Here is a 58900-nt window from a genome sequence, read left to right as displayed (position 1 = left end):
TTGTGAGGCCCAGTGCAGAATGAAAATGCAGGGCCCCATGTTTTAAAAAGAGGGTTGGGGGGATCCCTGGGTGGGTCAACGGTTTGGCGCCTGCCTTTGGCCCAGGGCGCGATCCTGGAGTTCCGGGATCGAGTCCCGTACCGGGCTCCCGACATGGAGCCCGTTTCTCCCTCTGCCTGTGTCTCTGCCTCTCTCTCTCTCTCTCTCTCTCTCTCTCTCTATTATGAACAAATAAATAAAATCTTTTAAAAATTTAAAATAAAATTAAAAGGGGGTTGGGTACCTGGGTGGCTCAGTTGGTTAAGCAGCCGACCCTTGATTTTGGCTCACTCATGATTCTTTTTTTTTTTTTTTAGATTTAGATTTTATTTATTTATTCATGAGAGAGAGAGAGAGATGCAGAGACACAGGCAAAGGGAGAAGCAGGCTCCATGCAGGGAGCCCACCACGGGACTCGATCCCGGCCTCCAGGGTCGCGCCCTGGGCTGAAGGCGGCGCTAAACCACTGAGCCACCTGAGCTGCCCCCCTCCTTTTTTTTTTCCTCACTCATGATCTGAAGGTCATGAGCCCCACATCAGGTTCTGCATTCAGTGGGCAGTCTACTTCAGGAGTCTCTGTCTCCCTCTGCCCTCCTTCCCCCCAATAAATAAATATTTTTTAAAAGTTAAATTTAAAAAGGAGGTTAAGAATCCCAAGATGGACCAGGAGGGCCCCACTAAGCAGGTGGGGGGGGGGGCTTCTTTTTTTTTTTTTTTAATCATTTTATTTATTTTTCATCATGACAAGTGCACTCCTTAATCTGCATCCCCGCCCCCCGCCTCCCCTCTGGTAACTATCAGTTTGTTCTTATAGTTAAGAGTCTGTTTCTTGGTTTGTCTTTTTTTTTCCTTTGCTCGTTTGTTTTGTTTCTTAAAATCCACATGAGTGAAATCATATGGTATGTATTTTTCCGACTTATCTTGCTTAGCTTAATACCCTCTACTTCTATCCATGTCGTTGCAAATGGCCAGATGTCATTCTTCTTGATGGCTGAGTAGTATTACATTGTATATATAACACATCTTCTTTAACCAGCAGTAGTCCATGCACATTTGGTCTCTTTTCATAGTTTGGCTATTGTTGATAATGCTTCTATAAACATAGGGGTGTATGTATCCCTTTGAATTAGTATCTTTGTATTTTGGGGGTAAATACCCAGTAGTGCAATTTCTGGATCATAGAATAATTCTATTTTAAATTTTTTTAGAAACCTCCATACTGTGTTTTCCAGAATGGCTGCACTACTTTGCATTCCTACCAACTGTGTAAGAGGCTTCCTTTCCTCCACATCCTCACCAGCATTTGTTTCTAGCATGGGCATTCTGAGCATGGGACCCTGTGCAACTATACAGGTTGCAATCTCATGAATCTGGCCCCGGATATGTTTGTGTGACTTCTGTCACTTTTGAATAGACAACTTGACTTGGAAAGGGTTGAGTGGACTTATTTCATGTAAACAGAAGAGGGCAAGCGTCGTGTTCATCGTTGCATCTAGGATGGGCTTGCATTTATCAGTTAACTGTAGGTAGAGTAAAAAAATAGCTGTTTACCAACTCCTTACTCTACCAGACAATGATCTAAGTGCTTTGTGTGTATTCATCCATGAAACCACATCAGGATCCTGTGAAGGGGTTACTATTCTAATGTGCTGCTGAGTGCCAGACCTATGGATGCTGGGGAGTACATCACAATCCCCTGAAGTTCTTGTTAAAACAAGGTGCTGGGGCCCACCACCAGTTTCTGATTCAGTGGGTCTGAGGTGGGGGCCAAAAATTTGCATTTCTAATAAGCACCCAGGTGGTGCCCTGTGGTTGGTCTGGGACCTGACTCAGCACCCTTGGACCATTGTGGTGGAGCAGTGATCATGCCTGAAGGAAAGTGGTATTGGGCTGAGGGCCTGGCCTTGTGGGACAAGGTGGCTGCTCTCCATCTATTTGCGCACCCATGCCCTGGCTCAGGCCCACAGTCCTTTTGAGGGTACCTTTTCTTTTTTCCTTTTTTTTTTAAGATTTTACTTATTCATGAGAGACACACAGAGAGGCAGAGACATAGGCAGAGGGAGAAGCAGGCTCCACGCGGGGAGCCCAATGTGGGACTCGATCCCGGGACTCCAGGATCATGCCCTGAGCCACCCTGGTGCTCCTTGAAGGCACCTTTTCTGCTTTGCATCAAAGCACCATATAAGCCAGAGGAATTGTGGATCTGAAGGGGTTCAATTAAGTGGCCAGTCAAGGGTTTGCACTGGAGAGTTTTAAGCAAAAGAATGACATGTTCCTATTTAAGATTTACGAGTCCCCTGATGAATGGAAAAACAAAATGTAATATGCATATATATAATGAATTATTAATCAACCCTAAAAAGGAAGGGAATTCATGCCACATCATGGATGAATCCAGAGGTCATTATGCTACATGAAATCAGTCCCACGAAGACAAATACTGTATAATTCCACTTACATGGGGTACAAGGCCCTAGGAGAGGAAGAATGGGGAGTTGTTTAATGAACAGACTTTCAATTTTGTTTAAAATTTTATTTATTCTTGAGAGGCATAGACATAGGCAGAGGGAGAAGCAGGTTCTCTGCAGGGATGCAAGACTCCATCCCAGGATCCCAGGATCACGCCACCCAGGTACCCTCAGACTTTGTTTTGCAAGAGTTCTGGAGATGGACAGTGGTGATAGTTGCATAACAACGTGAATGTACTTAAAGCCACTGAACTGTATACTTAAACGTGGTTAAAATGGTAAATTTTACATGTATCCTATCACATGCAAAAATGATTCCTCTGGCTGCTGTGTGAAGGGACGTGTGCATGTGTACAGGGATGGGAGAAGGCCGGAGCAGAAGCAGGACACTCTGGGGAGGCTGATGCTGTTGTCCAGGTGAGACGTCAAGGGAACTTGGGCCAGGTGACAGCAGCGGGAAAGTGGACAAAATGTGAGCACTTTAAAGGCAGCGCCAACAGGGCCTGCTGAATAGACTGGACGTTGGGGGGTGATGGAACAGGAGAACCAAGAGTGACCCTTCCATGTCAGGCCTGGACATCTGGGCCCACGCCAGGTTCACCTTCTCAGAGGCCGAGGCAAGTAGAATTGAAGAAGCGCTTCTCTGCTGGGAGTAGGGAGCGATAGCTCCTGCCTACCTCCGCTTTGAGTCAAGTGGGCGATGGGATGTGAGTGGGAACAAGCCGGCGTGTTCCTGGAGCAGAAAGGCCTCTCTGGCTGGAACTCACGAGGCAATAGTAAGGGGGGTGGGGGCAGAGAGGTGGGCCCAGCAGGAAGTTCCGATCCAGCCCCTAGCCGCTGGTAAACCGGGGGTGGTGGTGGTGTTACTCGGTTTAACCAAAGGGTCTTCACAACAGGATCAAGGAGGTGGGGACGCCCTACGTCCAACGCTGCGCCGCGGCCCACGCGGCCTGTGAGTCGGCGTCTGCCCTGGGTCCACCTGCACACAGAGCTTCGGCCCATCTCCTAAGATTTCTGAAAACCCCATCTTCCCGTCTCCGAGATGGGGAAACTGAGGCAGGTGCCCTGTCCGATGGGAGCACGGCGAAGACGTGTGCCCGGAGCACCCTCTCCCGATGCACGTAGGAGTCGGGGGGGGGTGGGGGGCACTGAGGCCAGAAGCTGTGCGCCAGGCTCACGCGGGGGGAGCCAACCCGGGAGCCCAGGTCGGCCCGGCCGCGCCCGTCCCAACGCGCGCCAACTCGGGCCCTGTCAGCGCCGTCGGGGCGGGGAAGCGGACGAATCGCGACCCGTCGTCACGGAAACGCGCCCGGAAAGCCTGACTGGCGCAGAACTCCGGTGGGGCCGCTCTTCCTCGCCTGCCCGCCCAGACAGCCCATCTCCAACTTCCACCTGCCTCAAGACAACGCCGCCATGACCCCTCCTGCTCCCTCCCTCGGCCTCCCCGTTGGCACGTCTACGCATGTCCGAGCCCGGGCGCGAGCCAATGGGAAGCTCTATATGCATTCTGGGAAATGTAGTTCGAAGCCTGGCACCTTGAGAGGCCTTGTTTGCTTGGGCAAATAGGCCGCTGGCCGCGCTCGAAGCACCTTTGAAAGTGTAGTTCAGAGTTACTGGAAGACAGGCAAGCGAGGTTCGTCACGGCGAGCGGTCAGTGGGAAGCGTCCTTTTGCCGCGGTGCTTCCTGGGAAATGTAGTTCTGGGTGAGGTCGGTGCGGGGAGGGGGCGCGGAACGGACTTGGTGTCTGAGGGCTGGGGGAGGGGAAAGGATGAGTTTGGCGCAAAGCCTGCCGGGGCATGGAGTCTCGGTGAGCTTTGTGCGCATGTGCGACGAGGTGAGGAGGGGGGGCTTGGGGGGCCTCGTTTGGGAGAGTGAGGTGAGCAAGGGGGGAAGGGGGGTTGGGGGGCGGTTGGACGCGCTTTGGGGAGAGGGGGCTGGAGGCCGGAGGGCGGTGGGATGGGGGGGCGGGGGGGAGGAGAGAAGAAGGGGGCCAAGCGAAGCGGGAGGCAGGCGAGGGGGATGGGAGAGGGAACGGGAGGGGGAGGGGCTGGGGGAGGGTCGGGAAGTGGGAGGGGGCTGCGGCCCTTTGCGGTGGAGAACGCGGGAGACTGGAAAACCGGGGGCGGGGTGCAGGGAGGGCCCGGGAGGGGGAGGAGCCGGGGTGGGGTCGGGCGGGAAGCGGGCGTGTGCGCCGGGACCCAGGCCGGGGGGTCGGGGATGCGGCGGTCCTAGGGGGCGGGATTCGGGGAGTCCGAGCGTGGGGCTGCCCGCCGCGCTCCTCTCTGGGTGCAGAGCGCCGGCGTCGGGAGCCCGGTGCACGGGAGGCGGTTGGCCGGCAGGTGTACTGTGCCATGGGGCTGGGTTCGCCTCCCAAAGCTCCCCCTCCAGTCAGTCTCTGAGCCTCAGTGTCCCCCGTTGGAGTGCTGATCCCCTATTCTGATGCTGGTTTAGATTTCCGTGGGTGCCCTGTCCCCCAGCACGTCCCGGAGCAGCAGTTAAGTGCAGCCCCGACTCAGGTTGAGCGCCTGCTTAGCGCCAGGAACTGTTTTCCTCGTCTTGAACTCAACTGTGACTTTTGCATGGAGGGTTTTTCTCCCCATTTTACAGCCTAGGAAAGCGGAGAGCCCGCGTGTAAAAGGTGATGTTGTACCTAGGCCAAGGACAAATAACTGGTAGGCGGCAGAACTGGGATTTGCTCCAAAACTCTGTGCCATGAGAAAATATTTGTCCTGTGGACCAGTGGCTCTCAGCCCAGGGGCAATTTTGCCTCCTAGGGGATACGTGGCAATATCTGGAAACCTATTTGGATATCACAGTCGGGGAGATAGCTGCTGGCATCTGGTGGAAAGTGGCCAGGGATGCTGATAAACCTTTCACACGCCATGGGGCAGCTGCCACAGTACGGAGGTATCCAGCCCCACATGTGGCTAGTGCAGAGGTTTGCAAACCGGACAGTGGACATGCAAGTCTTCATTGAGCGCTTGCTGTATGACAGGCCACTTCTAATTCATATTCCTAGCAACCCCTAGTGGGGAAGAGCAGTTACCAGTCCTGTATTACAGGTGGAGAAATTCAGCCCACACAGGGGCAAGTCATGTCAAGGTCACACAGTGGATAAATGGCAGAGCTGAAAGTAGAAGCCAGGCAGCCAAGGTCCAGAGCCCACCTCTTAACCATTTAATTACCTGAAGGCGCCCTGCAGAAGTGCTGGTTGCAACCTACGTGGGCTCTGGAGTCACGCGATTCCAGGTTTGAATCCTGCCTTTGAGTGTGCGTTCCTCCTCACAGTGGTGCCCAATGCACAGAGCTGTTGGGACAGTTCCGGGGTGTGTGTGTGTGTGTGCCCGCAGTGTGAGACAGATGCCACTCGGCAGCTGTCCCTGAAGCCTCCAGGATGCCTGGTTGGGCTGGACACAGCAGTGGTAGAGATGCTTTAGTGGAGGTAGCATGTGGCACTGGACCTCAGTGGACGATAAGGATTGGTTCACGTGGTAGAACGACCTTACTTAGCACTTAGTGTGTGGTTTCTCAGGGTATTGACCCCAGGATCCATAAAAGGGTCCAACTGGCCCAGCTCCTAGGGACTCACTGGCAGCTGATGGCTATCCCTGAACCTCCATGACCCCCCTTGAGACTGCAGGGCCCTTCAGCTTGATGCCTGAGGCCTAGCTCCCTCAGGTCAGATTCCCATCTCATCCAGGAGGGAGCTTTCTCATAGCAGGGTAGGCTTCTGTACATCTTGGGAGACTTAGCTCTGGCCCCGGTCATAAAACTAAAAAAAAAAAAAAACAGAAAACAGGCTGCAGGCCAGATTTGGCCCATGGATGGCTCTTTGATTTTGAACTCAGGACCTTTTCATATTCTTAAAAATTATTGAAGATACCAAAGCATTTTTATTTTATTTTTTAAAGATTTTATTTATTTATTCATGAGAGACACAGAGAGAGAGAGGCTGAGACACAGGCAGAGGGAGAAGCAGTCTCCATGCAGGGAGCCCAACGCGGAACTCGATCTGGGGTCTCCAGGATCACGCCCTGGACTGAAGGCGGCACTAAACCTCTGAGCCACGCGGGCTGCCCTATTTTTATTTTTTTAAGATTTTATTTATTTATTTATTTACAGAAAGAGAGAGGCGGAGACATAGGCAGAGGGAGAAGCAGGCTCCCTGCAGGGAGCCTGATGTGGGACTCGAACCTGGAACCCCAGGATCAGGACCTGAGCTGAAGGCAGACAGATGCTCAACCACTGAGTCACCCAGGCATCCCCCAAAGTTGTTTTTTTTTTTTTTATAGTTTTATGGTTTTATTAACACAAATATGACACGTACATAAGCTATCTATTCATTTTCTTCACTACGCAGCCTGGCATTGGGATTGGTGACTCTGATGGCCAGCTGGGCTGCTCTTTCCACAATGGCTTTGTGGTTCTCGGAGGATATATTGTGAGAATCTTTGCACAATAAGATTTGTTGCACATCAGCAGCACATCACGCTCCTTGAGTTGTGGACTAGGAACTTCTGGAAGCCACTGAGCAGCATGTGCTTTGTTTTCTTGTTGCTCCCGTAACCAATGTTGGGCATCAAGATCTGGCCTTTGAATCTTCTGCGTAATCTATTGTCAATGCAACTGGTTTCCGCCAGTTGCACTTAATTTTGACATACCGGTCTGACTGGTGCTGGATGAACCTCTTGGTCCTCTTTTTAACGATCTTGGGCTTCACCAGAGGTCTGAGGGCAGCCATGATGCCCAGCAATCAATGGCTGCCACTTCTGCAGGTGGCGCCGGGGAAGAGAGGGCCCCCAAAGTATTTTTAATTATAGCAGTTGTATCTGAGTCCGTATCATATTAAAGAGTAAGGCCAAAGGAATTTTTAAGTGTTTGTTAATGCATTCAGAAATAGAAAGAATTTTTCATATATGGGCATAAAATTTTATTTTTTTATTTTTATTTTTTTAAAGATTTTATTTATCTATTCATGAGAGACACAAAGAGAGAGACACAGGCAGAGACACAGGCAGAGGGAGGAGCAGGCTCCATGCAGGAAGCCCGACATGGGACTCGATCCCGGAACTGCAGGATCATGCCCTGGGCTGAAGGCGGCGCTAAACCGCTGGGCCACGGGGGCTGCCCACAAATAACATTTTAAATGGAAAATAGCCATGTTTTTAAAACAAAAAATTGGAAATGTGACATTATTTTTCTGCAAATCTCTCTAATGTATGACTTAAAAAAGGACTGTGGGGTTTCACATCTGCTTCTGCATTGAGCCTGTGTTCATACAGCCTCTTGGGTAGAGGGATTCCACCAAGGAGGAAGGGGAGAATGGGTGTAGGTGAAGCCCTGCAGTCCACCATGTTTCCCCTTCCCCAGATGTGATCAGGGGCCATTGGTGTATGGGTCAGCATAGGGAGCCATGGGAATACCACAGACAAGGGCTTCAGCAACAGGCATTTATGTCTTAGCTCTGGAACCAGAGTCCAAGGGCAAATGTAGGCAGATTCGGTGTCAGAACCATAGGCACAGAACCACAGGCATCCAGCCTGTGTCTCACGGAGGATTTCTGTTCCCCTAAGGGCATCAATCCCATCCCTTTCAGGCCTCATCCCTATGGCTTCCCTTAGTCTCTTTTCCCCATTTCACTGAGATGGGATTGGCCTACGGCGTTGTGTTAAGTTACACATGACAATCGGACTTGAGTACATTGTGACGCAGTCGCCGTGGTGAGTTCAGGTCACGTCTGTCAACTCGCACAGTCACACTTGTTTCTTCTTGTGAGGAGAACTCATAAGTTCAGTCCCCTGGCAGCATTCGGGCAGACAGCACAGTCTCATGAACCCCAGCCACCATGCCGTGCATTAGATTCCCCACAGCGTCCTTGTGCTCTAACCAAAGCTTTTACCTGCTTCACCCAACATCGAGTGCTCCTAGTCACCTCCCAGAGCCCACCTCCAAATACCGTCGTGCTGGGGTTAGAACTCCATATGGATTTGGGGGATCGCAAATCAGGAAGCGGTTCAGGTGGCTTTGGACCTGGCATCCTGAAGCATCTGCTGCCGGGGACGCTGGGGATGTGGGGTGAGCAGTTACGATGACAGTGGCTCTGATGAGAGCTCTGGGACTTTTGAGCTCTGGCTGGTGCTGCACTCTGTTCCTAGCTCTTTGTATGCTCACTTCTCACATGAAGCCGAGAAGAGACTGAGGAATAGTGGGACCCACAGTCACTCCCAGGGAAGCGCAAGGCCAGGATCTGAGCCCATTTCATTCCAGGACGGGGATCTGAATCTCCCCTCCTTTGGCACTTGCTGTGTGTAGGGCACCTTCCTTCTCAGGCACTCCTGCCTTGGCTGTACAAGGTAGGGGAGCACTTCAACTACAAGGGGGCACTGAGGCACAGAGAGGCACCAGCACTTAAGCCAGGTCACTCGGCTCCTAGTGGGCATTGCTAGGGATGCACCCGGCAGGAGGCTGTGGTCTCTAAATCACTGAGCCAGGCTCTCACAGCGCTGAACCTCCTTCCCCACAGGCGCTGCTGTCCCTGTGGGGCTTACGGACCCCATGGAAGTCCTGTCTCCCCAGCCTGTGAAGCAGGAAGGCCAAACTGCCGAGGGCCTGACCCTGGACTCACCATGGCACCGCTTTCGCCACTTCCATCTGGGTGACGCACCAGGCCCCCGTGAAGCCCTGGGCCTGCTGCGCGCCCTGTGCCGAGACTGGCTGCGGCCTGAGGTGCACACCAAGGAGCAGATGCTGGAGCTACTGGTGCTGGAGCAGTTCCTGAGCGCCCTCCCTGCTGACATCCAGGCCTGGGTGTGCAGCCGGCAGCCCCAGAGTGGGGAGGAGGCTGTGGCCCTGCTGGAGGAGCTCTGGGTGAGTGCAGGGTTGGCAGGGGATGGGGAGGTGGTTGGGGGTGCTGCTCCTGCCCAGGTCCCTCTGCTGCCACCTTGCCTGGCTGGATGCTGGCCTCCCCCATCACCGCCTTGCCTCTGCTCTCCAGAGGGCTGCTGGTCCCTGTAAGCAAACTGATGAGGGTGGGGAGGCTTTGGGGCTGTGTGAACATCTAGCTGGGAGCACAGTGCAAAGGGGTGGTCCTTGAGACCCCCCTGACTCTCCCAGCAAGTTTGGGGTCCCTGAAACTGCCCTCCTGTTCAATGATTCAGGAGAAGGACCCAGAACTGTCTGAAAGCCATCTTGCTCACAGTCAGAGTTTTCATGGCAGAAGGACGCAGATTTGGTCAGCCAAGGGTGGAGGTGCAGGGCTCCAGGACAGCCCTGTGCACAGCCTCCAGCTGTCCTCTCACAGTGATGTGGATGGCCTTGAGGCCTGGCTGCAGCATGTGCATGCAATAGTGCCAGCTGGGGTGGCTTCTTGAGCTTTGGTGCTGTGAGTATTTTGTTGGAGCTCCATGGTTGCCAGCATGACCCCTTGGCCTCAAACTCCCCTGGAGGCCGAGCAGATACTGGGCGTCTGAAAGTCTCCGTCATAACCTATGCTGTTGGACTGTCCAGTGTGGCCTGAGGCCCCCACACAAACATCCTGTCAGGTAGAATGCTCCAGGGGCTTAGAGGTCACCTCTTGGTGGTTGAGGGCAGAGGCCAGCCTTCTCCTTGGACAAGGCTAAACGCTTTACTGAAGAGAAGGGGTCACCTGACCGGAGCCTGAATGTCCCCTGGCCATTCTTATGGAGTGTGACAGAACCTCACAGGTGCACAGCCCGGCCCATGTGTTCACACAGTGCCTGTGGCTCTTTTTTCACAAGGACTGAGTGGGACAGTGTGGAAGTAGACAGATGGCCTGTAAAACTAAAAACCTTTACTCTTGGTCTGTTGTAGGAACAGTCCACTGATTCCTTTTAGAGCCACGTTGTCCAGTGAGAAACAGGATGTGAGCCCTGTCAGTAACCCTGAACGTTCCAGCGGATCTTTAGAAAGAGTGAAAAGGAAGAAGGGGATTTAATTTATTGAACTCAGGGTAGCCAAGCTGTTGCGATCTCAGCAGGCGGTATTTGTCACCTTTGTGAGTGCTCAGCAGCCACATGTGTCCGTGCGGTGAGCGGTAGCCAGGCGTGCAGACAGCCAGGAGGAGGGTGACCAGGCTGAGGGAGCAGCCAGTGCATGGGCTTCAAGGTGGTGGAGAGGTTGGCGGGCATGGATGTGTGCACAGCATGAGGTTGGAGGCCAGGGGACGGTGGGGAGGGGGGTGAGGAGTCAGAAAGAGGGCAGAACATCCACTGTGAGTGCCTATGGCACCCATGTTAGGTGCTAGGGACGCAGCCGTGGTCTTGTTGGCCCCTTTCTCCTTTCTGGTCCAGCTCCGGCTGATACACTCTCCCCCACTTCCTGGGATGAGCTTCACCCCTCTGTGTCCTCCCCTTGCGGCTCTTCTCTGGGTCATTGTTCCCTGTCGCCACCAGACACCACCTTAACACATCACCACTGACGCTGCCCCTTAAAGATGACCCAGACTCACTTGGAGTTCTGGAGGCCAGGAGTCTGACTCGGGTCTGCCTGAAACCTAGGTGTGGGCAGGGCTGTTCCTTCTGGAGGCTCCAGGGAAGAATTTGTCCCCGCTTCCAAGGTCACATCTTCTCCTGACCCTGACCCTCACAATGGTACTGGGCCTAGTATCAGGAGCCTAATTCAGTCACACCTGCAGAGTCCCAGCCCTTTGCCACATGAGGTTACAGAGGTCACAGAGTCAGGAGCTCTGGGATCAGGATGTGGACACCCTCAGGGCACCGTCCGTGCTTGCTGCAGAGGAGTTGGAAGTGGTGTGGGAGCATGGTGTCAGAGTCTCACGGGATCGTGGTTCCCAGTGATTTTCCAACTGCTTCAAGAGAAAATGACCCTGCACACCAGGGCGTTGTTCTCTCCCTCTCTGGTAAGAGAGCACTCTCAGGCTTGGAGCTGTCCACAGGAGCGGTGGACCAGGATGGTGCTGTCCTACATGATCGCACAGAACTGTTGGTGACACCTCTGCTGCTGTTTTTTTGTTTTTTTTTTTTAAGATTTTATTTATTTATTCATGAGAGACAGAGAGAGAGAGAGGCAGAGACACAGGCAGAGGGAGAAGCAGGCTCCATGCAGGGATCCCGACACGGGACTCGATCCCGGAACTCCAGGATCACGCCCTGGGCCGAAGGCAGGCGCCAAACCGCTGAGCCACCCAGGGATCCCCTTCTGCTGCTGTTTAAAGCAAAAGGCGTGAAGAGTGACCGTAGCCTGGGTGTTAGGCTATTGCACTCAGACTCTGGCAGAAGGACCTGTAAAGCTGGAGTCTGACAAACGCCTCAGGACGAGGGTGTCTCTGGTGTGTGGGTTCTTGCCTATGCTCGGCAGAGCCTTCCCTGATGCGTTTTGTATGTGCTGGTGTCAGGCTGTGGCTCCAGACCCTGGCTACTTGGAACATGTGGGAACCTTGAGGGACACTGTGGCAGGGTCTCATACTCAGGTGCTTAGTCTCTTGTTACCAGGTACGAGTGGCCATGGTTTCAGTGTATTTTTAACTGTTTTGTCAGGGGGGGGTGTACAGTTTTTTGCCATGTCAATACATGGTAGCTAATTGTAGCCACTGCCACAGTCAGGATACAGTGCTATGCTCTCACTGTGGGCCCTGCGTGTTACCCTCACGGGACTCCCTCACCCCAGAACCCTGCATGCCACCCTCACAGGCTCCTTACCCCTGGGTCCCATGTGCCACCAGTCCACAGTCCGTCTTCTAGGGAAGTACATAAAGGACCCACAGTGTGCGAGCTTTGAGGGCTGGTCTTTGGTTCAGCAGGATGCCTGTGAGATTGACACGGGTGGTTGAATGGGTCAGTAGTTGATTCCTTTTTCATGCCAATAGAATCTCGTGGTGTGGGCACACTAATTTCTCTGTCCTCCTCTCATTGAAAGGCTCAAAGGTGGTCTCCAGTGTTGGGTGATGTTGAATACAACTGCTTTAAATACCTGGGTGTGCATCTTTGTGTGAACACGAGTTTTCTTTTTTCCAGAGTGGATCGCCTGGAGTGCAGTGGTTGAGTTTTATAGCAGGTGTGTGTGGTTTTAGGAGAAACTGCCAAACTGCTTCCTGAAGGGGCTGTGGCATCTGTCCCCCACCCCAGCAGTGTGTGAGCTTCCACAGTTCTAAGGGCTCTTCTTGGCTCCTCAGATTCCAAGGGGCCAAGAGAATCCCTCCATGGCTGAGCTGGCCTCATGGAACTCGTTACTTTTTCATGGTGTGTCTAGCAGTGACTAGCACGTAGGCTCTCAGGCTCCGAGGCCATGTCTTTCTTGTTCTCCAATGTGTACTTGGTCCTTTCGGTAGTACCTGATATATAGTAGGTGCTCAAAAAAGTGCTTGCCAGGGAGCAGTGAGTAGCCTACCAGGCCTCTCTTCATCCCACCCTTAGAGAAGAGGTTTGATTCAGGCAGGGAGTGTGCAGTGGAGGGAGAGCCTGGTCTGTTCCACAGGTGAGGGAAGGAGGTGCGGGGAGATGGACGGGGCAGGACCAACTTGGCTGTGGTCAGTGACCTGCATTCGTTCTCAGGCACACAATAGCCAAGGGGTCGCCTGTCTGCTGGCCCAAGAAACCCAAAGGCAAGCTGGTGGGCAGGCAGGCAGGGGGTGCTGGAAGAACTCTGTCTGGTCAGCACAACAGGAAACGCTCACTGGTCTGCACCTCTGAGGTCAGCACTTGGGGGTCTCCTGGGGCTGTGAGGGCAGGCCGCAGCATAGGAAGGGAGCACGGTTCAGCTGTCACATGTGAAAGCCAAGGTTGGTGGAACTGGCAGGGCTAGTACACCGGAAGGTGAGGGGGGCAGCGTGCCTGGAGTGGTGAAGGTGGGCAGCCTGCTCGGGGTTCCGGGTATCCGGCAGAGCTTGCTGCAGTGATGAAGCCAGGTGGTCTGCAGGACTTGGGCCAGACCCTGCATCTACGGGGCAGAAACATCCTGCTGACTCACCATGGCCTGCCAGGGCCGTGGTCTGGCCTCCTGCCTTCACTCCCCCACTCCTCCCCGCTCTTCCTCCCCCCAGCCTGGTGGAGCTGGAATAAATATGTGACCGAGCTCCCAGGTAGGAAGTTCACACCTGAACTTGTGTCCTAGGTGCCACAGATGCTTTCTGCTGGCTACCAGGCAGCTCAGTGTGTCACGCTCAGGGGTTCCCCCAAGGACACCTTGCTTTGATACCACCTGCAAGTTCAGGGGTCCCCAGGACCAGCCTGGGTTCAGGAATTCATGCGAAGGACTCAGGACTTAATGAGAGCTGGTGTGCTCACAATTCAGATTTGTTTCCGTGAAGGGATGCAGAGTACAATGAACTGAGGAGAGTGGCACTCAGGGCAGGATGCAGGAGACACCCTCTCCAGGCGGCACCATGGGAACAGCACCAAGTAGTGTTGCCCATGCTGACCATGGAGGCTCCTGAGCCTGGTGTCCAGGGTTTTTATTTGGGGTCAGCTGTATAAACACTGCTGACTGCACCATGGCTGACGCTAGCCTCCAGCTCCTCTGAAGGCTAACCGCCCCCCCCCCCGCCATAAATCCCACTGTTAGCACAGCCTGCCTGTCTCCACACAGCCCTGGGGGGCCAGTACTGCATATTGTTAGCCTCTGTCTGCCAGATGATGGTGTGAGTCCCAGAGAAGGCAAGCAACTTGCTTGAGGTCACAGGGCTAGTCGGGGCAGTGGGAGGAGTATAACCCACAGACCCTGGCTTTAGATTCTGCTTTGAACCTCTGCTGTGTGCCACATTTGAGCCCTCAGTGCCTGCCTCAGGGCCCCGACCTCATCCCTGTGGCCACTCTGCCTGGATATCTTCTTGTGGATGGTATTTGGTCTCTGCAGTCTAGCAACCCATGTCTGGGACCCCAAACCAGAGACCCCAGGACATTCAGAGGAGGGAAGGTTTCCAACTTATATGTACCCTAGAATCTCCTGGAGAGGGATCCCTGGGTGGCACAGCAGTTTGGCGCCTGCCTTTAGCCCAGGGCGCGATCCTGGAGACCCGGGATCGAATCCCACGTCGGGCTCCTGGTGCATGGAGCCTGCTTCTCCCTCTGCCTATGTCTCTGCCTCTCTCTCTCTGTGTGTGACTATCATAAATAAATAAATAAATAAATAAATAAATAAATAAATAAATAAATAAATAAATAAATAAATAAATAAATAAATAAATAAAACAGCTAAAAAAAAAAAAAAAGAATCTCCTGGAGAACCTGCTTGCACTACTGCTTCCCAGGTTCTGTTCACGGGTGTGCCGACCTAGCTGCAGCAGAGGCCAGGAATGGCGGGCATCTGCCACACGTCCTGCTCCTGCCCTGCTGCACCTGGGAAGATGTCACCAGTGGGTTACAGGAGCCCCACTGAGGGTCAGGGAGCTGGGGGGTTCCTATGCTGTGCCCTCAGCATCTGCCAGCCTGTGTCAGGACTCAGGGTGAGACCGAGTACCACCTCAGCCCCTCGGCACTGACCCCAGGGCGGGAAGTGCCTTGCTCAGGGTCCCACAGGCAGCGGCAGCTCTGTGGCTGGAGACATCTATGGATCTAGTTGGCCTTGTGCCAAACCCTGACTCTATGCTTCGGGACCCCCTTAACACCCTTTTCAGGGAATGTTTCTTTTCTTTTCTTTTTGTTTTTAAGATTTATTTATTTATTCATTCAGAGAGAGAGAGAGAGAGGCAGAGACACAGGCAGAGGGAGAAGCAGGTTCCATGCAGGCTCCATGCAGGGAGCCGGACGTGGGACTCGATCCCGGGTCTCCAGGATCACACCCTGGGTTGCAGGTGTGATCTAAACTGCTGTGCCACCGGGGCTGTGCCTAAACTGCTGTGCCACCGGGGCTGCCCTCAGGGAATGTTTCTTCATCAGAGCAAAGGCAGTTTGACCCTTTTACCCATCCATTGTTCACTTGCTTGGTATCTGAGGACTGTCGTAAGAGGCACAGGAATTGGAACCCTCTCCATGGTGGTGGGAATGTGAAATGGAGCAGCCCCAAGGGAAATGTGTGAGCTAGCAGTTCCACTCCTTGATGCATGTCCACACAAAACTTGTGCCTGATACGAGGTGAATGGCAGTAGGGCAGCAGCCTCCCTAATTTAAGGCAAAAAGTAGAAATAACCCATGTGTCTGCTGGCGGAATAGATAAACAGAATGTGGTCCAGCCTCACAAGGGAACATTATTCAGCCACGTGAGGGACTGAAGCACTGATGCCCTGCTGGAGTGACCGTCAAAGATGTGACATAGAAAGGGGGAAGGAGCCAGTTGGAAGGAAATGCAGACTACAAGATTCCATTACTGCAACATCCAGAACAGGCAATTCCACACACACAAAAGACCTGGGGGTTCCCAGAGGTTGGGGCAGGGAAGGGAAGTGGCTGCTATTGGGTTTGAGATTTAGGTGCAGGTGATGAAAATATTCCAAAAATGGGGATGGTTGCACAACTTTGAATATGCTAAAGTCCACTGATTTTACTTCCAGTGGGGAAATTCTGCAGTAGATAAATTATGTCTCAGTATAGCTGGTATTAAAAGAATTGGCACTAGGGATACCACGGAAGGCAGGCCAGTCCCTGACCTCCTGGGGCCCACAGTCTATAGGAGGAGATAGGCAAGCACAGGCATAAAAATACAATATGACAGTTCAGTTGGCTCTGTTGGGAAGGTCTCCCGAACATTTCAGGAACAAGAGATACCAACTCAGACAAACTTTCCAAAAATTGAAGAAGGTATACTTCCCAGCTCCATCTGTGAGCAAAACCAAAGACACTGTGAGAAAAGAAAACTATAGGCCGATATCCTTAATCTCAAAATAATTATGTTGCATGAAAGACACCCCTGCCCCCCCCAACCTCCCCCGTAAGAGTACCTCTTTACTCTGTGGTTCTATATAAAGTTCTAGAATATGGAAACAGCCCTTTAGCAATGGAAAGCGTGTCAGCATTTGCTGTCTTGTAATGGTGGGGAGGCAGAGACACCACAAATGTACATAAGGAAACTTTCAGGGGCTGATAGATAGGGTCACCATCTTGGCTGTGATGGTGGTTTCTTAAGTATACATGTTGAAATTTCATAAGTATACATGAAATATATTTCATAAGTATACATGATGGTGGTTTCATAAGTATACACTCTGCTTTCTGTATGCTTTAAATGTATGCATTTATTGTCCATCCATTATAACCTCAATAAAGCTGTTGAAAAGTGCAGTGTGATAGGCACCAGGATATAGGGGCTGTTGCTAAATCACATGGAGTCATAAACCTGTGGGTGGTGGCAGGGATGGGGCTTCAGTCAAGTCCTGAAGGACATATAGGAGATAGGGAAAGGGGGATGGAAGAGGGAGTTCCAGGTAGAGGGAACAGAATGTGCCAAAGAGTGGAGCTTTGAGAGAACCTGGCATGCTCAAGGCACAATTAGCTTTCTACTATGGACTTCCAGGCAGGGACCTGGCCAGAGGTGGGGCTGCAGGAGGGTGTGGGGCCAGGGAACTCTAGCCTGTGGGCCACAGCAGAAGCAAGCAGCGGGTCAGTATCTGTGGCACCCTAACATCCTGAGCTGCATGAGTGGTCAGGAGCCAGTTTACAGTCTGCTAGAGCAAAAAGATGACCACGTAAAATATTCATCCTGCCACCACCAAACATGGGCCTTCACAGATCTCAAATGGTGCACGTTTGGGAAAGGCTCTAGAAGCTCCCTGTAGAATCTTCTTGCTATTTGTTAGATTTTTAGGCATTAACTGACTTCCATCCTAATCACTGCAATTGAAAGAAGTAAAATATGAGAAGAGCATTGGATGTGTGGAACTCAGGAGTCAACTCTCCTTTATCGGCAGCAGGATTCTCATCTGTCCCTTGGGGACAAAGTCTTCAGAAACAATGACAATAGCATAAAGACACCTAAAATAGCCTGAAACATTTTCAGTAACCTTTGGTGTTCCTACCTGGCACCATCCTGCTCAGAAGTGGGCCACTGTTTGAGCTGGTAAGAATTCCATTCCTGAGCTTACTTTATTTTTTTTTTCCTGAGTTAGAGGTAGCTAATGTGTTTTTCTTGTGTATTTTGTCAAGAAGTTTGCACTTTATCCAGAGGGCAGTAAGAAGCTAAGGTAAGATTTAAAGCAGTTTTATCAGTTTTCTGTTGTTACATAACAGACCACCCCAAACTTAGAGGCTTGCAACAATAAACATTTGTTGTCTTAGTTTCTCTGGGTCAGGAATTTGGGGCTGATCTGACTCAGGGTCTCTTATGAGGGAGTCACCTGGGGGCTGGAGGGTCTGCTCCCCAAATGGTTCCTTCCATGGTGACTGGCAAGAGGCCTGGTGACTGCTTCGCTGGGAGTACATGATAGGACTTGATGACTGTCTAAATGTAGTAGGGGTTGTGGGGGAGAAAAATTATAGGCTGTTGCTGTGGTTTTTCTCATTTCTGAGTGTGGTATCTCTCATTTCAGGGACCAGCGGTGAGGGCACCTCAGGATGTGGCAGAAGGCTCCAGGGTGAGCGTTGGAAAAGATGATGGTGGGATGGTGCCCTTAGGTGAGTAGCTCATTTTCTCTCCCACCCTGAGAGGGTCCCCCTCCTGCCTGCCCATCATGCATTTGCTCAGTGAACATTCCTTTGTCCCTGCTGTGGAGGGCACAGCGGGGTCAGACAGGATAGCGCACTCAGCAGTGCAGTCAGCTGTTGGCATGTGCCAGGTACCATTCTGCCAGCTCCCCTGCTACCTATGTTGCCACATGGGAAGGGGCCCATACATAAACATTTTTTTCTCAAGAAAAGACAGAAGTTTGGATTTTTATGACACTGCATGATTTTCCAACGTTTTTTACAATTTTTTTTTTTTAACAAAGATGGTCTTTTTTTTTTTAATATTTTATTTATTTATTCATGAGAGGCAGAGACGTAGGCAGAGGGAGAAGCAGTCTCCCTGCAGGGAGCCCGATGTGAGACTCCATCCTGGGACCCTGGGATCACGACCTGAGCCAAAGGTAGACACTCAACCACTGAGCCACGTAGGTGCCCCCATTTTTTACATTTCTAAATATGCTGTTATGTACCAAGCCAGCACCTCCTTTGGCTGGCCCACTGGTACACTCTGCTTTCTGTAAGCTGATGTCTAACAGTAGAAACCCAAGGTCCCGAGAGCTTAAGCAGCTTGCCTAAGGCCACACAGCAAGTCAAGGCCAGAGTGAGGGTGGGGATGGTGGCTTCTACCCAATAGTAGTGTCTCTACACCCACCACACAGGCCAGGATGTCTCCAGGCTTGGGACCTGGTGGTTGGTGTGGAGAAATTGTGTGGGTGGGGGGCAGGAGGTTCACACTTTTTTGTTGCCCTATTACTGTTTTTTGTAGATTGAATCATGAGCTGGGTCTTGTGAAGTAAAATTACCCATCCCTGCTCATTCATTTATCTGTCTCCCCTTTGTCCCCTCTCTCTCATCCATCCATCCCCCCACCCCATGCACTCTACACACCTCTCCACCTACTGTCCACCCACCCATCTGTCCATCATCCATCCCCTCACCCACTATTGCCCATCTCTGGCTCCTTGCTCATCCATTGGCCTATCTCCCCACTGTCCCCCTCCTCCATCCATCTATCCATCCACCTGCCCACTCACTGGCCCACTCCTTCATCCATCCATCCATCCTCCAGCCAACTATCCGTACCCTCTTCCATCTCCTCCCCCATCCACCTACCACCTACTGACCTGCCTTCATGCATCAAGCTCGCATCCATGCATCCACACATGCATCTATTTATTAGGCTGACTCTGCACTGTGTACTGAGCACTGTGCTGGGTCCCAGGGACACAGGGATGGTAAGCCCCCAGTCAGTCCTCCTCCCCAGCCATGGTTTCCCGGCACTGAGCTTTCCCCGCCAACCCTGACACGGACCATAATCCCGGAGCTTCTCCAGCCAGCTGTGCCCTGCACCGCCCTGCGGAGTGCAGAGCCACCTGCCCTCACTCTGTGCCTTTGCCTGACAGGAGATGCGGCCTCCGGGGTTGAGGTGCTGGCAACGGGGGACGCCCAGGCCCTGCGCCCCTACAAGCAGGAGCCAGGCAGTCCTCCACCGGCCCCCGCGGCGCCCCCTGCGCCCGGCCTGCCTGCCTTCCTGGCTGCCCCGGGCACTACCTCCTGCCCCGAGTGCGGCAAGTCTGCCCTGAAGCCCGCCCACCTGCTGCGCCACCGGCAGAGCCATTCGGGTGAGAAGCCGCACGCCTGCCCCGAGTGCGGCAAGGCCTTCCGGCGCAAAGAGCACCTGCGGCGCCACCGCGGCACGCACCCTGGCGGCCCTGGGCCAGCCCTGCGCCCGCTGCCCGCGCGTGAGAAGCCGCACGCCTGCTGCGAGTGTGGCAAGACCTTCTACTGGCGCGAGCACCTGGTGCGCCACCGCAAGACGCACTCGGGGGCGCGGCCATTCGCCTGCTGGCAGTGCGGCAAGGGCTTCGGGCGCCGTGAGCACGTGCTGCGCCACCAGCGCATCCACGGCCGGGCGGCGGGCGGTGTGGGCGCGGCGCCCGGGCCTGGGAGCGGGGCCCCCTTCCCGGCCTGGCCCCTGGGGTAGCCACCGCCCGCCGGCCCCTCTTGGCCCACAGCCCTCCTCCTACGCTGGCTCCTGTCTGAACTGGCAGGCGCTCTCACCTTCTGTTTCCTCTGCTCTTTCTGTCCTGGTCCACGCTTCCCTGTTGGGTTCTCGCAGCCTCCCAGCCCCTCCCATTCCGTTCAGGTGCGTCCATAAGCCCCGCCTCCCTCTTCCCTCTTCACTGCTGCCTGGGAGCCCAGGAGCAGAGCACAGGGCAGGGGCGGCGGGCAGGCCCTGGATCCAGAGGAGACCGAAGGAAGGTGACCCCTCTCCAGCGGGGGAGGGCAAGGGGAAGGGGCGACGCCTTTGACGGGGTGGACCAGGCTCTGCTAGTGAGCTCCTTGATCTTGCCCCTCTCTGCGGTTGGGAAGGCATGTGATGGACAGAGATGCCTGTTCCTGGGAAGCGCCGCGGAGACAATTCACCAGCATCTGGAGAGTAATAAAGTTATTGATGAGAGGTGTGGACGGAGTCCTAGTTCTGTGTGGGCGGGCCCCACCTCGGATCCCCAGTTCCTCTCCTTGAGCCTGGAGAGGAGCTGCAGGAGTGGGTTTCATCAATGGAAGGGACCGGCCTGGTGCCAGACCCAACTGGGTTCTAATCTCCACCTGTGGCTTCCTGGCTGCAGGAGCTTAGGTCATAGCCTAGGTCATAGTTGCTCTGGGCCTCCATGTGCACATCTGTAAACAGTGATTCCCATGTCCATGGCTGGAGTCTTCACTGGGGGATGCCACCTATTCACGGGGGCCCAAAATACCGGTATCAGTAGGTTTTGGGTCACCTACTTTGCCAAGAGAAGAATCCACTGGGGAATGAGCTTGGGGGCCAGGGGTCTGGGACCCCGAGAGGGGGTGGTGGGGGACTTGGGAGGGTGGCTCACTGTTGAGTGCAAAGCCTCCCCTGGCCAGCCTCATCAGTCCACACCCCTACCTAGCTCCCCCCCCCAGCCCCCCACCTCCCCCTCCTTGGTTCAGGACAATCCTGAGGTCCAAACCCTGGTGTTTTCTCTTTAGCAAGATGCTGATGCACCTGACCAGTTAAACCCAGGCCATGGCCCATCCCCTAGCATAAGGGAGTCTGGGAGGGCAAATAACTAGACTGTCAGACATCTGTAGCTAGAGGCTGGCACCCCACTTCAATGACCTGTGAGGCAGGACAGTCCTCAAACAGCTGGGGGAGGTTTGGGCACCAAGCAGTCTCAAGGAATGCCATGTGTCTGCCAGGGTGCCCTGGTCCAGCCCCTAGGTGTCAACAAGCACCATGGGGTGGGGGTGGGAAGGGTGGGTAGGAGGTCCAGGGGGGCAGTGTGTAGACAAACACATTGCTTGCCAACACGAACACCCACAGGCACGTTCATCACAGCACTGCATCACTGCACCCACTATCCAGCAGAGGAAACCAGTGTGGAGAAGCCTCTGCGTCTGCTGCTGCAAGATCTCAGGAGGATACTGGGGGGAGCATGCAGGGGTGGGGTGAGGTCTGAGGATGGAGTTCCAGTGATAGATGGCAGGATAAACTGCCACTGGCTGTGGGGCAGGTCCCGTATCAAGTGTTGAAATCTACCATCTGATTTATCACTACAGTCCAGTGAAGTAGTCACGTTACACAGATGGGGAAACAGAGGCATGGGAAGGGTAAGTGGCTGGCCGTGGTCATGGATCTGAAGTGGGTGGTCCGACTCCACTGCACTGGCCCCTGCTCCTCATGCCCCCAGCTCCAGCTCACTCAGGGCTCCCCACCTCTATCACCAGTGCCAGCACTCCTTTGGCTGTTCAGGCTCTACACCTTCTGATGAGCTCCCCTAGGCCCTGATTTCCTCAGGGGAGCCCTTTGACATACATGCCTCCCATCAGTGTGGACTGCTGATGAGGGCGTGTTAGCCCTGCTCCCCCTTGTGTCACTCAGAAAGCAAAGTCCCCATGAGCCCAGGTCCTGGTTAGGATTGGGGAACCAAGACAGCTAAGGAGATGCAGAAGTGGGCACTGGGGTGTTCACCCCCTTGGTACCCACCCGGGGGTGTGTCCATCCGATCAGCTTCCACATCCCAGAATGACATGTCTCCAAGACTTGGGAGCAGCCCCTCAAAAGGAAGGAGATGCTGGATGGCTGAAACAGAAGGCCCCTTTGCAAGGCCACGAGCAAACGTTGTGCCAGCTGGTGGGGGTGCAGAGTGGTGCAGACAGGACCTCATGGTGGTTCTCCATCCCACCCCCAACTCACCACAGGCACCAGTGTCCATCTCCATGTTGCTTGGGGGGCAGTGAGTAGGAGCCTCCTAAATGTCCATCTCCGGGAGAGTGGGGAAGAAGGGGTGCACCCCCATTAGGAAGAGCCCCGAACTCGAAAGTAACATTGAGGGGTGCCTCCTTATGAAATATTGCTAGAGCATTAACAAGTCCTGTCTGAGGGTCACGTTGTAGATGAAACCATTTAACTAACAATTGTTTAGAAGCCGTCATTTACCACTCCTGCCAAGTCCCAGGTTAACCTGCATAAAGCCGGTTCAGGTGTCTGTTTTTGTTCACTCTGATAGACAAGCTACCCCCAGGTGTTAGGGTTTCCTGTCCTGCAGGGCGTTCACCAGTTTGCATGCAGCAGCCACACTCTCCCGCCAGCCAGATGGTCCCACTTCTTGCATTCCTCTTCCTGGCGAGGTCTGGCATTCTGGTCGGCTGTAAGTGAGCTAAACAAAACAGGGCTCTGCACAGGCTATGGTAGTGATGGGGAGGCAAGAATGAAGATATGGAGATCACAGACTCTGCATGCGAAAAGCAGTAAGCAGGTAAACCAGCAACATGCCCCGCAGTTGCCACCGTGATCAGGTGCAAACCCCAACTCCGCTCCTTACTTGCTTGTGAAGGGGTGAATAGCAGGAGTGCCCGGGTCCTTCCTCATCGGGGTCCGTGCGGTGGGTGCCTGCTCACTGGTCCCTTGAATCCATTCTGATCTCACTTCCAAGATACACCCTTCAGCTACATCCTTCTTCATCTTTGTCACCTACCTGCTTAAAACCTACTTCTTGGCTCCAGGGACGGCACTGGGGTATGAGGAAGAGCTGAGAACAGAGATGTGTGAAGCCAGCGCAATTCACCTCCACCATATTTTCTTAGCCAAAGCAAATTGCAAGGCCACTCCGCATCCAAGCCCCCAATTCCTGATGAGGGAGTCGTAGAGTCATGTTGCAAATGGTTGGATGTGCAACCCCTCTGGTAAATCCTGTCCCATTTGTTCAGAAATCTTTAAGAAGTACCTGCTGTAGACAGGTATCGTGTCAAGTGGCCCATGGAAACAGCAGTGAATCAAGAAGTCCCTGTCTGGCTGAGCTGACACTCTAACCGCCCAGGGCATGTTTGGAGGCAGATGGTGGAGACCGGGGAGTCGGGAAGGTCGGAGGACAGGCTTGGGTGAGGCCTGGGGAAGACCAGAGAGGGAACAACCAGATCCAAGGCCTGGGGGGCAGAGAGGGCCTGGTGTTGGGAGGAGGCCAGTGTGCCTGGAGCGAGGAGGGAGGGGAAGATGAGTAATGAACGCCTGGGCTGACAGGAGAGGTTAACTATATTTTCAGGACTCTGGGAAGCCGCTGGAAGGTTTTGGGAAGGCACTGCATTATTCTGTTTGTATTTTAAGAGCAACGTTTTGGCTGCCATATGGCAAACAGGTGATGGAGGTGGAGGGGCGGGAAGAGGATGAAAGCAGGACATTCAGAGGCATGTCCTGCTCAGAGTTGATAAGATGCAGGTGAGGGTGAATCCCTTCTGGGAAAAGAACAGTGTCCTCCACGTCCTCACTCATGACCTTGGATCCAACCATGTCCCCTAGTCTCTGATCATGCAAACAGGAAGATGAGTAGTACATTGGGGCATGGCTGCATGATTAAGCAAATAGGCTCCAGAGTCCAAATACCTGGATTTGGATCTGGTTATTTGCTATCTGTGCAATTTTGGAAAAGTTATTTAACCTCTCTGAGTCTCCATGCTTGTCATTGGTTCCACAAGAGTGATATCTACCCCATACAGTTATCAGGAGAATTCAGTGAGTTCAGGTGCACAACGTCTTTAGCACATCACTTGGAGCCCAATTAGTGCCTACGATTACTATAAATACAATTATGATATTGGATAAAGGCACCTTTTCACAGTGGGTCCCTTCCCCCTGCTGTATAGGCAGAGTCTCAATACTTAATTATTCTCATGACAACTCCGTGAAGATATTTATTATTTTTTTAAAATCATTTCTAAAAATAAGGAAATCAACAGTTGGCTACCTAGGAAGTGGCAAAGCCGGGATTCACTGGTTCTGGAGCTCTCTTTCTTTTTTTTTTTTTTTTTTTAATTTTTAATTTATTCATTCATGAGAAAGAGAGAGAGGCAGAGACACAGGCAGAGGGAGAAGCAGGCTCACCATGGGGAGCCTGATGTAGAACTCGATCCCTGGACCCTGGGATCACAACCTGAGCCGAAGGCAGATGCTCAACCACTGAGCTACCCAGGGGTCCCTGGAGCTCTCTTTCCAATGTCCCTTTCTTGCACACCGAAGACACAGAGCAGCCTGGGGAATGAGAGATGCCAGGACAATAAGGCATGTAAAGGTGCTGAATTCCAGGGTGGGGAGCCAGTTACAAGCCACTGACTATCCCCTCGCCCCCATCACAGAACCCACGGGGAAGTTTCAGGTTCATCCTTTAATCTTGAGCATCAGAGGGTTTCTAAGGCAGGGGTTCCAAGTGATGTAACAGGGGCTAAAGAAGCTGCAGAGACAGGTGAAGGAGCTAGAGGGGTGTACAATAGGGCCTGGTGAGGTCTGTGGTGATCCAGAAAGAACACACTCTATCTGCTCCTCAGCCCTGGCAGGTGGACCCAGTGTTTACAGACCTCTGACACATTGAGGGAAGCCAGAGATCCAGATCGTTATGTGAAATTCCTGAACTCTACATGCTGGTGACTCAGCCTGCAATTCTTCAAAAACACCACAGAGGAAGCAAAAACAGATGAAAAGAAAACATAAAGCAAACAAGCTAACACACCCAAAGCGTGCCCAACGGTCTGGTCAGGGCTACCTCTTTGCAACATCTGACATGATTCCTCAGTTTACCAGTGAAGCAATGGAGATCCAAAGATCTGTTGTGTCTCTCCCACAACTGCATGGCAGGCCAGTGAGATGTGAGGATGTCGGAGAGAGGACGACTAGCCGAGTCCTTCCTTTCGGGAGTGTAGGGGTGGGGTGAAGTGGTGGACACAGAGGTGGAGAACCCAAAGGTATTGGAACAACACTGATCTTTGGGTTATGGGCAGGAAAGGGAGTGAGGTCTTAATCCTAACCAAGTTCCCAACCCCATGGGGCACCTGGGTGGCTCTATCAGTTGGATGTCCAACTCTTCGTTTTGGTTTGGGTCATTATCTTAGGGTCCTGAGATCGACCCCTGCATCAGGCTTTGCACTCAGTGGGGAGTCTGTTTCTTCCTCTCCCTCTGCCTCTCCCCCTGCTCACATGTGCATGCACCCGCTTGCTCTCTCTCAAATAAAAATAAAACCTTAAAAATAAAGCTACCAACCACAAATGATAGTATGCCTATGTCCTTTAGAGGATTAATTGTAATCCCTTAATTTTGGTGCAAGAGAACTGGTTGAGGGATACTTTGAATATTCAGCACAATGGACAGAGGTGGTTGCTCAAAGCTGAAAGACCAGAAGGAAGGATGCATACCATTGGACTCCCCCATACCCATTTTTATCTCCTTTCTCAGATGGGGAGGAGGAGTAAGCATTCATGCAAAACCATTTTTAGCTGTACAAGGGCCTCCCTTTCTCTGCTTTATTGTGCATATGTGAAGGAATTTCTTTAGTAAGATTGAAAAGACAAATGTAGGGGCACCTGGGTGGCTCAGTGGTTGAGCGTCTGCCTTTGGCTCAGGGTGTGATACTGGGGTCCCGGGATTGAGTCCTGCATCAGGCTCCCCGTAGGGAGCCTGCTTCTCCCTCTGCCTATGTCTCTGTCTCTCTCTCTGTCTCTCATGAATGAATGAATGAATAAATAAGTAAATAAATACATAAATAAATATCTTTAAAAAAAGACAAATGTGGGTCTAAGTTTTTAGACTTTAGGAGAGTATTATGAATGCCAAATTTCTGGACAAAGGAGGTGAGCATTGACTTGTAGAGCCTGCCCAGCTCAAAGGGGGTAAAATTTTAAGATGTTCACATGTATATCTAGAAAGAAGTCCCTTTCTCCGTGGTAACTGGTAATAATCCCTCTGCATTACAACCCTTCTCAAACCATCATGGTTACCAGAGTTATTAACAGGAAAGGCACAGCCTGCCAAGGCCATGTCAGTCTTGCCCCATCTTCTCTTTATCATCTTTTGGCTCATTTTATTTTAACCACCTCTATACCATTTTCCACATGCCCTCTGATTCTGAATCAAGGGATGCTGTCACATCTTATGCACTTCTAAAATTTTTCTCAATTTGATATCGACTCACCTTTTAAAGCCTACGACATGCTTTTCCACTTTTCCCCATCCTTGCCTTTGTCGGTCACCTCTGGTGATCTGGCCCATGCACGAGTTACCACACCGCCAGAGCCTGTGCCTGTGTGGTCATCAGCAGTGGCTTGCACCCTCTGCTGACAAGGTGACAGTGACTGGCCCAAACTCTAGTCTGGTTCTCCTCAGCTTTGCACAGAAACATTCTTTGGGGAGTCCACTCTGAAATTCCTCTTCCTGACCATAGATTCGTATCCTGTCCCTTCAGCATCTTTATCCTTCTCATATCACAATTCCAGCCTCAGCAGCCCAACCCCCTTTGAAAATTTGAGCGTTCAGTGAATTCTGGATCAGTAATTCAGGTAGGTTTTTCTCCTGCACTATCACTGTCCCGTGCTTCCCAACCTTCTGGCTAACCTTCCCCAACAATTGTAACTCTCGGATGAAATGGGTGCTTTCTCTGGTACTTGTGGAATGGGAAACTGGTGTGTTCTTGCCGAAAGACAACATCAAGAATGAATTAATACGTCAAGAACCTCAAAATGGGACGGGGCAGGGCAATATGGTGGAGGAGTAGGGTCCCTAAGTCACCTGTCCTCACCAACTTACCTAGATAACTTTCAAATCATCCTGAAAACCTATGAATTTGACCTGAGATTTAAAGAGAGAACAGCTGGAACACTACAGAGAGAAGAGTTTGCGCTTCTAACAAGGTAGGAAGAAGGAAAATAAAATAAAATAAAAAAGAATCGAGTGGGAGAGGGGCCCTGTGAGGAGCCAGGCTAAGACCAGGTGGTGAGAGCCTCCAGGACAGGAAAGCCCAGCCCCGGAGAAGCAGGAACTTTAAAAATCCACATCGGATTCTTCCCAGACAGAAAGGCGCTTAGCAGGGAAACCAGGCAGAACCGCAGGAGGGGCAGTGGAGCCTCCAGGTTCCTGGGGTCACTAACAGAGGAAGTGCGCCTGGGAGAGAGTGCGCCACAGACCTCCGGCCAAGCTTGGTAAAGGGCTGGAGCGCACCCAGTGGGGCCTTGAGAGAAACTCAGGTGGCAGCTCCACGCAGAGGGGGCTGCACCCTACCGCCTTTGCTGCGGCCCTGGGAGCACGATTCCAGCAGCACAGGCCCCAGATCCCAGGGTGCCAGGCAGACACAGCCCATGATCCTGTACTCCCCTGGGGACAGATGGAGGCAAGGAGGGCACAGGACAGCAAGTCCAAGCTGTGCAGATCAGCGTCCCCCGCCCCGGGAGCATCCAGGCCACTACAGACTGGGAGACTGTGGTAGTTACTGTGGGAGCTGACTCCAGAGCTGGAGAGCTGGCCAAGGCCAGTGTTGTTGTCCCTCCTGGTGTCACTTTGTGCCTGGGATGGAGTGGGACCGCCAGAGAACAGGGGCCTCACTGGATAAAGAGCTCCCACTGAGGGATCCCTGGGTGGCGCAGCGGTTTAGCGCCTGCCTTTGGCCCAGGGCGTGATCCTGGAGACCCGGGATTGAATCCCACGTCGGGCTCCCGGTGCATGGAGCCTGCTTCTCCCTCTGCCTGTGTCTCTGCCTCTCTCTCTCTCTCACTGTGTGCCTATCATAAATAAAAAATAAAATAAAATAAATTAAAAAAAAAAAAAAGAGCTCCCACTGAGCCGTGCACCTGGCAGGGGGTGGGGCAGATCCCCAGGTGCACACACCTGAGAATCAGCACAGCAGGGCCCTCCCCCAGAAAACCAGCTGGAAGGACAGGGGAAGAGCAAGTTCTTGACCGTGCAGCGCTGGAAAGCTCCAGGGGAAGTCAAGGGATTTACAGTATGTAGAAGCAGAGGATACCTCTCCTTGTTTTTGTTTTGTTTTTTCTTTTTTTTCTTCCTTTTTCCAGTACAACTCATTTTTAGCCACTCTGTACTGAGCAAAATGACTAGAAAGAAGAACTCACCACAAAAGTAAGATTCAGAAACAGTACTCTCTGCGACAGAGTTACAGAATTTGGATTACAATTCGATGTCAGAAAGCCAATTCAGAAGCATTAGTTTTCCAGAGTGGCTGTACCAGTTCACATTCCCCACCAACAGTGCAAGAAGATTCCCCTTTCTTCACATCCTCTCCAACATTTGTTTCCTGTCTTGTTAATTTTCCCCATTCTCACTGGTGTGAGGTGGTATCTCATTGTGGTTTTGATTTGTATTTCTCTGATGGCAAGTGATGTGGAGCATTTTCTCATGTGCTTGTTGGCCATGTCTATGTCTTCCTCTGTGAAATTTCTGTTCATGTCTTTTGCCCATTTCAAACTGGTGGCTCTGGAAAAAAGCATAAAGGATTCAAGAGACTTCATGACTGCAGAATTTAGATCTAATCAGGCCGAAGTTAAAAATCAAATAAATGAGATGCAATCCAAGCTGGAGGTCCTAATGACGAGGGTTGATGAGGTAGAAGAAAGAGTGAGTGACATAGAAGACAAGTTGATGGCAAGGAAGGAAACTGAGAAAAAAAGAAAAAAACAATTAAAAGACCATGAGGAAAGGTTAAGGGAAATAAATGACAGCCTCAGAAGGAAAAATCTACGTTTAATTGGGGTTCCAGAGGGCGCCAAAAGGATCAGAGGACCAGAAATCATATTTGAAAAATCATAGCTGAGAACTTCTCTAACCTGGGGAGGGAAACAGGCATTCAGATCCAAGAGAGAGAGATTTCCCCCCCTAAAATAAATAAAAACCACTCAACACCTGACATTTAATAGTGAAACTTGCAAATTCCAAAGATAAAGAGAAAATCCTTAAAGCAGCAAGAGACAAGAGATCCCTAACTTATATGGGGAGAAATATTAGTTTAACAGCAGACCTCTCCACAGAGACCTGGCAGGCCAGAAAGGGCTGGCAGGATATATTCAGCGTCCTAAATGAGAAGAACCTGCAGCCAAGAATACTCTATCCAGCAAGGCTCTCATTCAGAATAGAAGGAGAGATAAAGAGCTTCCAAGATAGGCAGACACTGAAAGAATATGAAACCACCAAACCAGCTGTGCAATAAATATTAAGGGGGGACTTTGTAAAAGAAAGAGGAAGCCCAAAGAAATAAGCCACAAAAATAGGGACTGAATAGGTATTATGATGACACTAAATTCATATCTTTCAATAGTAACTCTGAACGTGAATGGGCTTAATGATCCCATCAAAAGACGCAGGGTTTCAGACTGGATAAAAAAGCAAGACCCATCTATTTGCTGTCTACAAGAGGCTCATTTTAGATCTAAGGACACCTACAGCCTTAAAATGAAACGTTGGAGAACCATTTACCATTCAACTCGTCCTCAAAAGAAAGCAGTAGCCATCCTCATATCAGATAAATTAAAGTTTATCCCAAAGACTGCACCTAGAGATGAAGAGGGAAACTATATCATACTTAAAGGATCTATCCAACAAGACGACCTAACAATCATGAATATTTATGCCCCTAATGTGGGAGCTGCCAAGTATATCAATCAATTAATAACCAAAGTAAAGACATATTTAGATAATAATACACTAATACTGGGAGACTTCAACACAGCACTTTCTGCAAATGACAGATATTCCAAACACAGCATCTCCAAAGAAACAAGAGCTTTAAATGATACACTGGACCAGATGGACTTCATAGATATTTACAGAATTTTACATCCAAACACAACTGAATACACATTCTTCTCAAGTGTGCATGGAACTTTCTCCAGAATAGAACAAATACTGGATCACAAATCAGGCCTTAACCCATACAAAAAGATTGGGATTGTCCCCTGCATATTTTCAGACCATAATGCTTTGAAATTTGAACTCAATCACAAGAAGAAATTTGGAAGAAATTCAAACACGTGGAGGTTAAAGACCATCCTGTTAAAAGATGAATGGGTCGACCAGGAAATTAGAGAAGAATTAAAAAGATTCATGGAAACTAATGAGAATGAAGATACAACCATTCAAAATCTTTAGGATACAGCAAAAGCAGTTCCGAGAAGGAAATACATCGCAATACAAGCATCCCTCAAAAAACTGGAAAAAAACTCAAATACTCAAGCTAATCTTGCACCTAAAGGAACTGGAGAAAAAACAGCAAATAAAACCTACACCCAGTGGAATAAGAGAGTTAAAAAAGATTTGAACAGAACTCAATGAAATAGAGACCAGAAGAACTGTGGAGCAGATCAACAAAACCAGGAGCTGGTTCTTTGAAAGAATTAATAAGATAGATAAACCATTGACCAGCCTTATTAAAAACAAAAGAGAAAAGACTCCAATTAATAAAATCACGAATGAAAAAGGAGAGATCACAACCAATACCAAGGAAATGCAAATGATTTTAAAAACATATTATAAGCAGCTATAGCCAATAAATTAGGCAATCTAGAAGAAATGGACAAATTTTTGGAAAACCACAAACTATCAAAACCGGAACAGGAAGAAATAGAAAACCTGAACAGGCCAATAACCAGGGAGGAAATTGAAGCAGTCATCAAAAACCTCCCAAGACACAAAAGTCCAGGGCCAGATGGCTTCCCAGGGGAATTCTATCAAACGTTTAAAGAAGAAACAATACCTATTCTACTAAAGCTGTTCCAAAAGATAGAAAGGAATGGAATACTTCCAAACTCGTTCTATGAGGCCAGCATCACCTTAATTCTAAAACCAAAGACCCCATCAAAAAGGAGAATTATAGACCAATATCTCTGATGAAAAAGCTCAACAAGATACTAGCCAATAGGATCCAACAGTACATTAAGAAGATTATTCACCATGACCAAGTGGGATTTATCCCCGGGATGCAAGGCTGGTTCCACACTCGTAAAGCAACCAACGTGATAGATCATATCAACAAGAGAAAAAACAAGAACCATATGATCCTCTCAATAGATGCAGAGAAAGCATTTGACAAAATGCAGCATCCATTCCTGATTAAAACTCTTGAGTGTAGGGATAGAGGGAACATTCCTCAGCATCTTAAAAGCCATCTATGAAAAGCCTACAGCAAATATCATTCTCAATGGGGAAGCACTGGGAGCCTTTCCCCTAAGATCAGGAACACCATAAGGATGTCCACTCTCACCACTGCTATTGAACATAGTACTTGAAGTCCTAGCCTCAGCAATCAGGCAACAAAAAGAAATAAAAGGCATTCAAATTGGCAAAGAAGAAGTCAAACTCTCCCTCTTTGCAGATGACATGATACTGTACATAGAAAACCCAAAAGACACCCCCCCCCCGGCCAAGATTGCTAGAACTCATACAGCAAATCGGCAGTGTGGCAGGATACAATATCAATGCCCAGAAATTAGTGGCATTTCTATACACTAACAATGAGACTGAAGAAAGAGAAATTAAGGAGTCAATCCCATTTACAATTGCACCCAAAAGTATAAAATACCTAGGAATGAACCTAACCAAAGTGATAAAGAATCTATACCCTAAAAAGTACAGAACACCTCTGAAAGAAATTGAGGAAGACACAAAGAGATGGAAAAATATTCTATGCTCATGGACTGGAAGAATTAATATTGTGAAAATGCCAATGCTACCCGGGGCAATTTACACAGTTAATGCAATCCTTATCAAAATACCAAGGACTTTCTTCAGAGGGCTGGAACAAATTATCTTAAGATTTGTATGGAATCAGAAAAGACCCCGAATAGCTAGGGGAATATTGAAAAAGAAAACCAGAGCCGGGGGTATCACAATGCCAGATTTCAGGTTGTTCTACAAAGCTGTGATCATCAAGGCAGTGTGGTGCTGGCACAAAAACAGACACATGGATCAATGGAACAGAATAGAGAATCCAGAAATGGGCCCTCAACTCTATGGTCAACTAATATTCGACAAAGCAGGAAAGACTATCCACTGGAAAAAGGACAGTCTCTTCAATAAACAGTGCTGCGGGGATCCCTGGGTGGCGCAGCGGTTTAGCGCCTCCCTTTGCCCCAGGGCGCGATCCTGGAGACCCGGGATCGAATCCCACGTCAGACTCCCGGTGCATGGAGCCTGCTTCTCCCTCTGCCTGTGTCTCTGCCTCTCTCTCTCTCTGTGTGTGACTATCATAAGTAAATGAAAACAAAACAAAACAAAACAAAGGAACACAGGAGACTTGAGGGGTGCTGAGTATGTCTGTTACCTGGAATGTGGTGATGATGCTGTGGGTGTTTGCCCAAGTCTAAACTCATCAGTAAACACAGTACTTTGTACAGCCGTTGTACCTCAACAAAGCTGTTCTTCCAAAAATCTAACTCACTGGGCGCCTGAAATGGCCCAGTTGGTTAAGTGTCTGCCTTCAGCTCAGGTCATGATCCCAGGGTCCTGGGATGGAGCCCCACATCGAGCTCCCTGCTGAGCAAGGAGCCTGCTTCTCCTTCTCCCTTTCTCCTCCCCCTGCTTGTGCTCTTTCTCTCTCTCTCTCTCTGTCAAATAAATAAACAAAATATTTTTTAAAAAAAATAAGAATCCAACTCAGGTTGGCTTAATGACAGCATAGGAGTAGATAGTTGGAAGTGCAGAAACAGGATGGGCTTTCAGATATGTGTGACTCGGTGGCTCTGTGTTATCCTGATGTGGTTTCTCTGTCTTCCCATCCTGCCTTCTGTGCTTCAGGGTCAATCCCGCTTTTTGCTCCTCCTTATGGTGGCAGGGTGACAGAACATCTCCTGGGGCTTTGGGCTTCTTTTTAAGGAAGACATACTGAGGAATGCATATCTATCTAGAGACGTGCTTCCAGGAACTGTCTCAAAAGACTGAAGAAACACACTCATGGAGTCTTAAAGTATCTTCATACAAGACACTTCTCAATTACAGAGGGACAAAAGCAATATTGCCATGGAGACTCCTGGCCAACATCACCTTAGCCGGGCAATTAAAGTTCACATCACCAGGGGCAGGATGAACTGATATGCTGAGCTCCTGTGGTGGAACATACTACCAAGAAGGACGTAATTTATACCAACACCACTCTGATCACTTCTGTGGCTTCCCTGTCCAACATGCATAATCCAGATCTAATCATGAGAAAGTGTCAGACAAACCCAAATTGAGAAGCATTCCACAAAACAGCTCACAAAAATGTCAAGAAAAACGTCAAGGTCATGAAAGATAAGTCAAGACCATCTTCTAGTTGTAAAGAGAACTAAAGAGACATGGAGTGGAGGTGTTTTTCTTTTTCTTCTTTTTTTTTTCTTTTTCCTATAAAAGGCATTATTGGGACAATTAGTGAAATTTTAAGAAGGTCACCTTAGATATTTATACAATGCCAATGTTCATCTTACAACTTTGATAATCTTGCGGTGGTCATGTTAGAGAACATCTTTGCATTTAGGAAGCTGCGTGGAAGAATTTAAGGGTGAGAGGTCATAATGTTGGACAGGAAACTGCAGTGTCCACCCCAAGAAAGGGTCTTCATTTCCACTTTTCCAAATGACTTTTCCAAATGAGAGACACAGGCCCAAGAAAGACAATGGGCCCAGTTACAGAAATGTGAAGAAAGGGACGACTGGGTGGCTCAGTGATTGGGTGTCTGCCTTCTGCTCAGGGCCTGATCAAGAGATCCTGGAATTGAGTCCTGCATCAGGATCCCCACAGGGAGCCTGCTTCTCCCTCCACCTATGTCTCTGCCTCTCTCTGTGTCTCTCATGAATAAATATATTTTAAAAATCTAAAAAAAAATAAAAAAAGAAATGTGAAGGAAGTAGCATTTCTTGCATACCTTAATTTTTGTTTGTTTGTTTTCGTTTGTTGGTTTTGTTTTTGCATGACATTGGGCTCCCTTCATTTATTTTTCCAGAACTGGTTAAATGGGGAAGCAAGATCTTGTGATTCTCTTTCCTCTGACTCTCTATCGGTCTCCAGGTAACCACCTCTGGGCTTCCAGCATTGTCTGTCCTCCATTCCTCTGCCCAGGGAGCACCACCCCTCCTCCTTCATCCTCTTTCCCAGCAAAGCCATTTACACCTTCCTGTCATTTTCTACTCCTCCTCCAGAGGAGAAATGATGATGACTGGAAATGAAGATGAGAGCAAACAAGGGTCTTTGTGGTCCTGTTTCTTGCTCTCACTCTGCCCCCATCCCAGGGCCTTTGTTTTATAATTGAGATGAGATGGCTCCCTTCCGCAGGGGTGGGTTAGAGACGTGCAGATGGAACAAAGGTATGGATGAGCCACAGGCTCTGCAGGGTAGAGATGGGGACACAGTGTCAGATGCAGACACCATGTTGGATGAAGATGCCATGTCCAATGGGGACGCCATGTCCAATGGGGATACAATGTTGGAAGAGGATGCCATGTCCAATGGGGCTCCATGTCAGATAAGGAAGCTGTGTTGGATGGTGACAGCATATAGGCTGAGGATGCTGTGTCCGATAGGGACACTATGTTGGAAGGGGATGCTGTGTCCAATGAGGACGTCTTGTCTGATGAGGACCAGGACTTTTAGGAAGCAAAGGGCAACACCAGATGTACATGCCCTTCCTTGATACCAGAGTTCCTTCCTCTGGAAAATTGTTGATGGAGCTTCCAGAGGAAGGGCCAAGATGGAAAGAAACAAAGACACAGATAAATAAAAAAACAGAAACAGAGAGGGAGATCACCCACACAGAAAGCTTTTCTTCATCCAACTAATACTGATTCACACTGTCTTAGGTACCACTGCAAAGTTTCTCAGCCTTGGTGCTACTGATGTCTGGGGTTAGGTCATTCTCTGCTGTTGGGCCATCCTGTGTGCTGCAAGATGTGGAGCAGCATCCCTGGCCTCTTCTCCCTGGATGCCAGAAGCACCCCCAAGTTATGATGAGCAAAAATGTCTCCGGGTGGGGCACCTGGGTGGCTCAGCAGTTGAGCGTTGGCCTTAGGCTCAGGGCATGATCCCGGGGTCCTGGATGGTGTCCCACATCGGGCTCTCCACAGGGAGCCTGCTTCTCCCTCTGCTTATGTCTCTGCCTCTCTGTGAGTCTCTCATGAATAAATAAATAAAATCTTTTTTAAAAGGTCTCTGGGCGTGGCCAAATGTCTCCCAAGGAACAAAACCATCATGGTTCCGTGGTTGAGCACCTCTGGGCTCTAGGCATTTTGAGGAGCAAGAAGCATTGCTGCCCCTTGCTGAGCCTCTTTTCCAGGGAGGGGGAGATACTCCACAAACAGGAGCAGATGTATCATGCAGAACAGCAGCAAGGGACACAGTGCAGAAGTGGAGAGACTAGAGAGAACCCAGCGCTGCAGGGACAGAGAGAAAGGGGGTGTGGATAGAAATGGGGTACGCGGGGCCCCAGACACTCGCAGACCCAGGCTGGGGGATCCTTAACTAAACGCAGAGCCTGGAACACATAAAGAGGCACAGAAAGGGAGGAGGAGGGGCGGCGCACATTTCAGATCAGAGCTCCTGTAGGGGGAAATCCAGGTGAAGTAGAGAAACCCTTCCCTGCGGGGAGCGGGAGCGGGGAGCGGGAGCGGGGAGCGTCCTGGTTCTGACCTCACAGGCCAGGTCATGAAAGCCCTCCAGTGAGCCAGCGATTACTCCCACCTCCATCCTCTCTCCCATCTTCCCCCTAATTGCTGACCACGGCCTCTCCCCCTACTCTTTCTGCCTCCTTTATCCTCTGGAGGCATAAAAGCTGCAGTGGAGGAGCTGGACCCCCAGAGAGCTGGAGAGAGCTGCCAACTCCGGAGAGGTGAGAGGATGGATGAGGTGGGAGGGCGAGTGAGGGTTGGGAGGACCAGGAGAAACGGGGCATGCTGGTGGGGACGGCAGAACCGGCACCGGGCACCGGGGCCGGGAGGATGGAGAGGGGTTAATGTCTCTGTGATTCTTGACACTTGCTCACTCAAGGCTGGGGTTTTGAGGGGCCCTATTTTACCTATCTGGTATCCTATCGCTCACCTACTTCCTTTGGGGCTTTCCTCAACCAACTCTCGTCTTACAGAAATAAATATGTTCCAAAATGGAGCTCCCCGGGATCCCTGGGTGGCGCAGCGGTTTGGCGCCTGCCTTTGGCCCAGGGCGCGATCCGGGAGACCCTGGATCGAATCCCACGTCGGGCTCCCGGTGCATGGAGCCTGCTTCTCCCTCTGCCTGTGTCTCTGCCTCTCTCTCTCTCTCTCTGTGACTATCATAAATAAAAAATAAAAAAAATAAAAATAAATAAAAAAAAAAAAAAAACAAAATGGAGCTCCCCAAAATCGGCAATAAACTCAGAAGAGTTCACTTTATTGTTTATTGTCTGTCATATATTTGAGGCGGAAAGACACGAAGTTAACCTTTGTTCCATAGTACAGATTGGGGACTTTACAGTTTAAGAGTCAGGCAGTGTACGATCTCACGTTTGTGTGGAATGTGGAGGGAAAGAGATCAGGTGGGTGGGGCACCAGAGGCAGGGCACCTGGTAGGAGCACTCAGGTGTAAGGCGAGGAAGTACTGGGGATGCGAGGACGGCACCGAGACTGGGACCACTGGGACCGTAGCTGCCGCTGCCCTGTGGTATCTTTGAGATGCCGAGAGAGAGAGAGAGAGAGAGAGAGAGAGAGAGAGAGAGAGAGAAGATCCCAAAAGCTCTCAACACAAAGAGAAAGTAGTTTTTTGTGTAACCATACGAGGTGACAGAGGTTAATGAAGCTTACTGAGGAGATCCTTTTTCCAATATACACGTTAAGTTATGCTGCACACCTTGACTTACATGGTGCTAGATGTCCACTGTATCTCCATAAAACTAGAAGAAAAAATATGTCAGGAGGACTGATCTGATGTTCACAAAACGAAAAATTGCAAGGAAATATTTGAAGGTGATGGATATGCCAACTGTCCTGATGACAGTGGTAGAATCTTGGGTGTATGCATGTGTCCAAATTCATCCAGAGGTGTATGTTCAATGCATGCAAAGAATAACAATTATACTTAATGACCCTATAAATAAATAAATGCACTCGCTGCCCTCTCTTGGCAGTGTCCTCTAGCTCCAAGCGCCCACCCTTCTGGCCACCAGATGGCTCCCGCCGTCCCACTGGTCCTGCTTCTAGCCCTCTTGCTCAGCCTGGCGGAGACTCCTGCCTCAGTACCTGTCCACCAGGTGAGACTTCCCTGCAGCCCTCCCCACCCCTGGCATCCCCAGTCACTGCCCTCCTAGAAGAGCTTTCCTTTCCTTTCCTTTCCTTTCCTTTCCTTTCCTTTCCTTTCCTTTCCTTTCCTTCCCTTCCCTTCCCTTCCCTTCCCTTCCCTTCCCTTCCCTTCCCTTCCCTTCCCTTCCCTTCCCTTTCTTTTTTTTTTTCTTTTAAGATTTTATTTATTTATTTGAGAGAGAGAGAGACAGCAGACTCCCCCCACTGAGCAGGGAGCTGGACACGGGGCTTGATCCCAGGGCCCTGAGATCATGACTTGAGCCAGAGGCATATGCCCAACCTACTGAATCATGCAGGTGCCCCTAGAAGAGCTTTCTAATTCTCCTGGCTGAGTCAGGAGCCAGGAACCATGGGCTGTGAGTTCCTTGGCCCCGGGAAGGCGCAGGCATGGAGTAGCCACAGGACATGAAAGTCAGGAAGCAAAAACTTGCTAAGGATTAGCATTGCCCAGAGGGTACAACAAGATGCCTTCAATGAGTTCTTGGTCATTCATTCTAAGTTGCTTGGTCACCAAGGGGTGGCCCTGCCCCAAGGGTTTCTGTGGAGGCCAGCTGATGCTCCTGACCCCAGGGTCATATTCAGAGAGTCTCTGATTGGGAGCACGGGCTGTGGAGGCCGCTGAGTTTGGAATCCCGGTTCTGTCCCTTTTTAGCTGCGTGACTCCCGGCAAGTTGCCTAATTAATGTCTCTGGCCCTCCAAGTTCTTTAAAAATTCACAGCACTGTGAGGGTTAACTGAGTTCCTCCATGCCAGGTTAATTAGCTGGCGAATTCCCCAATCCAGAGGACCCAGGCTTGGCACTCTGCCACCCTGGGTTTTGGTGCTAGCTACCTACCATGCCGCCAGGGTCCTCTGCAGGCCAGTTAAGTTTCTCTGAGCCTGCCAGAACCTGGAGCCGGAGCTGGGCTTTGGATGCGCAGCCCTGCACGGACTCTGGGATCGCACACCTAGAAGGCACCTGTGCTGGGTTTTGTGCTCCACTGTTGCCATCTTGAAACCTTTAATCATGTTTGAGCATGGGGCCCCATATTTTCATTTTGCTCTGGGCCCCCTAAATTAGGTTGCCAGTCCTGCTTAGGACACATGCTGGCATGTAGTAAACCCACAGTGAATATTAGCTGCTGCGATCATCAAAGGAACACAGCAGCTTGCCTAAAGTCATCCAGCCATGTACCCGTGCGTGTGTGCGTGTGTGTGTGTGTGTGTGTGAGAGAGAGAGAGAGAGAGATTTGTGATGATATGTAAAAGGCTTGTAGGAGTGGTATTTTAAAGCCTTCTTGGGGCACCTGGGTGGCTCAGTGGTTGAGCATCTGCCTTTGCCTTGGGCTCAGGTCGTGATCCCGGGATCCAGGGATCAAGTCCCACATCAGGCTCCCCGTGCGGAGTGGGGAGCTTGTTTCTCCCTCTGCCTGTGTCTCTGCCTGTCTCTATGTCTCTTATGAATAAATAAATAAAATCTTTAAAAATAGGAAGCCCTGGTGGCTCAGCGGTTTAACACTGCCTTCAGCCCAGGGCGTGATCCTGGAGACCCAGGATCGAGTCCCACGTCAGGCTCCCAGCATGGAGCCTGCTTCTCCCTTTGCCTGTGTCTCTGCCTCGCTCTCTCTCTCATGAATAAATAAATAAAATCTTTTTTTAAAAATCTTTAAAAAAAACAAAATAAAGCCCTCTCTTCATTCCAAGCTGCTATATTTTAGGAAGCCTTCTGTTTCCTCACTGGTGAAATATGGATTAAGTGAACCCACTTACCAGGCTCATGAGAAGGTGGCAGCTGGCACACATGACCCCGGGCCTGTGGGATGACTGCCACCCTTTCTGCCTGTCTGAGTCTGATCTCTTGGTCTCTGTCCAGGGGCGAGGAGGCTGGACCCTCAACAGCGTGGGCTATCTGCTAGGTCCGGGTGAGTGTGCCTGCTCTAGTGTTGTCGCTGGCGGTGGGAGCCTGTAGAGACCCTCAGATTCCTCAAGGTCCATGGGTTTTAATTCCAGAGCCATCTTGAGAGTTAGTCTCTCAGAGTGACAGGCGAGTGAGGTCCTGGGGCCACAGCCTTGTGTTCAGATCCCAGCTCTGCCACCTACTTGGTGTCCACGCCCTATTTCCCTCATCCGTGAAGATGGGTACAGTGATGGCCCTGCCTAATGCAGGGTGAGTTAGAGTAATACCTGGGCATCTTCATGGTACACTTGTGTATGTGGCAAATAAAGCTGTACATGTCTGTGATGCTCAAGGCAGGGACGACTCATCAATTCAGGAAAGCCTGGGCTCCTGGGAATATGTGGCAGCAAGGACTTGAGGTTTGGATCCAGATGTGGGTGATTTCAGGCTCCAGTGCTGCCACTTAGCCATGGGGTAACTTGGGGTGAAGGACTTGACTTCTCAGAGCCATAGCCTCCTCACTTGGCTGGAAGGATGCTCGGAAGGCCCACTGTCCCATGGACTTGGTCACAGTGCTCCGTGTAGTGAATAGTGTCACAGGATTGCTGGATTCCCTGTTACTGTTGCCACCTCACAGACCATGGTCCTGTTGTCCCCCCCTCTCCTCAGTGCTCCACCTTCCCCAGAGTGCAGACCACAGCGGGAAGAAGACAGTCCTGGATGTCCTAGACCTGTGGAAGGCCATTGGTGAGTGAGTGGGAGTGAGCAAGTAGGAGTCATCTCCATCACCCTCCTCCTCCACCCACTGCCTGGCAGATGTGGGGTCCATCCCTCACTCTGTCACTTGCTGGTCGGGGGAGGTTGCACAAGACAGTTCCTGGCCCCATAACAGGTCTGAGATCCCCCTTCCTTCCCATCCACATCTCAAGGGAAAGAATCGCAGGGCACGCAGGGTTCAGACTCTGGGGTAGGCACATGGTGAATGCAGCATGTGACCTGAACCGAATCTACCTGCTGCTGTTGCCTCCCAGGCAATCCAGTGTATCTGAGGCTGATGTCTCACCCTTGCACTGTCATCACTTGGTGCCCAGAACTCTGTGTTGTGTGTGCAGGATGTTTAGCTGCATCCCTGGCCCCCACACCCTAAGAGGCTGCACGTTACCAAATATCCCCAGGTGACGGAGGGGAGGTGAGGGGCAAAATGACCCAGGATGAGAACTGCTTTGCACCACGAATGCCAAGGAAATATGGGAACTACAGCCATGCACTGAACCAAATGGCCTGGAGGGTCATTGGTTTTTGGGTTTTGTTCCCAGATGGGCTCCCCTATCCCCAGCCTCAGCAGGCCTCCCAGAGGAGCCCGAGGGAGCCCTTTGCCAAAGCAGAGACTGCAGGTAAGCACGGGAAACATGGAGGAAACAGATCCGAGAGGAGACCGGGACAGGAGAAACAGTGGGGTAGTTAGGGTCACCTGTGAACTCCCATGCCTGCTGTGTGGGCTCACTTCCGCTCCCCTCCTTCACATCACAGCCCAACACAAATTTCCCATCCCATCCCAGATATTTCCTCACAACCCTCCTGCCCCCGATTGAACTACATTTACTATGCTGGCCTTCCACATGATCCAGAGCACTGGATCCAGATCCAGAAAGAACACTTTCTACCTCACCCATTCTCCCCTAAAGAGGTTGGATACGCTAACCTCTGCTATTTGACATCAAGGTTTCTTTGACAAGGTGGCACTGCACTGCAGTGATAACCTCGCTCCCAAACCTTGATCTCCCTTATATCAGCCCACCCCCAGGCTTTAGCTACAACACTGACTTCAAGCCCTCACTTTCAAGTCAGACCCCTGTACTTAAATGCCCCCTGGACCCTGTGCTCACCTCTACTCATGCTCGAGCATCTTCTACTCCCACTGAATTCTGGTTTTCTTAGAACATGGGGTCCCTTTTACTGGAGGGAGGATCTTGGCACCAGTAGATACCTCAGTCTGGAATGTTCTCTTTCTAGAGCTTTGCATGTCGAGATCCTTCATGTCATCCAGAGGTCATTTCATCCAGATCCCCCACCTTGGAGTCTCCCCCTGACCATTTATCTGACATAAATCTACTTTTCCTCTATTCTTGCCATCCCGTCTAATTTTCGTAGTGATATTTGTCAGTATGTGCATCTTCTTTACATGGTGCAATTATTTCCTTGTTCTCTGTCTTCTACCAATAAAATCCAAGCTCCACGTTATAGGGACCTTTCTGTCTTGCTCACTGCCTATGCACAATGGATGACGCATAGTAGGTGCCTGGAAAATATTTGCTAAAGGCATGATTTAAACTCTCCAAGTACCATCTTCCCACCCAACCGTGACCTAAGTCAGCGGTCAAGCCCCAGCTACATCTTTCCTCCAGCTGGGTCTTGACTCTAACTCTTTCAACCCTAACTCCGTTTTTGGAAATGAGCACCATGCTTCATTCCAGCTCTACTAATCCATCTGAAAAACACTGATTGGACATCTATCGGTTGTTGGATGTAACACATCTCCTGAGTTCTGATCCCCATGCCTACCTTGGCTTCCCTCTGGCTCTTGAAAACGCCCACCACTACCATGTGCCATTGAAATGGGGTAGAAAAGAGAGATGTGTGGGTAAATGCAAGAAAGGAAGGTAGAGCAAGAAGGAAAGAGGGAGAGAGAACAGGGAAGGCAATTGCATATGGGATGAGCCAAAGCCATCTTTGTCACTGGTTTCATTCCCAGCCTGGACTGGTTTGGGTGGTGGCAGTGAGCAGAACCATTCAAAATTCACCTCTTTCCCTCCTACAGATCCTGGCAAGCTCAGCAAGAAAGCCTTCAAGGGGGGAGAAGCCCTGTGGTCCTAGACATCTCCAAACCTCTGCTCCACATCCTTCTCTCCATCTCCTTCTGAACCCATGTCTAGCTTCCTCCACTGAGACTAAGATCCTGAAATTAAGTCCCCAAATTCCATGCAGAAACTTTGTAGTATTGCCATACTGTCTTGGGTTTCACTGATTTATCCTTGGAATAAGTATAAAGTGTTAACAAATTCAAGAATAATTCTGGAGCATTTAGAAGATTCGGGGAAGTAAGGGAATATTTCAGCCTGTGTAAAGTAATTATATTCTTTTGGAATCATCCCAATTATAGCATGAGCTATTGACTAACAGCATATGAATATCCCATTTGCCTCTGAGAGTCTATGATGTTTTGACTCAAATAGATTGTGCAAAGTAGCGGGCTCGCCTTCCCTCATTCCCCCACCTCAGCTGAGCCTCTCCAGCTGGGAAGGGGCAGAGGTTCTCCAGAGCAGAGTGGAGAGAATAAAACATTTCAAATAATCCATGATTTCTCGTGTTATTTGGCATGAGAATTCTTGGTGGCGGCAAGTTCAAAGCTGAGAGTGTCAGGTGTGGGGTTGGGGGAATATATCCTGTTGGAGGCAGTGGATCTCGGATGACCTCATGAGAAGGCCCAGTTACAATTCCAGTTCCACCAGCTGTCCATATCTGGATACCTGACCTACTCTCTGTTCATTAGTTCATTCATTTTAAAACATTTACATATTTTGAAGCTTTTTTTTTTACATTTTATTTATTTATGAGAGACACACAGAGAGAGGCACAGACACAGGCAGAGGGAGAATAAGGTACATCGGAAGGAGCCTGATGGGGGACTTGATCCCAGGACCCTGAGATCAAGACCTGAGCCAAAGGCAGACATTCAACCACTGAGCCACCCAGGTCCTCCCAAAGGCTTTTCTTTGGAAGAATTGAGTGTGCCCCCTCCCTTAGCCGCCCCTTCCCCGGCCTCCTTTCTCACGGAGGTGGTGAGACATCCCCTTGGACCTAGAGAGGAAATTTCATGGCTGAAGACAGCAGAGCCATCCTGCCAGCCCCAGACTGCCTTCTTCTGGACCATTCTGTGAACGCAGAATAAATATGTATCTTGTTTGTGTTACTGCATTTGGGGAGCTCTTTGTTATGGCAGCTTGGCTTGATGAATGTCCCAGATAATAAGGCAAAGCCCTGACTACCATGGAGACACTCAGTCAACTGTCCCAACTGAACCCAGCCTCCTACCCACAGTCATTGAGGTACCAGAAACGTGACCCTCTAGATAGGTCCAAAAGCAAAAGGCATTGACAAGAATAAAGGGAGGCATCATAAAATGATAAAAAAGACTCCTCCAGAAACTTATAAAACTTATAAATTTATATGATGATTAAACATAGCTGGGGCACCCAGGTGGCTCAGCGGTTGAGCATCTGCTTTTGGCTCAGGGTATGATCCCAGGGTCCTGAGATCGAGTCCTACAACGAACTCCCCACAGGGAGCCTGCTACTCCTTCTACCTATGTCTCTGCCTCTTTCTGTGTCTCTCATGAATAAATAAATAAAATCTTTTTTAAAATTTAATTTTAAAAACTTTAAGTTGTGGCAAATACATGTAACATGAAATTTACCATCTTTTTTTTTTTAAGATTTTTTTATTTATTCATGAGAGACACACAGAGAGAAGCAGAGACACTGGCAGAGGGAGAAGCAGGCTGCATGCAGGGAGCCTGATGTGGGACTCGATCCCTGGACTACAGGATCACGCCCTGAGCCAAAGGCAGATACTCAATGCTGAGCCACCTAGGCATCCCTCTTTTTTTGTTTTTTAAGATTTATTTATTTATTTGAGAGAGAGACAGCACACGAGCAAGGGGAGGGGCAGAGAGAGAGAAGCAGACTCCCCCAGTGAGTGCAGAACCAGATGGGTAGCTCAGTCCCAGGACCCTGAGATCAGGATCTGAGCTAAGAGTCAGACACTTAACCGACTGAGCCACCCAGATGCCCCTGAAATTTACCACCTAAACTGTGTTTAAGTGGCCAGTTCACTGGCATAAAGGACATTGACATTGACGCTTGTACAACCATCACCACCATCTGCAGAGCCCTTTTTGTCTTGCAAAACCGAAACTCTGCCCCCAATAAAGGACCACTCCCGGGAATCCTGGCCTTGCCCCTGGCACCACTGTGCTTTCTATCTTAAATCATACCATCTGTCCTTTTGTGTCTGGATTATCTCACTTAGCATAGTGTCCTCAAGCTTCATCTCTGTTGTGCGGTGTGATAGGATTTTCTTCCTTGTAATGCTGAATAATATTCCATATCTCTTGGGTGCTTAAAAAAAATCCTGTTTAAGCCCCACCCTAAAGTAAATCAGACCAAATGAATCAAGGGTGGGGCAAAGCCACGGGTCATCCTGTTTGTCCTGTATGTTCCTGGTGAACTCTGGCGGAGAACCTCAGGTGAAGGAATGCTTCCTTCCACTGCTGGTTTTCATGGGGCAGGGGGTAAATATGAGGCCCCAATCTATCTGGGGTTTTACTTGGTAGGATTATCCTAAAGGGAGCGTTAACTGTGGATTAATCTGTCACTGAGGGCATTGGAGCTGGGGACTGGTTAGTCTCTGGCTTTCTGGACTCTGTCAGGTTTATCAGCTAAAGTCAATAACCCTGTTCCAGGACTTCTCAGCCTTGGTACTTACTGAATTTTGGTTAGGATCATTCTTCTTGTGGGGCCGTCCTGTGCATCATAGGTTGTTGAACAGCGTAGTGGTCTCTACATACAAGACAGTAGTGGCATTTCCAGACATTATTGGATGTTCACCTGGGGCAAAGCCAACCTGAACTGAGAAATTATCCTATCCTAAAGGATACTGATTCATGGGGCCAAATAAGGACACAGCTAAGAATATAAAAGCTGGATTGCTGATACTTTCAGAAATGGGGTATTAGAATTGTCATCCAAGAAATATAAGTAAACATAAGAAACATAAAAAAAAAGTCAGCAACATGAAATAAGAATGAAGATATTTTTTTAGGGGCACCGGGGTGGCTCAATGGTTAAGTGTCTACCTTCTGGCTCAAGTCGTGATCCTGGGGTCTTGGGATTGAGTCCTGCATGGGGATCCCTACTCTGCAGGGGAGTCTGCTTCTCTCTCTGCCCCTCCCCACCTCTTGTGCTCTCTTCTCGCTTGTTCTATCTCAAATAAATTTTTAAAAAATATTTTTAAAAATGCAGTGAATATTAATTAGGAAAAAAATACACAATAGCTGAAAGAACACACCAGGTGGAACATATGGCAGGATGGACACAACACAGAAACAAATTAGAGAAGATGAACAAAACATTGGAGACTCTCCCAGCAGTGAGAAGGTATAAAGAATCCAGGACCAACTGAGGTGAACATGAGGAGGAAATATTTGTAAGAAATGGTAAAGATAAATTTCATATGTTAAAGATGAAAGAACTCTCAGACCGGTAGTGTTCTTAAGGCTGAAGAAGAAAAATCTACACCTGGTCACGAAAGATTGAATTCCAAAAATGCCTGAAAGAAAGAAAAATCCAAACCATTTCCATGGGAAGGCTTAAATGGCTTTCCGGTGGCAGCCCTGGGTTTGGATGACAGTGAGGCAAATGCTTTTCAGGAGATGAAGGAAAACAATGTAAATCTATAATTTTCTATTCAAGCAAATATTCGTCTCAGTGGATGATGTATGAAAAGTAGATTCTCAACTATATGTGGTCATTTATAGCCACTTAAAAAATTAGAAGATCTTTTTCTTTTTTTTAAAGACTTTATTTATTCATGAGAGAGGCAGATACATAGGCAGAGGGAGAAGCAGGCTCCCTGAGGGGAGCCCGATGTGGAACTCGATCCCAGCATCCTGGGATCATGACCTGAGCCGAAGGCAGATGCTCAACCACTGAGCCACCCAGGCATCCCAAGATTAGAAGATCTTAAGAAACAGCACAGAACCATGGTTGTGTCACCTGTGTGTATATGTATGTATATATCTACCTATATTCCTAACTATGTTCTATCCAATCTATTTATCAGTATTTATATCTGGAGCATCTACTGTGCAAACTCTGCTCTGCGTCCCAAGCATGGTCCTAAGCACTGACAGAGTAAATGGAAATAGCACCAATCTTACCGAGCTTGAAGTGAATACTAGAAGGATACCAGCAATAAGGAAATAAGCAAGTAAATGCATAATATGCATAACGGTAGTAAATAATATGTACAAAAATAAACCAGGCCCTGGGCACCTGGGTGGCTCAGTCGGTTAAGTTTACAACTCAACCCTTCATCTCAGCTCAGGTCTTGATCTCAGGGTCATGAATTCAGGCCCCACATTGGGCTCCCTGCTGGGCATGCCTACTTGAAAAAAATAAAAATAAAATAAGCCCGGCTTATGAAGTTTATCAACTAGGGCAATGTGCCCCCCAGGGGACAATTGGGCACTGTGTGAAGACATTTCTGGTTGTCAGAACCAGGGGTTGCTGCTGGCATCTGATGGACAGAGCACAGGGCTACTGCAGCTCAGCATCCTGCAAGGCACAGTTCAAACCCCACAACAGAGGATCATCTGGCCCAAAGAGAGGCTGAGAAGCGCTACTGTGGCATCAAAGCTCTGTGGGTGGTTGATTCAGCACAGGCAGGGCAGGCTTCTCTGAAGAACGGAGAACAGAGGATTGTGTTGAGATGGGAACCGAGTGTGGGGGTCAGCCATGCCTGCCCCAGGCAAAGCATCCAGACAACGGGAGTGTGGAGCGAAACTGTGTGAACGAAGTCCTAGAAGTATACCATGCCAGAAGTATACCTGGCATGCTAGGGCAGCCGCAGGGCAGCTGGGAGGGGGCTTAGAAAGACAGAGCATCTGCAGGTAAGGCGCTGAAAGCCCCTGGGCCCTGGGAAAGGACAAGGCTTCTCCTCCAGGTGCTCTGCAAACTGTGGGACAGTTCTGAAGGGGGAAGTGAAATGGGTGCCTGGGGTCTTGTCGCACAGTCTGGGCCCATGTAGCACACAGCCCTCGAGGGCAGGAGGGCAGACGGGACCACTCCAGAAAGCGGCTGCAACAGCTCCAGCGAGATTAGAAGGGGCAGCAGAAAGCCACCATCCTACTCACAAGGAATCTGAGGTTTGCAGGGTGTAGAGACTCCCATAGGCCCCCAAGGATTTAAACCAGAATCATCCAAAGCCTTCCAATTCATCTCAAATGTTACACAAAGGAGTTCACTATCTGAATGGATTTGTTGTGATTTGAGGACACCAAGAGCTTCCAAAATTGTAACCCAGTCATGCCCAACCCTTGACTAAAATTCAGTAGATGGGGGACTTGGGTGGCTCAGTGGTTGTGCGTCTGCCTTCAGCTCAGGTTGTGATCCGGGGGTCTTGGGATCGAGTCCCAAATCAGGGTCCCTGCAGGAAGCCTGCCTCTCCCTCTGCCTATGTCTCTGCCTCGCTCTGTCTCTCTCATAAATAAATTAATAAAATCTTTACAAAAAATAAAATACAATAAGATGAAGTAAAATAAAATTCACCCGTAACATGCAGACCCACCATTATAGCTTTTTAGAATTTATGAGATCTAATTCAGGAGCACAGAAAGGTCCATGAAGAAGCCCCAAGTATCTCAAAACCACCTTTCTCACCTGGGGAGGAAAGGAATGCAGAGCAGTGTCTATGTGCTTTTGTCTACTTTCCATTGTTTCTTTTTTTTTTTTTTTGCCATTGTTTCTATAAAAGGGTAAGTTGACAAATAATCAAGTCAGTGATTTAATCTAGTTTGAGCAAAGCTTTAATCCCAAGATGTTGAAAATAGTAAAAATAAGTTCTAAAAAATTGTGAATATTCCTCATGTATCCATAATTGCTTTTCATTTTTAAATACCTTGGAATTTAATATGTTAGAGTTTTGCTTGAGCCAGATTATTCTTTTCAAAGATTTTGTTTTTATTTTTAAGTAATTTCTATACCTGGTATGGGGCTTGAACTCACCAACCGGAGATCAGGGATCTCAAGCTCCACCAACTGAGCCAGCCAGGAGTCCCTGAGCTAGATTAAATCACTGATTTGATACCAGCCTACCATCTCTCCACGATTTTTTAAAAATATTTTATTTATTAAAAAAAGAGATTTTATTTATTTATTCATGAGAGACACACAAGAGAGAGGCAGAGACATAAGCAGAGGGAGAAGCAGGTTCCATGCAGGGAGCCCGATGAGGGACTCAATCACAGGACTCCAGGATCAGGCCCTGAGCCAAAGACAGACGCCCAGACATCCCTCTCCACAACTTCTTGACTTGATATTTCTGCCTTCGGCATTTAGGAAAAGCATGCCCTGCGAAATTGGTAAGATGTCGTATTTTTCTCTACTTGCATGCAACCCTTGGTTTTCTAAATGCCTATTTCTTATACTTTGCCCGCCAGCTCATTTTAAATAAAATCTTAACCCAAAGTGCTTAAAACTTGCCACTCTACATTCCCCAACTCCTTTAAACACTTTAGGTATATGATAAATAATTCACCAGACCAGGAAAACCAATATTGTTTCCAAGTAGACTTATTTAATAAATGACTCTTTCTCTTAATGGAATTTCAATGGGAAATGTAAGCCGCGTGACCCTCTAAAATGGTTTATTCCATGGCCTTAAACCAATCCTTGGGCTGATGAGGTAACAACAGGAAGTATGGACTTTCTCTAGCTTTATATAAACAGAGACGTTACAGCTCAAGGCAGTTGGAAGAGGCTGGAGGCAGGAAGAGACGAATGAGGTTGGTTACAGGTGGGGAGGTTGGTTACAGGTGGGAACATCTAAGGGTGCTTGAAACCTGGGATAGATGGAGGTTGCTACCAGGAAGATTTGGGTCTATATTCCCTAGGCATTAGCTCTGAGGCCTTGTGAAAGCAAGGGATCTTCTTATACCCCATTATTAACTTTGATCCATTGTGGTGTGATTTCATTCGTGGTATGTGTGGTTTGTACTTTGAACTAGTATTAAACCAGGATTTTTCAACCGCAGATGATATCTTTGGCCAGATAGGGTTTTGTTTTGTTTTGTTTTGTTTTGTTTTGTGTAGGGGAGGGGGCTTGGAAGGCTGTCCTGTGCATTGTAGGATATTTAGCGGCATCCTCCTCCACCCTCGGGTTATGACAACCAAAAGTGTCTCCAGACATTGCCTAATATCCCGAAGTTTGAGAAGAGTAGGGACAAAAGTCACCCTTGGTTGAGAACCATAGCCCTGAATGTTAGTTCCTCCATCTGGTAAAGATGTGCATGTCCTTGGCACCCTCTTATTTTATCCTCAATGTAAGAGGTAGGTTTTATGGTCCTCCATAAAGAAGGATTATGGTCTCCCAAGAGCTGATTGACTTGCCTAACAGCTGATTAAACCTAAACCATGGGATTAAAACACTGCTGAAGGAGGCTTCCTCAATCATCTGAAATAGTACAACAAAAGTCGACTCTTAGGGATTTTAGGCAAATGTATTAGCTTTACATTTTTTCTGGCATGTGGTTCTCTTGATTTCTAAACTTGCTGTACTGTTGCTTAAAAGCACATAGCTGGTTTTTTGCTATCCGTGAGTATAATCAAACCTTGAATTAAAGACCTCAACCGACTAGCCCAGCCAGAATAAGAGCCCCTTTCTCTAGGGGCTCTCACTGGTGTGCTGAGGCACCCCAGTCTTCCATCCCTTCCTCAGGTTGACCCCTGACCTCTCACTAGAAGGAAAATGTGGGTTGCATTCTTTCTGTAACTGTTCTTGGGATAAAATGGGTATCTAGAGTATCAGGGTGGTTCTTGCCTTTGGACTGGACGGTAGGTTGAAAACCTCCTAAAAGCTCTTCTTAAAATCTTGTTTCTTTGAAAATTTTGAAAAGCATTGGATTTTAAATCAGTTTTCTGGGATGAGATTAAGTATGTAACCCCTAGAGACTGAGACAAGATTAATGGATTACCAGGGGCTGAGGGTGGGGTGGGCGGGGAAGGGGCAGTGCCTGCTCATGGGGACAAGGTTTCTTTTGGGATGGGATGAGTAAGTTCTGGAGCTGGACAGTGGGAAATGGTTGCACAGCATTGCAAATGTAGTAGTGCCACAAAGTTGTGCACTTTAAAAGAGTTAAGTGGTGAATTTTATGTGTATTTTACCACTGTAACAAATTATCTCTTAATCCTGTTAGGATCCTTTAAAGTCCTCCTTTTCCTGGAACAAAGCTGTATCCTGGGCTCAACAAGGAAATGTGTTGGGGAACAATCTTAGATTAATATTTCCAATGTTGCTACACCACATGAAATTCTCCGGTTGTAAATATTTTTCTGTTAATTCTGCAGAGTTTTTAACTAAGGCAGTTTTGCCTTGTATCTTGTCCTGATGGGAAGTTTTATAAAGACCAAGATCATTAAATTTGAATTTAGGAGCTTCACACTTAGTTTATAGTAAAGAATTATGTTGTCCCAACTTACAGATGAGAAAACTGAGCCCACTTCTGTGCATTTAGTGCTCAGAATCAAGGGGACCATTCAGACATTTAAACCACCTTTTAGGGATGCCTGGATGGCTTAGCAGTTGGGTGTGATCCTGGAGACCTGGAATCGGGTCCCACATTGGGCTCCCTGCATGGAGCCTGCTTCTCCCTCTGCCTCTCTCTGTGTCTCTCATGAAGAAATAAAATTTAAAAATAAAAAAATAAACCACCTTTTAATATAAAGGTGAACATTGGAAAAATAATAGGGTTACTTTCCACAATATTAAATACAGGACAGGTTGGGGATGGTGTCTAGTATTTGGGTGAGGAGTTTGGAAGGGAGAGGGTGGTAAGAAGTTAAACTAAGCTGGTTCATTCTTTCCCCCCCCCCCCCCCCAGATTTCTGAAAAAACAGGGTCTGTTGCTAAGGAAAACCAGAGTAAATCCGTTTAGGTAGGTCTTAGTTAGGCACCAGCTTCTGGAGAGTTTGCAGAGTCAAACTGGAAAATTCTGCAGTAAATATGTCTACAGACCAGGCATTTTCAGAGGGTCAGGGTCATGAGAAATCCCCAGGCAACCCTAGGTCAGAGCAAGACTGCAACTCTGAGATGTGGCATGTGAGCTTCAGAGCGTTCACCAGCTCGGAGAAGTCAGACCCCGTGGAGGAACTGAGGAGGCTCTGTGAGCTCTGCTACCTGTGGCTGAGGCCAGATATCCACACCAAGGAGCAGATTCTGGACACGCTAGTGATGGAGCAGTTTATGATCTCCATGCCACAGGAGCTTCAGGCCCTAGTCAAGGAAAGTGGTGTGCGGAGCTGCAAAGACCTGCAGGACCTGCTGAGAAGCAATCAGACCCCCAAGAAATGGGTGAGCAGGCCCTTCCTGATGGGAACAGAGCTGGTATGGGGGCTGCACAGTGCCCTTGGACGGGAAAGTTCATGAGGGGGTTGTTCTGGGTCAGTGGTTTTCATGTGGGAGATGGTTTGCCCTGCAGGAGACGCTTGGCAATGTCTAGAGACATTTCTGGCTGTCACAATGGGGAGGAGAGGGGAGGTTCTTGACATCTGGGAGGTTTCACGAGTCTAGGCACTTTACCATCATTCATCTTGCCCTACCTTTTGTGGGGACAGTTGTGTAAGGGACAGTCCAGAGATTCCAGGAGAAAGGAGCCTAAAACCACTCCATAACATTACATTTATAATTCTTGATATCACCAGAGACCCTCTTAAAAGTGGTCCTATTTGAGTAAAGTAGCTACAGGTTACAGAGAGGTATGATGAACATGTTGCCATGGTAATGAGAGTCCTGGGATGATGCTGAGGAAAGGAATAGGATTGTAGGCTTTCAACTCAATCCGGGTCTCAAATCAACTGGTGATACTGGAATGGACCATCCCTTGCTTGGACGCCTTCCTGGGCATCATAATGTTTAGTAACATCCTCGATGTCAATGGTAACCTTCCTGAGTTGTGAAAGTCAATAACAAAACAAAAGGAAATCTCTGGTTGCCAAATGTCCCTCCAATAGGGTCCAAATAGCTTGCAGGTAAGAATAACCAAGTAAGACCTTACGTGGGGGCATTTTCTTCCATCATGGCAGCTGGAGTGTGGCTGTGTGCTTTGTAGAAAAAGCAAAGGTCTGAAGGATCTAGGAAGGGATGGGACCTGGTTAGCACTGGTCATGGAGATTTAGGAGATGGGTAAGATAAAGAAGTAATTTTGTAAGGGGACAGGAGGGAACTAGTTCCAAAGTCAATCCTCCTTTCCCTGAGCACTCTTGGTAAGGTGATGAAATTCTCTGGGGTTAAGTGGAGAATGGGAGTTATAAGCTTCAACAACACTGCGGAAAAATAGCTACAGGAACTATAAAATGTTATTCTGGAATGATAAAGGAATTCTTAAGATCAGCTGAGTGAGATGTAAGTCAAACATCTGAATTCTCACATGAGCAGGGTTTTGGATTTTTCACCACACCATACCTCACATGCCTAGGTCAGGGGTGGTTAGGATGACAGTTTGAGGGCTGAGTATTAGTTGGGGTGGTGGGAAAAATGGGGAGGTATTGAGGCTGATTAGATAATGTGGGTAGGCCAATAGATGTCCAACACAAAGGGGTGGGGAAAGTACGTCTTCACCGCCTAGGGTGCATTTGACAATGTTTGGAGACATTATTGGTTGTCACAACTTGGGAGGTTGCCATTTTACACAAGTAATTCCAACAAAATCTAAGTGTTTAGTAGGTTCATACAGGGAATGTCAGAGCTTCATTCTGGTTTCAGTGAGGCTGATCTTGTTTAATTTTTTAAGATCTTGGGATCCCTGGGTGGCGCAGCGGTTTGGTGCCTGCCTTTGGCCCAGGGCGCGATCCTGGAGACCCGGGATCGAATCCCACGTCGGGCTCCCGGTGCATGGAGCCTGCTTCTCCCTCTGCCTGTGTCTCTGCCTCTCTCTCTCTCACTGTGTGCCTATCATAAATAAATAAAAATTTAAAAAAAATTTTTTTAAGATCTTGTTTATTTTAGAGAAGAGAGGGAGCATGTGCAAGTGAGTGAGTGGGGGAGGGGCAGAGGAGAGAATCTCAAGCAGACTCCTCACTAAGCAAGAGCCCAGTGGATGCCTAAATCCCACAAACCTGAGATCATGACCTGAGCCAAAGTTAAGAGTTGGTCGCTTAACTGATTAAGCCACCCAAGCACCCCTTATCTTGTTTGGTTCTTGCCCTCACAGACCATAGTCACCTTACAAGGACAGGAATTTCTTGTGCAAAATTCAGATGCTCAGATGGCTGAAGCTGAGGCCAGTGACAGTGACACAGACCTTGTGACAGATTTGTCCAAGAAGCCCCAATCCTCTGTAAGTGAGATACATCCAGAGGACAGCCAGAAAGTCAGAGAGCTGCAGAGTCTGCCTGGAATCAGTGAACTTTCAAGACAGCAGGTGAGTGATTTTTGATTGTCAGAAAGGAGGTATGGTTGGAGGATGGAATTGACATCTAGTGGGTAGAAACCAGGGAAGCTGATAATCATCCCACAATACACAGGACAGCCCCACAACAAGGAATCCATCATCCAACCAAAATATCAGTAGTAATGGGTAGGGACACCTGGACCTTGAGCCACCTTGCTTGCAGAGTTGGGCAGGGGAAGCTGGATAACTTGAGGAGGTACACTTAGATAATTAAGTATAAACACTGCCATGTGTGGATGTTATTTAAAGGTGAGGTGGGTACTGACTGACAGGGAGTCACGAGTGGCCCAAGGGAAGTCTGGGCACATATGCAGCACAGCATTATTGAGAAAATTAATGTCCTAGATTTAGGAGATGGGTAAGATAAAGAAGAGACAAGAGCTTTCCACATCCCAAATTAGACACGTTGGTAACTACACTTGGCTGTCTGTCCATTATCAGGGACAGAACGTTCTCCTGCCCGAGACCATTCCTGGAAAAGGTGTACTGGAGGGTCTGAGACCCAAGGAGAACTTGGAGAAGAATCTGGAAGATCTGGAAGAGACAATACTGAAATCCCAAGAGCCTCAGCTTCTGAAGGGTCATGGTGAGCATGGGAACTGGGGATTCAGAGGAGCTAGTGACTCTTTGTATGCTGGGTCAGGGGAGGGGGTTGGGAATCAAGCATTGACATCTCTTAGGGGGAGGGGGCTCTGAAAGACCAAGCCTTCTCCATCACTGACTTTCCACAGTGTCCTATATACGATCCTATCCCAGGTTTGTTGGATGATGGGAAGTTCTCAGCCCACAGCAGTGTTTGGTTCAGTGGTATCATTGAAAATACTCTTAAGGGATCCCTGGGTGGCGCAGCGGTTTGGCGCCTGCCTTTGGCCCAGGGCGCGATCCTGGAGACCCGGGATCGAATCCCACGTCAGGCTCACGGTGCATGGAGCCTGCGTCTCCCTCTGCCTGTGTCTCTGCCTCTCTCTCTCTCACTGTGTGCCTATCATAAATAAATAAAAAATTAAAAAAAAAAATTTAAAAAAAAAAAAAAAAAAAAAAAAAAAAAAAAAAGAAAATACTCTTAAAAAAAAAAGAAAAGAAAAGAAAATACTCTTCATTAAGTGTTGTGTGTTAACCCTTCCTTCAACAGATTCCATGAGGGCAGAGGATGAGAAGAATCTCCAGGAAGGAATCTGTGTTACAAATATGGATGCTGACATACCTTCCACCCACATTTCAGAGAGAGTAATTTCTACTCAGAGTAGGAAAAGAAGAGATTCTCAGAAAAGTCCAAGAAATCCCAAAAGAAGAAAACAGAAGAAAACCTCCGTTCCCCAAAATGTGTCTCAAGAAGGGACCACATATTTGGACAAAGGAGAATCCTCGGGACAACCAGCATCAAACTCAGTTCATCCTGTGGTGGAAAAAGCCACAGAATCAACGCCAACTGCATGCAGCATATGTAAGAAAAGATTTCGTTATAAATCTCAGTTTTACATTCACTGGAGGACACACACAGGAGAGAGGCCTTTTAAATGTGATATCTGTTCTGGGGGTTTCATGCAGCCTTCAGACCTCCGAGTCCACCAGCGAATCCACACAGGTGAGAAGCCATACTCTTGTGACCTCTGCCTCAAGACGTTCACTCATGACTCCACCCTGCGGAGTCACAGGAGAGTCCACACTAAGGAGAGGCCTTACCCATGTGAAGACTGTGGGAAAGCTTTTAGCCACAAAGGAAACCTCAACGTTCACCGACGTACCCACTCCGGAATAAAACCCTATATGTGCCAGGAGTGCAACTGTGCCTTTCGTCAGCTGGGAACTTTTAAACGCCACCAAAAAACACATGCAAAAGTGAATTCCTGATTGATGATTCCGCTATCAGGTCCAAGTCCCTTCTGCCCCAAGAAGGAAGTTAATAATGGTGATTCATCAGACTTTGTAAAAATGACATGTGGACATCTTGAGCACTTATAGGGTTTCTGGAACACAATAAATGATCCCATAAATGTTACTGAGGATCTTGGAATGATAATATCTTCCCTAGTGACTTTCATTTTCGGTTTAATTATGTTCCATTGTGTCCTTAGGCTTTTTGGTTTATGTTGCTATTCTTCTAATGAAGACAAGCCTTATTTTTCAATATCTCCTTATAAAACTGTGGCTGCTGATTGTCTTCCTATAATCCATTATTTCCTTGTAAAATAGGATCCAGGGGCACCTAGGTGGCTCAGTCTGTTAGGCATCTGCCTTCAGGCCAGTCATAATCTTGGGGTCCTGGAACTGAGTCCTGCATCAGGCTCCCTGATTAGTGGGGAATCTGCTTCTCCCTCTCCCTCTGCCCCTCCCCCTGCTTGTACTCGCTCTCTTTCAAATAAATTATTTTTTTAAAAGTTCCCAAGTGATACGCATGCTTCCGCTCTTGGGAAATTTTGAAAAACAAGTTTAGCTCACCATTGGTTCCAGGAACCTTCAAAGCTCTAAGTCTGTCACTCCCCACAGGGGACAGTCTATTTACAAAAGTCCTGTTTTTTGTTTGTTCCATTTTTGGTTTTGGTTTTAAAGATTTGTGATGGTGGTTTCCTCAAGGTGAAGAGGCTGAGAAAAAAAAAAGAGGCTGAGAGATGTGTTCTCAGGAGAGCATCTACATAGATGTGTGTTATTGTCAATATTCTATTTCTTGGAGATGATAGGGGTTCCTGAATACTTTTTTTTTTTTTTACAAAAGTAAAATAAGTATATAATTAAAGAGAAACCGGGGCACCTGGGTGGCTCATCCCAGTAAACACTATTATAACAGCATTATATCCCAGATTATTAATCTGGAGAACCCATTCCTACTGGGGATGGGTCTGTTGAGCTGTCCCTAGTGTGAAAGTCAAAACTGCTGGGTGAGGACCAATGAGACATTTAGAATCTAAGCAGAGGTATGGCCAGATTTGCTGAAAATAATGTAGAAGCCAGTGGGAGGTGTTTGCTACAACTTTGTGGAAAAGAATTATGGGGTGTTTGGCTGTCTTGGTAGGTGGAACATGAGGCTCTTGATCTCAGGATCATGACCTCAAGCCCCATGCTGGACATAGAAATTACTTAAAAATAAAATCTTAAAAAAAGAGGAATTCGAATCATGAAGTTGATGTGCATGTCTGTGCATGTGCTTTTCTCTTTATTCAACAACAAATACATTTTGTGTACACTGCATGGGCTGGATTTAGTGTTAACTGCTGGAGATACAATGATGAGCTAAATTCACATATTTCCTATCATTTAGTTACTTTGGTTATCTTCAACATGGCCTACATAGATTTTCAGATCTACCCATATGTTAAAATTCCTGATGAGCCATTTCTTCAAATTGCTAAAATACCAACTTTATCTTCATTTTAAACTATCATGGGAAGATGTTATCTCAGAATTTGGAAAATGCTAATTATCTCAGAATAACACCTGACAGTTTTTAACCCGTGACTACCAGATCTCTAAAAAGTGTCTGACAAGGATGCCTGGGTGGCTCAGCAATTAAACGTCTGCCTTCAGCTCAGGGCCTGATCCCAGGGTTGGAGACTGAGTCCTGCATCGGGCTCCCTGTGAGGAGCCTGCTTCTCTACCTCTCTGTGTGTCTCTCAGGAATAAATAGATAAAATCTTCCAAAAAAAGTGTCTGATGGTCATTTAGTTTCCCATTCTATTGTACATATATGATGTAACATCCATATCTTAAAAAAATTAAGGGGACGCCTGGGTGGCTCAGTGGTTGAGCATCTGCCTTTGGCTCAGGGCATGATCCCCAGGGTCCTGGGATCGAGTTCCACATTGGGCTCCCTGCGAGGAACCTGCTTCTCCCTCTGCCTGTGTCTCTGCCTTTCTGTGTGTCTCTTATGAATAAATAATAAAATCTTTTTTTTAAAATTAAGGCTTCATATCTAAGATTAATTCAGTTACTTGAAGGATGTGTCAGAATCAATCGGATATAAATTATCAGTCACCAATCCTTCGCCCTGCTTCCAAGTAAGAAAAAATTAAATGTTCACAAAGATACCAGGTACTACTTAAAAAAATCCTTTACTCTTAAGACCATAATCATCAAACCTCATGTCAACAAGAAAGGTAGCGATATGTTTTAAAAAGCAATTTTTAAAATTTTAATTCCAGGGGCACGTGGGTAGCTCAGTGGTTGAGCATCTGTCTGCCTTTGACTCAGGTCGTGATTCTGGAGTCCTGGGATTGAGTCCCACATCGGGCTCCCCTCAGGGATCCTGCTTCTCCCTCTGCCTATGTCTCTGCTTCTTTCTGTGTCTCTCATGAATAAATAAAGTATTTGGGAAAAAAATGTCCGAAGAACATAGCTCCCTCAGAAAAGTTGCAATATCTCGGGTAGGAATGGCAGCATGGTGCTTTCATGTCCATAGGATCATAGGAGAACTCATGAGAGAATCCTGGGCACCAAATTAGTCCCAGAACTAACAGGAATATTCCAGAAAGATTTCTCAGTGGCAATCTATGTCCACCAGTGGACGCAATAAGGTTGCCTCCACCCAATGGTGCATTGGCAAGACACAAACTGGGTGGAGGTTTATGACACTGAGTAAGGCAAAATTTTTAAATGTTGGAAGGTTAGCAAAGTGAGATGGTGTGATGAGAGATTATCTCCTGTCACTGACATTAAAGAAAACAAGATTTCTTCCTCGAGGGGGTCCCAGGTCTGAGAAGAGGATCCCGATTTTTATTCACTCCTTTTTTTTTTTAAGTTTTTATTTTATTTTTATTTATTTATGATAGTCACACAGAGAGAGAGAGAGGCAGAGACACACACAGGCAGAGGGAGAAGCAGGCCCCATGCACCGGCAGCCGACGTGGGATTTGATCCCAGGTCTCCAGGACCGCGCCCTGGGCCAACGGCAGGCGCTAAACCGCTGCGCCACCCAGGGATCCTCTGTTCACTCCTTATAACAGGCAGCAGCACCAACAGCCACCAAGAGGATGGCTCCGTTGTGACATATTTGTATGGCATGAACAGAACATAAGGCAGCATCCCTTTGCTGGTCCCGGTTTTCCATAGAGCAAAGTGACTTAAGTCCAAGCTGGTAGCACCTTTAC

The 58900-nt window shown here is 48.8% G+C and overlaps 3 protein-coding genes across 9 annotated transcripts; all 3 read left to right on the top strand.

Annotated features, from left to right (window-relative positions):
* Nucleotides 1–2556: 2556 nt before the first annotated feature.
* Nucleotides 2557–20538, top strand: ZNF444 (zinc finger protein 444). Of its 7 annotated transcripts, none has more exons than XM_072843308.1 (4): nt 2557–4140; nt 9032–9375; nt 17942–18026; nt 19481–20538. In XM_072843308.1, the coding sequence occupies exons 2-4, from the start codon at nt 9064–9066 to the stop codon at nt 20059–20061; spliced, it is 978 nt and encodes a 325-aa protein (XP_072699409.1). In that variant the 5' UTR covers nt 2557–4140; nt 9032–9063; the 3' UTR covers nt 20062–20538. The 7 variants fall into 7 exon arrangements, with proteins under 7 accessions (XP_072699409.1, XP_072699436.1, XP_072699419.1 ...); XM_072843335.1 differs by having other exon boundaries at nt 2557–4157; XM_072843318.1 differs by having other exon boundaries at nt 2557–4215.
* Nucleotides 20539–36019: 15481 nt separating this feature from the next.
* On the top strand, nt 36020–42797 carry GALP (galanin like peptide). Its single transcript, XM_072843489.1, has 6 exons — nt 36020–36218; nt 37488–37610; nt 39512–39560; nt 40205–40282; nt 40852–40929; nt 42354–42797. The coding sequence occupies exons 2-6, from the start codon at nt 37527–37529 to the stop codon at nt 42407–42409; spliced, it is 345 nt and encodes a 114-aa protein (XP_072699590.1). The 5' UTR covers nt 36020–36218; nt 37488–37526; the 3' UTR covers nt 42410–42797.
* Nucleotides 42798–51298: 8501 nt separating this feature from the next.
* On the top strand, nt 51299–55859 carry LOC140606874 (zinc finger and SCAN domain-containing protein 5B-like). Its single transcript, XM_072780960.1, has 4 exons — nt 51299–51721; nt 53580–53789; nt 54261–54405; nt 54952–55859. Exons 1-4 carry the CDS (start codon nt 51374–51376, stop codon nt 55668–55670), a joined length of 1422 nt encoding a protein of 473 aa, XP_072637061.1. The 5' UTR covers nt 51299–51373; the 3' UTR covers nt 55671–55859.
* The last annotated feature ends 3041 nt before the right edge of the window (nt 55860–58900 follow it).

This window comes from Canis lupus, chromosome 1 (genome assembly GCF_048164855.1).
Source record: "Canis lupus baileyi chromosome 1, mCanLup2.hap1, whole genome shotgun sequence".
Taxonomy (NCBI): domain Eukaryota; kingdom Metazoa; phylum Chordata; class Mammalia; order Carnivora; family Canidae; genus Canis; species Canis lupus.
Note: the sequence above shows the minus strand (reverse complement) of the source record. Positions and strands in the feature narration are given on the sequence as shown.

Excerpts from the sequence above, each read along its gene's own strand:
- ZNF444 (XM_072843308.1), top strand. The coding sequence starts at position 9,064 with ATGGAAGTCCTGTCTCCCCAGCCTGTGAAGCAGGAAGGCCAAACTGCC. Across the intron at positions 9,376-17,941 it reads CCCTGCTGGAGGAGCTCTGG|GGACCAGCGGTGAGGGCACC; the intron begins GTGAGTGCAGGG and ends CTCTCATTTCAG. Across the intron at positions 18,027-19,480 it reads TGGTGGGATGGTGCCCTTAG|GAGATGCGGCCTCCGGGGTT; the intron begins GTGAGTAGCTCA and ends TTTGCCTGACAG.
- GALP (XM_072843489.1), top strand. The coding sequence starts at position 37,527 with ATGGCTCCCGCCGTCCCACTGGTCCTGCTTCTAGCCCTCTTGCTCAGC. Across the intron at positions 40,283-40,851 it reads AGACCTGTGGAAGGCCATTG|ATGGGCTCCCCTATCCCCAG; the intron begins GTGAGTGAGTGG and ends TTTTGTTCCCAG. Across the intron at positions 40,930-42,353 it reads TGCCAAAGCAGAGACTGCAG|ATCCTGGCAAGCTCAGCAAG; the intron begins GTAAGCACGGGA and ends TCCCTCCTACAG.
- LOC140606874 (XM_072780960.1), top strand. The coding sequence starts at position 51,374 with ATGTCTACAGACCAGGCATTTTCAGAGGGTCAGGGTCATGAGAAATCC. Across the intron at positions 51,722-53,579 it reads ATCAGACCCCCAAGAAATGG|ACCATAGTCACCTTACAAGG; the intron begins GTGAGCAGGCCC and ends TTGCCCTCACAG. Across the intron at positions 54,406-54,951 it reads TCAGCTTCTGAAGGGTCATG|ATTCCATGAGGGCAGAGGAT; the intron begins GTGAGCATGGGA and ends TTCCTTCAACAG.